The 72089-nt window shown below is 36.0% G+C and overlaps 4 protein-coding genes and 1 long non-coding RNA gene across 7 annotated transcripts; 3 read left to right on the top strand and 2 right to left on the bottom strand.

Annotated features, from left to right (window-relative positions):
* Positions 1–5903: 5903 nt before the first annotated feature.
* Positions 5904–8775, top strand: LOC105445683 (POU domain, class 4, transcription factor 2). The gene is made up of 4 exons (XM_030980659.1): positions 5904–5952; positions 6599–6902; positions 7801–7974; positions 8276–8775. Exons 2-4 carry the CDS (start codon positions 6617–6619, stop codon positions 8650–8652), a joined length of 837 nt encoding a protein of 278 aa, XP_030836519.1. The 5' UTR covers positions 5904–5952; positions 6599–6616; the 3' UTR covers positions 8653–8775.
* Positions 8776–18192: 9417 nt separating this feature from the next.
* Positions 18193–27626, bottom strand: LOC579700 (U3 small nucleolar RNA-associated protein 18 homolog). 2 transcript variants are annotated; one of them, XM_030980656.1, is made up of 13 exons: positions 27290–27626; positions 26415–26539; positions 25823–25918; positions 25400–25464; positions 24743–24894; positions 23912–23995; positions 23240–23411; positions 22558–22658; positions 21468–21558; positions 20910–21033; positions 19849–20020; positions 19145–19284; positions 18193–18589 (listed from the first exon to the last, which is right to left on the bottom strand). In XM_030980656.1, exons 1-13 carry the CDS (start codon positions 27536–27538, stop codon positions 18565–18567), a joined length of 1596 nt encoding a protein of 531 aa, XP_030836516.1. In that variant the 5' UTR covers positions 27539–27626; the 3' UTR covers positions 18193–18564. The 2 variants fall into 2 exon arrangements, with proteins under 2 accessions (XP_030836516.1, XP_030836518.1); XM_030980658.1 differs by having other exon boundaries at positions 24743–24891.
* Positions 27627–33652: 6026 nt separating this feature from the next.
* LOC579635 (acid ceramidase) lies at positions 33653–55322 on the bottom strand. Its single transcript, XM_779739.5, has 12 exons — positions 55191–55322; positions 52495–52623; positions 51584–51670; positions 50692–50770; positions 49949–50023; positions 46503–46548; positions 38743–38887; positions 37948–38084; positions 37192–37326; positions 36533–36656; positions 36064–36120; positions 33653–35555 (listed from the first exon to the last, which is right to left on the bottom strand). The coding sequence occupies exons 1-12, from the start codon at positions 55263–55265 to the stop codon at positions 35466–35468; spliced, it is 1179 nt and encodes a 392-aa protein (XP_784832.2). The 5' UTR covers positions 55266–55322; the 3' UTR covers positions 33653–35465.
* On the top strand, positions 40451–44204 carry LOC115922227. 2 transcript variants are annotated; one of them, XR_004063371.1, is made up of 4 exons: positions 41467–41572; positions 42274–42575; positions 43456–43614; positions 44041–44204. It is a non-coding gene; the product is annotated as an uncharacterized LOC115922227 (long non-coding RNA). The 2 variants fall into 2 exon arrangements; XR_004063372.1 differs by lacking the exons at positions 41467–41572; positions 42274–42575 and adding an exon at positions 40451–40537 and having other exon boundaries at positions 44041–44203.
* Positions 55323–57533: 2211 nt separating the features above from the next.
* On the top strand, positions 57534–71489 carry LOC100892951 (lipopolysaccharide-responsive and beige-like anchor protein). The gene is made up of 2 exons (XM_011675590.2): positions 57534–57844; positions 71174–71489. Exons 1-2 carry the CDS (start codon positions 57680–57682, stop codon positions 71294–71296), a joined length of 288 nt encoding a protein of 95 aa, XP_011673892.1. The 5' UTR covers positions 57534–57679; the 3' UTR covers positions 71297–71489.
* The last annotated feature ends 600 nt before the right edge of the window (positions 71490–72089 follow it).

Raw genomic sequence — 72089 nt, 5'->3', positions numbered from 1 at the left:
GGTGGTTCAGCATTTTGGAGGAAAATATTATATTTTTTTAATAGTCTAGTTTCCCCACAATGAATGTACTTAAATGCCATTAGATGGATCCTGACCCCCATATCCCTTTGAAAGGGGCGTAGGGGCAAATATTGTAATAATTTGAATTATCACAACTTTCGGGCCGAAATTAGAAGGTCCGGGGTGGTTCAGGATTTTGGAGGAAAATATTATATTTTTTTAATAGGTTAGTTTCCCACAATGAATGTCCATACATGCCATTAGATGGATCTTGACCCCCATATCCCTTTGAAAGGGGCATAGGGGCAAATATTGTGATAATTTGAATAAACACCAATTTCAGGCCGAAATGATAAGGGCCGGGGTGGTTCAGGATTTTGGAGGAAAATATATATATTTTTTAATAGGCTAGTTTCCCCACAATGAATGTACCACATGCCATTAGATGGATCTTGACCCCCATATCCCTTTGAAAGGGGCATAGGGGCAAATATTGTGATAATTTGAATAAACACCAATTTCAGGCCAAAATGGTAAGGGCCGGGGTGGTTCAGCATTTTGGAGGAAAATATTATATTTTTTTAATAGGTTAGTTTTCCCACAATGAATGTCCATACATGCCATTAGATGGATCTTGACCCCCATATCCCTTTGAAAGGGGCATAGGGGCAAATATTTTGATAATTTGAATAAACACCAATTTCAGGCCGAAATGGTAAGGGCCGGGGTGGTTCAGGATTTTGGAGGAAAATATATATATTTTTTAATAGGCTAGTTTCCCCACAATGAATGTACCCACATGCCATTAGATGAATCCTGACCCCCATATCCCTTTGAAAGGGGCGTAGGGGCAAATATTGTGATTATTTGAATAAACACCAATTTCAGGCCGAAATGGTAAGGGCCGGGGTGGTTCAGCATTTTGGAGGAAAATATTATATTTTTTTAATAGTCTAGTTTCCCCACAATGAATGTACTTAAATGCCATTAGATGGATCCTGGCCCCCATATCCCTTTGAAAGGGGCGTAGGGGCAAATATTGTAATAATTTGAATTATCACAACTTTCGGGCCGAAATTAGAAGGGCCGGGGTGGTTCAGGATTTTGGAGGAAAATATATATATTTTTTAATAGGCTAGTTTCCCCACAATGAATGTACCCACATGCCATTAGATGGATCTTGACCCCCATATCCCTTTGAAAGGGGCGTAGGGGCAAATATTGTGATAATTTGAATAAACACCAATTTCAGGCCGAAATGGTAAGGGCCGGGGTGGTTCAGCATTTTGGAGGAAAATATTATTTTTTTTGAATAGGTTAGTTTCCCCACAATGAATGTCCATACATGCCATTAGATGGATCTTGACCCCTATATCCCTTTGAAAGGGGCGTAGGGGCAAATATTGTGATAATTTGAATTATCACAACTTTCGTGCCGAAATTGTAAGGGCCGGGGTGGTTCAGCATTTTGGAGGAAAATATTATTTTTTTTGAATAGGTTAGTTTCCCCACAATGAATGTCCATACATGCCTTTAGATGGATCTTGACCCCCATATCCCTTTGAAAGGGGTGTAGGGGCAAATATTGTGATAATTTGAATTATCACAACTTTCGTGCCGAAATTGTAAGGGCCGGGGTGGTTCAGCATTTTGGAGGAAAATTTCTTTTTTTTTTTGAATAGGTTAGTTTCCCCACAATGAATGTCCATACATGCCATTAGATGGATCCTGACCCCTAATCCCTTTGAAAGGGGCGTAGGGGCAAATATTGTGATAATTTGAATAAACACCAATTTCAGGCCGAAATGGTAAGGGCCGGGGTGGTTCAGGATTTTGGAGGAAAATATATATATTTTATAATAGGCTAGTTTCCCCACAATGATTGTACCTACATGCAATTAAATCGATTCTGACCCCCATATCCCTTTGAAAGGGGCGTAGTGGCAAATATTGTAAAAATTTGAATTATCACAACTTTCGGGCCGAAATTGTAAGGGCCGGGGTGGTTCAGCATTTTGGAGGAAAATATTATATTTTTTTAATAGGCTAGTTTCCCCACAATGAATGTACTTAAATGCCATTAGATGGATCCTGACCCCCATATCCCTTTGAAAGGGGCGTAGGGGCAAATATTGTAATAATTTGAATTATCACAACTTTCGGGCCGAAATTAGAAGGTCCGGGGTGGTTCAGCATTTTTGAGGAAAATATTATATTTTTTTAATAGGTTAGTTTTCCCACAATGAATGTCCATACATGCCATTAGATGGATCTTGACCCCCATATCCCTTTGAAAGGGGCGTAGGGGCAAATATTGTGATAATTTGAATTATCACAACTTTCGTGCCGAAATTAGAAGGGCCGGGGTGGTTCAGCATTTTCGAGGAAAATATTTTTTTTTTGAATAGGTTAGTTTCCCCACAATGAATGTCCATACATGCCATTAGATGGATCTTGACCCCCATATCCCTTTGAAAGGGGCGTAGGGGCAAATATTGTAAAAATTTGAATTATCACAACTTTCGGGCCGAAATTAGAAGGGCCGGGGTGGTTCAGCATTTTGGAGGAAAATATTATTTTTTTTGAATAGGTTAGTTTCCCCACAATGAATGTCCATACATGCCATTAGATGGATCTTGACCCCCATATCCCTTTGAAAGGGGCGTAGGGGCAAATATTGTGATAATTTGAATTATCACAACTTTCGTGCCGAAATTGTAAGGGCCGGGGTGGTTCAGCATTTTGGAGGAAAATTTTTTTTTTTTGAATAGGTTAGTTTCCCCACAATGAATGTCCATACATGCCATTAGATGGATCCTGACCCCTAATCCCTTTGAAAGGGGCGTAGGGGCAAATATTGTGATAATTTGAATAAACACCAATTTCAGGCCGAAATGGTAAGGGCCGGGGTGGTTCAGGATTTTGGAGGAAAATATATATATTTTATAATAGGCTAGTTTCCCCACAATGATTGTACCTACATGCAATTAAATCGATTCTGACCCCCATATCCCTTTGAAAGGGGCGTAGTGGCAAATATTGTAAAAATTTGAATTATCACAACTTTGGGCCGAAATTGTAAGGGCCGGGGTGGTTCAGCATTTTGGAGGAAAATATTATATTTTTTTAATAGTCTAGTTTCCCCACAATGAATGTACTTAAAAGCCATTAGATGGATCCTGGCCCCCATATCCCTTTGAAAGGGGCGTAGGGGCAAATATTGTAATAATTTGAATTATCACAACTTTCGGGCCGAAATTAGAAGGTCCGGGGTGGTTCAGGATTTTGGAGGAAAATATTATATTTTTTTAATAGGTTAGTTTTCCCACAATGAATGTCCATACATGCCATTAGATGGATCTTGACCCCCATATCCCTTTGAAAGGGGCATAGCGGCAAATATTTTGATAATTTGAATAAACACCAATTTCAGGCCAAAATGGTAAGGGCCGGGGTGGTTCAGCATTTTCGAGGAAAATATTATATTTTGTGAATAGGCTAGTTTCCCCACAATCAATGAACATACATGCCATTAGATGGATCCTGACCCCCATATCCCTTTGAAAGGGGCGAAGTTGCAAATATTGTAAAAATTTGAATTATCACAACTTTCGGGCCGAAATTAGAAGGTCCGGGGTGGTTCAGCATCTTGGAGGAAAATATATATATTTTTTAATAGGTTAGTTTCCCCACAATGAATGTCCATACATGCCATTAGATGATCCTGACCCCCATATCCCTTTGAAAGGGGCATAGGGGCAAATATTGTGATAATTTGAATAAACACCAATTTCAGGCCGAAATGGTAAGGGCCGGGGTGGTTCAGCATTTTGGAGGAAAATATTATATTTTTTTAATAGGCTAGTTTCCCCACAATGAATGTACATACATGCCATTAGATGGATCTTGACCCCCATATCCCTTTGAAAGGGGCGTAGGGGCGAATATTGTGATAATTTGAATAAACACCAATTTCAGGCCGAAATGGTAAGGGCCGGGGTGGTTCAGGATTTTGGAGGAAAATATTATTTTTATGCCTCCGCCACCGAAGGTGGTGCCGGAGGCATCATGTTTTCGGGTTGTCCGTCCGTACGTCCGTCCCGTTTGACCGTTATCACAATATCTCAAGAACCATTTAAGATTTAAACTTAAGACTGGCGAATAGTATTTATTACCATAGGAAGACGATCTGATTAGATTTTGGAGTACGTAGGTCAAAGGTCACAGGTCACAGAGGTCAACTTATGAAATTCCATACATTGAGATTGTTATCATGATATCTCAAGAACGACTGGAGATTTAAACTTCAAACTTTAGGATAGTATGTATCACCATAGGAAGACGATCTGATTAGATTTTGGAGCACGTAGGTCAAAGGTCGAGGGTCATAGAGGTCAACTTATGAAATTCCATACATTGAGATTGTTATCATGATATCTCAAGAACCACTGGAGATGTAAAAACTTCAAACTTAAGGATAGTATGTATTACCATAGGAAGACGATCTGATTAGATTTTGGAGCACGTAGGTCAAAGGTCAAGGGTCACAGAGGTCAACTTATGAAATTCCATACATTGAGATTGTTATCATAATATCTCAAGAACCACTGGAGATTTAAACTTCAAACTTAATGATAGTGTGTATCACCATAGGAAGACAATCTGATTAGATTTTGGAGCACGTAGGTCAAAGGTCAAGGGTCACAGAGGTCAACTTATGAAATTCCATACATTGAGATCGTTATCGCGATATCTCAAGAACCACTGGAGAATTTTCACTTCAAACTTAATGATAGTATGTATCACCATATCATAATATCTCAAGAACCACTGGAGATTTAAACTTCAAACTTAATGATAGTGTGTATCACCATAGGAAGACAATCTGATTAGATTTTGGAGCACGTAGGTCAAAGGTCAAGGGTCACAGAGGTCAACTTATGAAATTCCATACATTGAGATCGTTATCGCGATATCTCAAGAACCACTGGAGAATTTTCACTTCAAACTTAATGATAGTATGTATCACCATATCATAATATCTCAAGAACCACTGGAGATTTAAACTTCAAACTTAATGATAGTGTGTATCACCATAGGAAGAAAATCTGATTAGATTTTGGAGCACGTAGGTCAAAGGTCAAGGGTCACAGAGGTCAACTTATGAAATTCCATACATTGAGATCGTTATCACGATATCTCAAGAACCACTGGAGAATTTTCACTTCAAACTTAATGATAGTATGTATCACCATATCATAATATCTCAAGAACCACTGGAGATTTAAACTTCAAACTTAATGATAGTGTGTATCACCATAGGAAGACAATCTGATTAGATTTTGGAGCACGTAGGTCAAAGGTCAAGGGTCACAGAGGTCAACTTATGAAATTCCATACATTGAGATTGTTATCATGATATCTCAAGAACCACTGGAGATTTAAACTCCAAACTTGTTTAAATTGCTCTATGGCGGAGGCATCATTTTCGACTGCGCGCAGTCCAAATTCCATCTAGTTTTTTTCTATACTGCACTTTATGTTTCCATTACCACCCAGTCTTATTTAATCTTGTATCGAAATTGGATAATATTTCAGCCCCTGAACTAATTGTAATAATTTGACTATGGTGTCAAGGCTTATAATGTTTCACATAGGTATGTTTGTATGTTAGGTTTTAAATAATTTGCCTTTTTCACATTATAAATGACATTTGAGTTGATCATGTCATGAGATAAATTCTTTATTGTGAATTTATAATGTACATTTATACTTATTGACAATAGAAGCTAAACTGAACTTAATGGAAATTAAGAACATTTGGCCTTGAATTGTAATCTATTTGCTGAATTTTTAACTTAACTTTGTGCTTGAAACTGAGTGATTATTTTCAATTGTATTTTCAAAACAGATATCAGCACTACTCGATTCTTCTTCAACTTAGGCGTAGAGGTAAGAATACATGAGATAACTATCACTGTTTTACATTTCCTCATACACAATGTCTTTCTAGAGAAAATAAAAAGGCTAAGTAATTAATGTAATATTTGTTGTGTTTCAGCTTCAATCACAAATGACCTGAAAGCATGGCAGTCTTTTATCACGGCATTGCAAGAATTTCAATGTATACTATTTTCCATGTACACCTTTCTGTTATTTTCCCCTTGGTACTTTTTCTACATTACCAGGTTATGTATTAAATTTCTCATGGTTACATTAAGGTTTTGTTTCTGAATAACTGGATGAAAAGTCTGAATTATCATTACATCATTTGTCTTATTGTCATAAAATGGGAAAGCGTTAAAGGCCCACTGTACTACTTGTAGCTACTTGCTCCCTCTATATTGAAAACACTGCCTAATCGGTGACCATTGGTCCCCCATGATCCTCTTTTGTTAATTGAGAGCTGAGTTGATGAGATAGCCACCTGTCAGTGACCTTCCTGGGTGGTCTAATCCCTCCTAGCTAAACTAGTACAGATGAGTTTTAAAAGAATTTTTTGTTTGTTGGAACATTGAATTCTTAAAGAGTTCAAGGCAATCAACTTGTTATCAGTGTCTGTACATTTAACTTGTTTCCCCCCTCCCAAATTCCCCAGTACTACCGAAGGGTATGCATGATTCAGCAGCTCCAACACCAGCAGTGCTACCAGTTTCCTGCATCCGGCCCGATGCCCCAACAGCAGCAGCAGCAGCCTCCGCAACACGGGACATCACCAGGCTACACCACCCACATGATGCCCCACCCCCCTGGTCTAGGCATGAGTGCCCCGCCCATGGGTGCTAAGAACCTGTATGATGTAGGGGGCGGAGTGGCGGTGCTCAACCCCGGTGGGTCTGGTGGCGGTGGAGCTGGTGGGCAGGAAGACGATGATCAGCAGGATGGACAAGTCGGATATGATGGTGAGTTTATGTCAGGAGGCGCGATAGCTCAGGTGGTAGAGCAGTGGTCTCGTAATCTTGCGACCCGGGTTCGAAACCGAGGGGATGCGCTAGTGCCCTTTGGTAAGGCAGTAATCCTCATTACCAGGTCTCCCGGAGAGGAGGACCTGAAGCCTTCTGTCCTCTGGTTGCTTATTAACAGGCATTTATGCTTTCTTAGCAGTCAGGTAAAATAACCACCACTACCATTTTGCTCATTGCTCGGGATCTTCACTATATTTCAAGGGCTTGGAAGAAATGGTAGTGGGGCCTTCGACTGGAAATGATGAGGATCATAGTGATAATAATGATGGTGATGAGGATGATGATTGTGATGATGATGGTGATAGTGAAAATAATTATGATTAACCCTGTAAGTTGTGGCTCTGATCGGATCGGAAGATCGGAGCCACACCCTCGCACCTTTGATCGGTATCGGATCGGATTTTTTTTTTTTTTTTTTTTTAATGACGAAATTTTTCAAGTTTTTGGCTATCAAATGCTCAAAAAAAGTTCATGGATTATTTTGTCATTTGGAGTAGTTGTAGTTCATGTATGTTGATATTATTCCCCGATCACCCCTGATCGGATCGGTATCGGCGGCCGATCCGATGATCGTTTACAGGGTTAATTATGATGATGGTGATGGTGATGGTTGTGATGTTGATGACGATTATAATAATGATGAAGGTAACGATTATGATGATGGTTATGGTGATGATTGTGATTTGGTTTTGATGATTTAAAACTTGAAACCTCCCTGTGAGAAGACTACTGCTTTAAAAATGAGCCATTCAGCAACTGCACTTGATACTCTCTAGGATGGATAGCCCAACTTTCAGAGTATTACTTTCAAAGTATTGATCTCTTCCATGCACAGGTCACGGGAGGAACTTCAACCAGGGTTACATGTCTGAACCTATACCTATCAACAGCTCTGGTATCTCCCAACCCAGCAGTACTGTGTATGGTAACATGTGCAATGTAGGAGGCGAGGCGTATGTTCCTGTGGCCTACCAGTCACCAGGCATGCAGCATCAAAGCCCTATTCCAGGTTAGTGTCAAGCCCAGTCATGCATGTGCTTCATGGAATAGCTTGATGAAATTAAAAATTGTTTAGTTGGATAGAAACCATGGACAACATCCTGTTTATCAATGTGAGACGGATGTCGGGATGATAGGGTATTAGGTATGGACAGAAATCTGTTTTCAGACCATAAAATCTCTTTCTTGATAAATTGAAAGATTTCTATTTTATCTTATGGTTAAAATATAATTACGTCCAGAATGAAAAGAAAAATTTGGTTTAGTTATTCTGATTCTGATTTTTTAATCTCCACTTTCATTTTATTCAGGCAATCAGATGGGGGTTACCTCTACCACTCACAACCCTTACATGTACTCACAACCGATAGCCACACCCATGGGGTACACAGGGGGTAAGATGCCGCCACACCCTAACCCCCAATCGGCCTACTCTCCTAACAACCACGTCACTTACGTCCAGATGGCTTCACCTGCCATGTCTCACCAGCAGCAACATCATCCACCACACCAGCAACAAACCTGCGTGGCCATGCCGAGCAATCAAGGCAACGTTGCAGCATCGAGCAGCGGCCAGTATTCAACGCACAGCACCTCGGTGGTAAGCAACAGCAGTTGCAGCAGCCAAGATAGTGGTATCCTGAGCTGCAGTCCTCCGCAGGTGCCGTATGCCACAAGTGGCCAGTGATGAATCGACCTGCAACATTGATAGTAAGCAACATTGTTGCAACATGTGAGATGGAATACTGAATATCAGCAAGTCATAACCCTTGTCATCAGAGCTGCACTGTGAGCGGATATTACATCTATGTATAAACAAATGATGTAATGATGATAATAGCAACCAAGTTATTTATGATCTTCTTAAATGATGATGACAAAAGCTGAGATGTTTTATCAAGATGTTTATGAAGATACTTATGAAGGCTAGCAATACCTACCACAATGCCTTCCTGCAAATGAGTTGTTTGTTTTGATGTTTAAAAGGAAGTTACAGTAAGTGATAGCTTCAGGTTCTAATACATTACAGTATTATTTTGAGATGTGCCTTATTCAGGGGAATGTTGTATAGACGTGTGTGAATGTGAAGGAGGTGTTCTAACTATAGAAGTACATGAATAATCTCTTGTAACTATAGAACTACGTGGAAATGTGTTTGAGCTGATGATGGAGTGCTAGCCAAATAGTTTATGCAATAGCTGTTTAATATTTTGAAAGTGTTTGAGAAAAAGTGAACTTGTATGTTAAGACGTAAGGTATCAATTGCTTTAAACAACTAATTTTATTTTTTAGCCTTTGATTAATCTTTCATGTAATAGTTTTCTCATAAAAATGGTTATAGTGTAGTCGTTGTCCAATATATCTTGACTGCAGAAATGTCAACTTATTACCATATCTCAATGAATGATAAAGTAAAGTATGTTGTTGCGTGATCTAAAGCAGCATAGAACTGTGATGAAGTTCTTTCAAACATGTCCGCACTCATTTGTTCAATATGACTGGTTTCACCCAAAACTGTTCAGAAAAAAAATGGTAACAGAAAGGTTAAATGATGTGATTGGGATAAGTTAATTGATAAATGGTAGTGTGATAAGAAAAATGTTAGTGTAAATACGTATTTCATCTTGAAGAAATCACATATCATTTTGAATAGTTACTAATTGTATTTTATCAAGACATTATGAACACTTGAAACTTTCCTAGTTGACAGTGGTGTCACAAAATGGAATTCCATTGTGAAGGGCAAGGTAAATATAAAACAAGGTAACTAGCTTATTGTATCTTGCACTTTCGGTCTACTTGCTTCAAGCTATTTTTTTTAAAGGATAGTGAGAGACATAGATTCTCATTATTTCATTAGCAACAGTCCATGTACACTTGTATGATTGCAATTCTTACTGCAGCTACACTGCCAATTTGCTTAAGAAGTAACACAACTCTTGATTTTATGTCTGAAATGGTATGACTGTAATTGTGAGTAACATCTCGGCTCTTTGACATGTTTTGATTTTCAGATGTAGAAATGTAAATTTTCCTTTAGTTTGCTGCCTTTACTTTGACAGAAATGAGAGATCGAAATTAAAAGATTCAAACTTTTAAATTCATAGCTTCCAGTGTGATTGTGTACAATATACTACTTCTTGAAACATTCCATTAATGATATAATCACAATATATATAATGTATAATGCAAGTTACAGTATACACAAGAACACTACTTTAAATATGACTCATTACTAGTATTATTGCATCATATGTATATATTCTAATAACATGATGTTTAGCTTTGTATGAAAGATGTAAAAAGAGATACATAGTGTTGTGAACGCCTCATTAAGACAATAAATTGAACTTCGAGCCATACAGAATTGTTTAAGATGAAAATTATCAAAAGGCTGAATGGTTAGTTTAGAATCATACATGTACGTTTGCCACACACTATGCATACTCGTATTATCAGAAATGTGTTATGTATCATATGCAAACCGCCCAATATGCCTTTTAATGTGTACCATGATGTTTATAATATGTTTTGAAATGCATTTGTCTTGTCAATTTTGCATTATTACATGGGTTGTGCTTTAACAAAACAAACAGGGTAACCTCAGGTTAAAGTAGCTGACACTGCGTACGGTAATAACATGTGAACATGCATCTACAGACATCAAGATTTTGATGCTTTATGCATTCATGTTTAAGCATATATGTTATGTTATCCAAATATACAAAAACCAAGAAATTCTCTTCCTGTTTGCAATTATTGCCTTCAAGTTCAATTACCGGTACAGGAAATTTGAATGTTATTTATCTGATATACTTTTCAAGTACTATACTGCAAAGCACATATTTTGAAATGCCTGTTTGCCAAGTTCACTATACATTCCTTTTCATATAGATTGAGCAGTATTAACTTGTGTACTTTGTTTTACTTGCCATTCGAGTTCTCCAACATGTGTTTAATAGTTGAGATATCTTTTCAATCGAGTTTATTTATTCTATTTTACTGAATTGCCTATCATGATGTAAAGTATAAAAGCACTTCTAAAAAAAAACAAGGTATGTGTACTTACCAAGCAATTGAGAAACATTGAAATTCTGGAATGTAAACCTCATTTGTTTGATTAACTTAATATGGGGAGTGGTTAGAACCTCGTTTGGAGGTGTTTATATCAACAACAGCCAGTTGTATAATTCAAATAAAGGAATGTCTTGATCAAGTGCCAAAACTACTTCTTAACTCTTCCGGCTAGTAAGAATTATTATCCGACATGGAACCAAGTGCATACCTAAAAGGTACCTGTACATGGGTACAATACATGTTGTCAGGATTTAATGTAAGATGTACATGTATAAAGTGTACTTTGGCTGAAAAAATTATTGTCTAAACTAGTTACTCATAGGACATAGTGTTATCCGTTATGTATCAGTCAGCACTGAAAGAGTAAAATTAGTATAATATTGTAATATACGTATTTAAAGATGTCGGCTGAAAACAAAAGAATGTTTGAAAGAAGTTTATTAACTTTGTGGTAAATCGACCTTTCTCAGAGTATAGGAATCTTTGAAAAGGTTTTTCATGTCGACTGCGTTGAGTGAAGAAAAGAGTCCAGATCTCAATATTGTGTGTTTATGCCTTTGTTTTTTTCCGAAATACTCTAAAATGTAGAAATTCACCTGATAACAGGACGTGTATGAATGAATGATACATGTTTTTGTTTCCAGCACCCAATGATATGCAGCTGTTTAATTTTGTAAAATTTCGTATTCACCAAGATTTAGCAAGATATGTGATTATTTTGTTCAATTAGTTTATTTTTGTATCGAATATGATAGTATGACAAAGAACTGTCATAAAGTAATATGTTTTGTTGATTTGCATTATGCTCAACCAAGCTAGCTGAAAGGGAGAGATAAATCCCCATAAAACAGCTAAGTTGCTAAATATTTTGTACTTATTTACCTTGAAATTTAAATATACGAAATATATCTTTATACCAAAGTATTTGTCAAAACATATATTTGCAGGAAGTACTGCTCCTAAAGAGAGTCTAACACAAAGCTTATTTTGTAACATGGAATTTCAATTTCAATAAATTGATAATATTGGACATTATTCCTGAAAGAACATACATATTTTTATCTTCTAGCAAAGCCAAAGGTTGTGCCTTATATAGTTTAAAAGAAGGAATGATATTAGAATGTTCATTGTTCTTTCCTTGATGTATGGAAATTTAACGTTGATAGAAAGAAAAAAAATGTTAACTCCAAGTGCGAGGATATTTGTAAAGTATAAAATATATTGTTAATGTTAATACTGCAACAAAAGTATGTGAAATATTAGGTGAGGTATCCTAAAAGTTTGTTTTTTTTAATTTAGTTTTGCATCATCAAATCTGATGTGATACTGTTCCCAAGATTTGCAGGAATTTTCTACATTAAGCAAATGATGTATTTGTTTTTAAGAGGTGAATTTACTAATTAATTTATCTTCTCAAGCAGTTCAATAGGTGAAAAAAGAAACATTGAATTAAAAGGAATATCTTTGATTTGCAGACCTAAATATGAGCAGTTTATGTTTACTTGTAATAATTTGAGATTCTTCAAAGAGTTCAATAACAGCAATTTTTTAACCTTTTACTGCTAAAGAGAAAGTAGTTGGCTATTTTCTGTATATAGATTATAACTTGTAACATGTAAATCTTCCTTCATATTTGTCTACTGCTCCTTTTTTAAAAGCCAAATGTCTTTTAAAGACAAAATATTTTGGTTTAGCTTAAAAAAACATTTAAAAATAGTTTTGTCCATTTAAGAGTTTCAAGCAACGATCTGTATTTGAGCATTATTCATTTGTTTTTTTAGAGAAAGTAAAGCAACTTCATACTTTTCAGCTCAAATGAAAGCTGGTGAAATGAACATATTTTAATATTTTAATCATTTAACAGACTACAAAGGTTAAGGTCAAAGGTTAATTGTCTCTTGGATAGATAATTTAGGTTACTTTGCATTTGGTAGCATAAAAAGTATGCAATTTTAAAACTAATTTCTTGCGCTTGAGGCCTTTTTAAAATATCCTTTTTTATAGGAGAGACAAACTTGAAACAATATAATTTAGAAAGGTCTAAAGAAAGGACAAAAATATTAGAGAAACTAATTTGACAAAAAAATATGGTCAAAGTTAAAAATGTGAGGTATAGACATGAAAATGGTAATGCACTAAATGCTTTTTGTTTTGTTTTGTTTTGTTTAAATGGATATTAATGCATTTTTATCATGATTTATGACAAACTAGATTTTAAAGAATTAGTTTGTCAATTCTCCTCTTGTGTTCAGTGTGTTGTTTTTAATTAAGTCTTCCTTTGATTCTGATTTTAGTAGTCACCTTACACTTTAAACAAGTCTTGATCCTGTTTCTGCCATTTCCAGTTCACATATTGTGTTCTTGGGGAGCTATTAATTCAATCTTTGATTTTGGAGAGAAAAAAAAATGCTCAGAAATTGTAAGATGCATTCAACATTTTGTTGTCCTAACCATATTTATGATAAATAATATATTTTGTTAATCTAAAGAGGAAATCAAGTATTTTATTTACTTTTTCCACATATAATTCAAAACAAAAAATATTAGCCAAGTACGTAGCATAACTTTCTTACTGAAGATGTAAAATATTTTTTACTTCACAGTTTTTTAGAATACCAAATAACAGCAGTTACTATAAAAATCCTTTCCAATTTGAAAGACATTTTACCTCGTGGTGAGTGACTGAAATTCACATCACTTGTCCTGGCCTTGGGTTAAATTACACTTGCACAAACTATGGCTACTCTTATGCAATGGAGGAGTTGTTATTTCTTACAGCTTTATTCTTTAATGTATTCTTTTACACATACATTATATAGGGTTGATCTATTTTATGAATCTTTAAAACTTTTTATATTTATGTTTTATTATCTCATTTTTCAAATTTCCATAAGGTAACATTTCTATATGTATCACTGCATATAGCAGATAAAGTATATTTTGTTGTAGAGCTTCAACAATTTTTTCCCAGAAATTTTTGAACTTTTGAGCTTAACTTAATGGCAAAAAAACAACAGGCCAAGTTTTAAAACTTTAAAAGTGTACAGATATTTGTATCTTTAGCTTCAACTTTAAACCTTGTATTTTGAGAAAGAAAAATATAGAAATACCAAACAAAATAAATTTATTATAAAAGTCTTTTTCCTTTTTGAGAAAATGGCCCCAAAAATGTGAAAAATGTTGAAAGTGTTTAAAAATAAAGACTGTTCATGATGGAAGCATAAAAAGAGTGTTAGAAAAAGTTGATGAGGTATAAGAAATGCCATACAAAGTTATATTCTTTGGAGAAAATGGCCCCCAAAATGAGAAAATTATCTAAAGTTGATGGAAAAAACAATATATTCTTTTAGAGAAAATCGCCCCTCAAATGAGAAAATTATCAAAAGTTGGCGGAAAAAACAATGTTTTATACTTGAAACTTAAAGAAAGTATTTAACAAAGTTCTTAAGTTTTATTTAATTTTGGTTGTGGTCAGAAATATTCCCTATGTGCCACATGAAGAGATTTAAAAGCAAACTTTGATTACCTTATTACTTTGGTAAGAAGAAAATAAATAAAAACTTTGTATTGTAAACATTCTTTTCTTTTCTTTCTCCTTAAAGGAAGTCAGATTCATTTATTTCTCTAAAATAATGTAAGATTGACTGCAAGGTAGCATTACTCAACAAAAATGTATTATTAATTATTGCATACACAGATGTATTATTCCACATTATTTTAGTCATACGTTATGCTACTTTCACTTTACTGTAATCAATCTAAAATAAGCTTGTGGCTTTCAAATTCTGAATCACAAAACTGAAAATTTAGCCTTACAGTTTTTATTTTTTGTATTAAAATTGTGCGTATTTCTTTATATTCTCAAGGATGACAATGCAAAAGAAGTATCAAAATGTAGGGTGTATTTCAGTTTTCATTTGTTTGTGATTAAATGAGATCTAAAAAAAAATCAGGTTTCCAATATCATCATACCTGCAGACATTTCATTTATTTAATGTTATTTAATCAAATATTGCAAGCTGTGCCTTTTTTGTAGCAACCAGCAATTATACAAACAGGGTATGCTTTCCATTGATGAAGAAAGATTGTGGTGCTACTTGTGTTTCATTGTTTCTCTCACAATAAAAAAGTGGAGTACCGGTATATGCAATGTAATATCTATGAAACAGTGTAGAATCTGAAGTATAAGTAAAAACAAGGGGTTTGAAATTTACATGCTGGAAACAAAACAAAGAAAGAAGAACATTGTTTATTACATTATTAATTCATTTATTTAATAAACTTTGTTTAGCAATATTTTTTTGTCAATGCATTTATGAAATTATTAGCTTGGACTATTTTTCCTTACAAAGAAAAGGTAATACACATTGTTGGTCGAAGTCTTAGATTTGGGTGAAATGTCTTTTCGTAAATCCATTCAAACTTTACCAACACTGTGCATTATGTAATATTTGTGTGCCAATATTTGTGTACCAAAGATCGATTAGTGAATGTACTCTAGCTATCTAATTATATTCTCTTTATGGTAGTAAATACATTACTTCTGTTAGTTAGTAATAGTTCATTTGACAGTTCAATATTAGCCTTTTTCATTTATTGTGTTGATAACAGTTGCTAACAAAATGTTTTACATGTAGTATGTGGAATACAATTCAACTCAATTGGTGTAATATCAGAGTTTGAACAATGCAACGTATTACAGAGTGAACTGAACTACTTTTATCATTGTTAGAATTGTTATAGTGTTTCATGAAATTGTTTTATGAACATGTGTACATGCATATCTTATATATTTTTAGATAATCTCATTATCAATGATTCATTGTAATTTTTCAGCATTACATACCAATTTATATATTGAGATGTAGTTTTGTTTAGATATTAGATCAGTTCTTCAATTTCAGCTTATTTTATATTAGTGTTAGTCTTTCATTTCAATATTTCTTCTTCACATTTTGTTCATACTATTTTAAGCATTCAATTCCTGTTTTAAAGGAGAAAAAGAAGTTATGAAAAAATATGTGCAAAGACCAGAAGACGTGTTGAGACCCTGTTTATTTGTACACTGTAGTTGAAGAGTTATATATTTCAAGAGGAAAAGAGTACGTTTTAATGGACAGTCTGTATAAGGGTGAGAAGAACAGAGAGGGAGAGAAAGAGAGGGAGAGAGATAGAGAGAGGGGGGGGGGGGTATGCAGAGAGTGTGAGAGTCAGGATTTTTGCTATCCCAAATTCAAAATTTCAGCTTCTAATAATACTCAAAATAAATATTTTGGTCAAGTTTTCAAGTTTCAAAGAGAAGTTGTCAACAGAGAAATTGCCCATTGGATATTGGAGAAATTATGCTCTGATACTCGTCCTGGGCAAGACATTAAACTGCATCCCTGGGTCATCGCCCGTAAAGGTGTAGCACCCAGTAAGCTCCCCTAGACAGGGATACACCATGGCTGAACATTTGTGGGTATTGCAAATGGGGAAACTACAAGTTTGATGTGTGTAGTTAAAGTCTGAATCCGATGGCCGGGGTAATAATATGATTGCAGGGCCCTCAAGGAGAACAGTATGAATACTGATAAGGCTACGCTGGGTAAACTAGACATTATTATTAATTAGTATTTTTAATTTCTGCATCCATCTCTCGCTCTCTCTCTCTCTCTCTCTCTTTTGCTTTTCTCACTTTGATAAGTAAATGTAGATTATGTTTTTTTAAATTACTATTATGTGATATTAAGGCCAATTCCGTATTCATCAATAGATCAACAATATGACATCAATGTCTTGCAGGAAGTAAATTTAAAACATAACTTGGGATGCACTTTACATACAACATCACCAATCCCAGCACCGAGAAAAATTATAGTACGTATATGATCACTACTAGTCTAGTAGAGCAGGGTTCACTGGGTACTCCACTCGGAGAACACATCTTAGCCATGCAGAGTGGTCATTTCAGACCATTACATTTATCATTAATGTATAACTTTTGTTTCTTCATATATGATATAATAGTGTGTGAATAAATACTATGCTCTTCCAACCTTAATTGATTTGTGTTGCCTTCTTCATTGATCGACTCCCTCCATCCTAAATAGTTACTGTAACTACAAGTAAGAAAATCAAAAAGTAGAGCATGCCTGTACAATAAACATGCAAGTACACGTATTATGTGATTTCTTTTTAAATTGGCATTTGAAATATGTGCCCCGGCCCCTTTTCCTCTCATTCTCTCTCCCTTTCTGTCACTCCTTGATATCTTTCTTGCCCCCTCCTTTTGTCTTCTTCTAATATCTAATTTCACAAGTACCCCAGAGTAAATCATGGTCTTGAAACTAAAATTAATGGATATGTGCTTTTTTTTTTTTTCTTCTTTTTCAGCATGTGCATCCTCCCTCCCCCCCCCCCCCTTTCGCTTTTTTGTTTTCCTCTCTCCTGTTGCTCATTATCATCCTAATCTACCTCCTCTTCTCTCGTAACTTCATGCCAATTAAAAAAAATCCAGTACCCCCAAGTAGATCATGGTAAAACTGAACATAAATATCAATGACTTGGTAATCAATCAATGCTTCTATTTAAGAAATATTTATTTATACAACATAAAATTTCTTCACATGGTCATTTGACTGTCTTCATGCACCTCCAAATGTCTCTGATATAAAATTTGAGAAGTTAAAGCTGGATTTGAAGAAAAAAATGGTCCACAAAAATTAGTAATCAGTACTTGCTTTACTATGAGAAAACAAAGTTTTTGTGCAATTAAAGCAAAATGTACCAGCAGCATTTGCAGCTCTATTGAACAGCCAATTCATTTTCTATTAAACGGATTTACTACATGAACAAATCACAAACCAAATCAATTAAAAAAAAACTGATTTCTTCTGTGTCGTCTATCATTTTTTTTTTAAAGGGAGTAGTTGTTTAACCAGGAAACCTTCCAAACCAAAACGTAGTTTCTTAAATATGACAATTGTAACTGAGTAAAACCTATGAGAAACCTGAGGCAAAGTGGATCTTGGTAGATTACTCTATATAAGTTTTCTTTTCCCGCAATCTTTTATCTTCATAACTATTTTGATAAATGGTATGCTAGAAAAACAAGTTCAAATCAAAGTCTTGGATATTTCATAAGATTTGAAATATTTTCCACACAGGGTCAAGAGAATGTTCACATTCATTCTTTATGGAATGAAGCTAATTGTTGAGAAGCCAAGGAATATTTGTATAAAATGGTTTACTTGGTACTCCACTTGGAGAACACATTTGAGTTCTGCAGAGGTCATTTCAGATCATTGCATTTAACGTTGATGTACATCTTTATCTGTTTCTTAATGCATGATATATAATATGAGTAAATGCTATGCTCTTCCAACTGTAATTGTTGCGTGTTGCCTTCTTCAGTGATCGACTCTCCCTATACTTGTACTAAAGAAGTACTGTAACTGTAAAAGATCTTAAATATACACTGGACCGCTCTCCTGACCAAAGTCCTAAGATTCTCCCTTGGTGTTGCATCAAAGTATCCTGCTCAATAGTCCTTGTAGTGTTTTAACCTATATAGAGAGAAAATGATAAGACGATATAATACGAGAGTGATGTTTAGGGGTTACATCGGTAATAGATCCTTGGCATGAAACTTGGCCAAGGTGTGCTAGTTCTTTTTGATGAGCAACCATCATCAACTAGCTGATTAGTGTAACTTTAATTTTCTTGCATGATGCACTAGCCCCTACATACTATACTACATATATTTTCAGGCAAAACGACCTAAAGGAAATGTGTGCTATTATTAAAAGTGGTCCAACTTGAATTACGCAATCTCAAAGAAAATACTTGGCACTTATATATCTTCTGGTTGCTGATTATACTTCCAAGGTTATTTCCTGTCCTAACGTCTTCTTTTCCCCTTCATTTTTTTTGATCATCTACCAACCAAATAATGCTAGTATGATATAAAGCTCATTACACAAATTCAATGAACATGTAAGATCACTTTGAGAATTTTTTCACTCTGCAATTATATCGACCATTTTTTTTGTCTTCCTAAAGTCTTGTAGTTAATTTCAATAAATTCATTAAACAGTTAAAGATGGAAGACAGATACTGACCTGAATAGAGGGACTTCCCCCTTATTGTTGCCCAGAGCAAAGTAACCACTCCTAGGGGAGAATTCTAGAGCACAGGGTGAACGCAGAACTTCATTGGATGAAGGGAAGTTTGCAAAAGTGTGGCACGATGGTAGATGAATCTAGACGGGAGAAAATGTCAAAGAAATTTATCAAATATATCAAAGTCACAAATTACATTATTGTAATGAAGGAAAGACAATCTAAACAAAAGATATGATTTTTTTTAAAGAGATTAATCACTACATAATATTAAAGAAAGATGTGAATTCATCCTATTGAAAAATCAATAGCTAGTTGGTGGGTGGGGGTACACTCATTTATTATCACACTCTCTGTTCCTCTTCTCTGATCATAACATGCATATAATTATTAAATGGCTATTTAGGAACAAGCAGTGTTTACTAATGGACCTTGATACACTTGGTTCTCATTCCAAGAGTCTGGCATTTCAGGATGATACATCCCAATGGTAAATTCTCAACAATTTATGTTATAGGGTGATAGATACATAAATACATACTTTCAACCTGAAAAACTACTATTTTACTAAGGTGCACCGGTGGTAAACAAGAACATGGAGCACAAAATGTCTTATGACATCATTTGAATCGATGGTGTTTGGAGAAATGAACAAGGAAATTTTTGTATGGTTATTCTTGAAAGAAATTCTTTGGGCCACTTACCAACTTGACAACATCCCTTGAGTAGACCGAGATGGCAGCTAAGATCTCATTGTTCGAGTTGAATCTGGTTGCTGTGACAGGTGTGGTCATGTTCATGACCGCCTTGAGAGGGGTAGGGTGTACCTTGGTCAAGCACTGGTCATCGTAGATGTTTATCACACCACTCTGTGAGCTGGTGAGAGAAGGGGGATGTCACTGGTCAGTCCATTAACCTGCTGACTACTGAATTATTTCATACCCATTGGCTTTTATACAGGAATCACCCAGTTCCAATGAGCAATGGGTTAAGTGATAATAATATACAAATGATGCATGCAAGTACACGAGTCCATTAAACAATCTATTTGCCTTTAAGTTGAGGATGTGTGCATCTATCGTATGCAGCCATCGGGTTGAGTATGATAGATGCATATACAGCCTAAACAAGAGTGGATAGATTGTTTAATGAACAAATGAAAACATGCCTCAATTGTTTTATACAATGAAACTCTTAGATCCTTGTTGCTTCATATGATATATGTTGCTTGATATAAATATATATATTTATTGACTAAGGTACTAATGACATGTAATTTACACCTAAAAGCTGCAGAAACAATAGTTCACATCTTTTAAAAATGTGTTACACCTAAGATATGGAGATTTTACCCAAAAGGAGAAAAAAATGCATTCAGGGAATGTTATGGTTTTTAAGAAGCTTAAACCAGTGCATTTATAATTTCAGGTTCATTCTCCTCGAAAAATTTGTTATCTTTAAAAAAATCATAACTTTCTTATTAGTTATCCGATTTTGCTCAAACTTTTTTGATTGGTTTGTCTGATTTTTCTGCTTCTATTGAAAGTAATTTATTTTTTGGAGTGGACTTCCTCTTTAAATCTCTGAACTAATATTGCTCTTTCATAACTATTGCAAGAAAAGATAAACTTTTTAGGTTGATAAGTGTACCAGGCAACCTTGATATTACCTTACTGATTGTTGCATCAGAAATAATGTACTTCTTTCGCTATATGGAGTCACAGAAAGACAACTTTAACTGATACGGAAAAGAAAGTTCTCTTACCCAGTTGCTACATATCTGTTTCCTTGCGACACTGATATTGTATTGCCTTTGATGCATCCATCATCAGCAAACTTGTGAACACAGTCTCTTGTGTTCATGTCCCATACATACACATCACAGTCGTCTATATAAGGAGAACATTGTATGAGACGCAAGTCAAAACAGGGGAACTTGGGCAAATGACACTGCCATAAAAGATGGAATTGGACAACAGTCTCTTTAATATGGTGTAATGTGTTTATTGTAGATTTAGACTTCTTGTGTAAATTGTTTGTTTAAATAGATGCTCTGAAAAATGGATTTTGCTTTCATAATTAAACATAACATGATGCTAGTGAGGTTACCTTGCATTAATCCCCTACAGTCGGGTAAAATTACTAATTTGCTCTCTTATGAATTAAAAAAAAAGAAGTGATGAACGAGAAGAGAGATCCAAGGGTTACGGTGATTAGATTTGCTTTTCCCATCCCAGGCAGAGGTGACACTGAATACTTAATAATAATTACGGAATACCTAATAAGAGGAAGAGGAAGACCAGAGTGGATAGGAATATCTTACCTCCAAATGACATCATCTTTGATCCATCTGGTGTGAAAGTGACTGCATCAACGGTACCATTCATTTTAAGGGTTGTAATCAATTCCTTTGTCTAATAAAAAAAGAGAGAGATGAAATAATAACACGGGCAATCACATTTACCGGGAAATCCAAACTTGGTACCAAACTACTCTAGAAGAAAGGAGAAAAAGCTATAAAATCAATGTACCCAAGTGCCATAAACCTTAAAATGGAAGAAGATTTTTGTCACATTTTATTTTGGAAGATCCCAAAGTCTTCTTGCAATTAGGACATTGATTAGCTATCTATGTAGTGGTGGTTATTTTACCCGACTGGTAAGAAAGCATAAATGCTTGTTAGTAAGCAACCAGACGGCTGACGGCTTTAAGTCCTCTCCGAGAGACCGGGTAGTGAGGACTAATGCTTTACCAAAGGGCACTAGCGCATCACCTTGATTTCGAATCAGGGTCACCGGATTACGAGACCACTGCTCTACCAACTGAGCTATCGCGCCTCCACGATATAGAAATGCATCCTAAATTCTGAAATGGAAGTTTTCTCCTCTCTGAAGTGTGACCATTTTTTGCCTTGCAGCAATATTTCCATATATATATATATTTGAAGAAGGCCTTTTCACCCACATATCTTTAGAGTCCCTGTGACGTTTTTATTTCTCAAGATACTTTGAGAGTATACATTTCTCATTTGTCTTCAAGTAACTTGGGTTCAGCTACTCCACACAAAAAATATCACTGGGGGGTGTTTCACAAAGATCCTAAGTTGAACTGATCTCTAAGTTGGGCTTAAAAAATTATGGAAAGCCGTTAGCATCTATGTGAATGTTTTGTAAAAGTTATTTTAAGAGGCATAAAATGTTGATTTGAATCATTCAATGATTTCTATTATCAAGGAGATTTCAGGGTCTTGATGTGAAATTCATAAAAAGTCAAAAATATTTGAATTTTCACTATTGGATATATTTTATTTTAAGGCTACAAATGGCTCTCCATAACTTTTAAGTCCAACTTGGAGTTAAGTTCGACTTAGGATCTTTGTGAAACACCCCCCAGGTTAGGCAGGGATATCTTACCTGAGCAGATAGGAGATGAATGTTTCCATAGTCGCCCAAGAATGCCAGAAACTTCCCATCTGGAGATACCTCAAAGCTCATTAACTTGTTCTCCTGAATACCTGGTTGTTGAATAACACACACAGTACATGTATCATTGATCGATTCCAGACTAGCACCACAATACAATCCTGGCTATTTAATAATATTCATTTACAATGTAGTAGCTTTATAACGTACCAATTGTGATTTTTTATAGATGTGATATATATGATACAATTTAAATCTTCTTCAGACACTTCTTCTTATCTTATCTTACTCTTCTTTTCAAAGTTGAAAGCTTATCTTTTTTGGAAATGCTTGACATAAATACAGCACTTATTGAGACTTATGTTTCACTTCTATTTTTCAACTTTTTTTGATGGTGTACCTCAATAAGAACTTCTAGAATATAGATGGACCCTACCATACAAATGCTTTTCATTATTATTAACATGCAGATGAGCGAACTCCAGATCACTGGAATGTTTTTACGTTGCATGGTTTCTTGGACTACAGTTACTGAGGTGTTAACATTAAGACTAAGCCATACATATTTATCAGAAAATATGGTATTATTATTATTGTTATTATCATTTTTCTTCTTCTTTTTGTACTTCGTCTTCGTCGTCTTCTTCTTTTAATTATCATTCATCTTGCTTACCTCTGATATATGGTATCTGTGAAACCTTGCCAGCTATCATGTCATAGATGTAGAAGAATTTCCTCTTGCCACTGAGGACAACCTCTGTTCCTTGAGATGCAAAGTGAGCACAGTGGATGGGAAACTGCTCCACAAAGACACTCTGAATCTTAGGATTGTGTCTCCCTTCAACCTAGCAGAATGACAAGAATAAACTCTCTCATAGCGACAAAACTGACATGCTAATGACCTAGTATCTAACCTTGAAATAATTTTGCTTTCAGTGCAAAAACGGACACATTTTGTAAGTTATAAAACTTAGACAAATTTCCTTTTGTTCTATCAACAGAATATTCCTTTTCCCAATATTTTTTTATTTTCGACAGAGGAAAAGACTAGAAATATTAGACAATGCATGAGTAGAAGAGAAGCATGCAATAATGATAGAAATCTATCTTAATAAACACTGTGAAAACAATTATATATGGCTCTTGAAAAGCTTTTTAAAGAGCACAATTCTAAAAAATAATGTTTGAAAAATAGAGTCCTTGAATAGCACAGCAATTAATTAAATTGTGTGTTTTTCTGACTTTGTATGCACCATTGCCTAGGGACCCTGAAATTTAGGTACCATACACTCGAGGTAATGCCTTCTAAAGCCATATAGAGAAAAATGCAGTATCAGAAACTCACTTGAAATAAATTCAACCTCTGATCCAGACCTGCTACCATGGCAACTTGAGCTCCTGGATGAAACTCTAATGCAGTCACCATGCCCTGAAAAATAAACAAAATTTAGAAAATATTAAGGGTGTATTTCTTTCTATAATGTTCAGAGATAACTTGCTATAATAAACATTCTACTAACTACACCTTTTTTTTTGGGGGGGGGGGGGGTAAACATAACTGCATTAGTTTGAACACATTGGCATAAGTATGCATTTCATTTTTATACAAGTTCCTGTTACTTGACATTGTCTATTAGTAGAGCTAGTTGGGGGATCTTGGCATCAGTTTGAACAAACTGATACCCTAGGTATAGTTGGTATAACATTATCACTTGCCACCTCCATCTGGTACCTATTTGTATCAGTCAATACTGGCTTAGCAGTTGAAATTAATAGGCAAGAGATCAGAAGGCACTTGTGAATATATGTAGACCTTTCATGTTTTACGGTTAGTCCTGGTCGGTACTGGATGGTACTGCTTGTATCCTGTTAGCACTAGTTGAAACCAGCTGATGCTGACTACCTTGGGCCATGCCATTAGCAGTCAAGACATATATCAGAAGGCACTCTTGGGTACATGTACATGTACCATTTGTAATAGATTGGGACTGGTTGGTCCTGGGCCCGTTGCATAAAATTTAGTATTGAAAGTAACTTTTGCCATTAAAAGTAACTTCCATGGAAACCTTGTTGTTGAGTGATGTTGTCAGGGTAGTTACCATCAATGGTATAGTTTTATGCAATGGGGGCCCTGGCTGGTCATGACTAGTAAGCTGTGCACTCACGAGTGACTCACCTCTGTTGGTTGTTCTTTGTTGAGGTTGGTCAGTCTCTTGATGTTCAGGTTTACTGAGGGAAGCATCTCTGAGGTGGTCAAGTAGTCACCTGTTCTCCTCAAGAGAGGGTGGTCATCGTCTTCCTCATCATCCTCGCTTTCATCACTGCCTGCTTTACATATCAAGGAACGAGAGATAAATGTAGATTAATAATGTAACCCTTTCACAATATTAGTCGGCTTAAATTGCTCAATATTGATAATGCATTAACTATTGCTGGACAATGGACAGCAGGTCTTCTACTTGAATTTTCAACATCACAGACTCATAAATTGTAAAGTTAGATGTCAAGGAATAGTACTCGTATCAAGAGGAACAATGGAATAGGGCACTAACCTGGAAAATTTGTCTGATAAAACATAATTTTTAAATACAGATTTATAAACTTGGGAACACAATAATGAATTGAATGGGTAACAATTGGTCCAACATACAAAATCATCAGATTTCAATGTGTGTATTGACTAGATTGCTAAATTCAATCATCAAATGATAACATTTTCATTATTTATAATTCATTCAAAATTCAAATTTCTGGATATTTACATATAATGTATGTACATTAAAAAGGCATATTAGCTTGGACTATCTTGCACTAAATATTCTTCAAAACCTACCATCCTTTTCTCTTTCTGATTTCAACTTTGCCCATGATGGAGTACTGCCGACTACTTTTTCATACCTGAAGAAAAGAAACATTTTCAGGTAAAGGAAGACATTAAACCAAACGACTGAAAAAAGTATTATGCTCTGGCTAGTAGAGATAATTAATATTCATATCATTCATTTCATGCTGATTTTAGATTCCATGACAAGTAAAAGGAAGACACAGGACAAATATGTACAAAACAACAGTATCAGGATACCGTCCTCATGAATAGTTATTTGTTAACACCCATCACATCACATCACCCTTCGTCACAAGAATTTATCTGTGACAAAGTATTCCAAATTCAAATGTATCGTAGATATGTTAACATTGAATTGATAAATTACATCAATTATTTTACATTTCTGGGACATTGATTTGCCCGACTTACTGTGACTTCAATCTTTCTTGGAGTTGATGACCGCTTACTTCCTTCTCTGCTCTCCTTTGTATCTTCTGTTGTCTGAAGGTCTTCTCCTGATCAAAGCTATTAAGAGGACAAACAAAATGGGTTATTAGGTTATTTTACCAAAAATATTCACTCTAAACAACTTTTTGAAGAAAACAACTAAGAAAGGCAAAATTTACATATGGGCATTTTTTCCTTTCCCTCTTCACTTGGTACTTGGTTGGGTAATCCCTTTGGCAGCTCACTCAGGAAGCTATACTGGGATGGTATCAAAGTCAAACATTGTAATCATAAGTCAGCCGGTGTTTTCACTCAATGTTGCAATACTTAATGTCCATGTGTAAATGCCTGCTGGATATTAAACTTGTGAATGCAAAGCTCGGATATCTAGAGGAGATGCAATCTGTAGACAAGTCACACGACTGTGCATCAAATGAAATTAATGACCTTTACCAAGACATTAGTCTATAATCTTCACTCTCAACCCAGATGAGGTAGATGGTTGCATAGGAGTTAAAGATCGAAATGGTGTCACAGCACAGAAATAATGCACTGTAAAGAAATATTTTCTTGCCTTAACTGCACTTCATCTGTGTCATCATGCCATGCTGGTTTCTTCTTCCCTTTATCCAGAGAACTTTCAGTGGCCTGGAGTCTACTCTGAATTTCTGTAGAAACATCATCATCTTTAGCAGGGTCCTGTTTAGGATTTTCATATAATGAAAAGATTACGAATTTATCAGTACGAGAATACACCCGACGGTGGCCTGTACTTATAGCGAAGAAGAAGAAGAAGAATTTGATTGTAAACAAAATGGCTGTGATACGTGATTGTACAGCTTTGCACCGCCGCCTCTAACACTAAGTAAATCATAAATGTGCGGCTTAGATCTACTTTGAATCATTGGTTCATCGCGATCGCGTCCAGTCGGGGGGTCGCTTTACACGACTTTTCGTGAAACAAAAGATCCCGATCACACATCCTTTCATAGACTTGCTGTAGGGTTTTCTCAAACTGTCGCGTAAATCAGACCAGACCTGACCATTGATTTGTTGTAGATGAGAGGGGCTTTTTTCACAAACATTACCCCCGACACTTTGTAAATTTTGAACAAAAAAAGTCAAAAGGTCGGGTAACGCGACCACTTGATCCGACACGATGACGCAACAGTCACGTCATGTTATGATTGTAGTCTAGATCTGTATCATTTCTCTTCCTATAATCCTTTATATCTTTCTTTCCTCCTTTTTTTCTCCTTGCAACTCCTTTTCTCGTTTTAATTGTCCTTATTAATCTTCTGATCTTACTCTTACTAGATCGAATTCTTCTTCTCTCTTCACAGTTCACTCTTGATTCTTTTTTTCACCTTCTTCCATCTTCATGAGACATGACAAACTTGATAGATCATCAATAAGTTGACGTTTTAAAATTTATAAATGATCACTTACCTCTTCAGAACCAGAGTGTGGGTCTAGCTCGACAGCTTCTTCTTCTTCAGATTCAAAAATAGGATCTTCAATGTCATTTCCGAACACTAAATTTTCGAGCAATATTTCAGAAGATTCTTTTCGTCTAGATTTCATTTTACTGCCTAAAACGTGATGTGTCGCTTCAGTTTCCCCATCATTCGTTTTGATATGTTTGCTCTTAGACGTCGTTGTGCTTTGTACACGTCTTTTTCGAGCTTCACCTTGCATAATGAGAGAAAATTTACTCACAAATTATTTCGAGAACGGAGCAGCCAATATAGTTTAGCACAACAGCACATTTGGAAACGTATGGGACTAAAGTAACCTTTCCACACGTACACAACACAACACATGGGTGTCAACCTACGCCCCAGGAAAATGTGTGCAGGTCTTTAGAATCACCTAACCTCGTTACCGAACAGGGCAATACGTTTTCGTTCAATCACACACAGTGGATCATATTCTCATTTTAAAATAAAGTCAATTGCACATCTCCTTTATTTGGTGTACATGCCCCTCAATCAGTGGCGGATCCAGGGGGGGGGGGGGGGGGGGGGGGGGGGGGGGGCCGGGCCCCCCCCCTTGAGAAAAAAAAAATCATGTAAAATCACGTGATTTTTACCTTTTTTGGGGGTTGGGCCCCCCCCCTGGCGCTCAAGGGGGGGGGGGGGGGGTGCAAATTGAATTTTTTTTTGAGGATCAAAAAAAAAAAAAAATGTGCTCACTACCCCTCCACCCCCCCCCCCCCCCCCCCCCCCCCCCCCCCCCTCCCCCCCACTGAGCGAATTTTTGGCCGGAGCGTTTTTCAAATTTTCGGGAGAAAAAAAAAAAAAAAAAAAAAAAAAAAAAAAAATGTGCTCTGTACCCCCACCCCCCCCCCCCCCCCCCCCCCCACTGAGCGACTTTTCGGCCGGCGCGATTTTCAAATTTTCGGAGGCAAAAAAAACAAGAAGAAAGTTGGGCCCCCTCCCCTAAGAAATCCTGGATCCGCGCCTGCCCTCAATCATTCCCCATACTTTTCTAGATAGTGAAAGCTTATTATATGTTATTGATATTTCAATTGAGCATGTTTATATTGTCTTATCTTAATTTTTATGGGCTTTCATCGAAAGGGTGCGGTGCGGTGCGGCGCGGTGTGGTGTGCTCAACGCACCCATTCGATAAAAGAGGGGGGGGGGGGGGCTTTTCTCGAAAGGGTGCGTTGAGAGCGGAGTACCGTTTTAACACACCCTTTCGATAAAAGCGGGGGGGGGGGGGCTTTTCTCGAAAGGGTGCGTCGACTAGTCTTTCGCATCAGTCGTTTAAAATGAGGATCTGGGACAGAAGGTAATAGTTGCCAATTTAAGTATATCGAAAATGTATTAAATAAAATGGAATGGTCTTGATTACAGAGTGGTCTCTTTCGTTATTACTATGTTGATGGGGGAGACAGAGAGAAGGAAAAAAGGGAAAGGGAAAGGGAAGATAAAAGGAAAGAAAGAAGAATAAGAAGAAAAGAGGGAAATAGGGGGGGGGCGAAGGGCTCTTGCCTCCTCCTTATCCCCCCCCCGCCCAAAAATAAATAAGAGGAGAGAGAAGGGAAAGGGAAAGAAAATATAAAAGGAAAGAAAGAAGAGGAAGAAGGAAAGAGGGAAACGGGGGAAGGGCGAAAGGCTCTTACCTCCCCCCCCCCCCCGCCAAAAAAATAAATAGGAGAGAGAGAGAGAGAGAGAAGGGAAAGGGACAGGGAAAGAAAATATAAAAGGAAAGAGGAAGAAGGAAAGAGGGAAACGGGGGAAGGGCGAAAGGCTCTTACCACCCCCCCCCCCCCCCGCCAAAAAAATTAATAAGAGAGAGAAGGGAGAGGGAAAGAAAATCTAAAAGGAAAGAAAGAAGAGGAAAAAGAATAAGAAGAAAAGAGGGAAACGGGGGCGAAGGGCTCTTGCCCTCCCCCCCGCCAAAAATAAATAAGAGAGAGAGAGAGAGAGAGAGAGATTTGAAAGCGAAAGGGAAAGAGAATATAAAAGGAAAGAAAGAAGAGGAAGAAGAATAAGAAGAAAAGAGGGAAACGGGGGCGAAGGGCTCTTGCCTCCTCCCCCCCCCCCGCCAAAAAATAAATAAAAGAGAGAGAGAGAGAGAGATTGGAAAGCAAAAGGGAAAGAGAAGATAAAAGGAAAGAAAGAAGAGGAAAAAGGAAAGAAGAAAAGAGGGAAACGGGGGCGAAGGGCTCTTGCCTCCTCCCCCCCCCGCCTACAAATAAATAGGAGAGAGAGAGAGAGAGAGAGAGAAGGGAAAGGGAAAGGGAAAGAAAATATAAAAGGAAAGAGGAAGAAGGAAAGAGGGAAACGGGGGAAGGGCGAAAGGCTCTTACCTACCCCCCCCCCCCTCCCGCCGAAAAAAATAATAAGAGAGAGAAGGGAGAGGGAAAGAAAATCTAAAAGGAAAGAAAGAAGAGGAAAAAGAATAAGAAGAAAAGAGGGAAACGGGGGCGAAGGGATCTTGCCCTCCCCCCGCCAAAAATAAATAAGAGAGAGAGAGAGAGAGAAAGATTTGAAAGCGAAAGGGAAAGAGAATATAAAAGGAAAGAAAGAAGAGGAAGAAGAATAAGAAGAAAAGAGGGAAACGGGGGCGAAGGGCTCTTGCCTCCTCCCCCCCCCCCCGCCAAAAAATAAATAAAAGAGAGAGAGAGAGAGAGATTGGAAAGCAAAAGGGAAAGAGAAGATAAAAGGAAAGAAAAAAGAGGAAAAAGGAAAGAAGAAAAGATGGAAACGGGGGCGAAGGGCTCTTGCCCTCCCCTCCCCCCCCCCCCGCCAAAAATAAATAAGAGAGAGAGAGAGAGAGAGAAGGGAGAGGGAAAGAAAATATAAAAGGAAAGAAAGAAAAGGAAGGAAGAAGAAGAAAAGAGGGAAACGGGGGAAGGGCGGAGGACTCTTGCTTCCCCCCCCCCCCCCGCCAAAAAATAAATCAGAGAAAGAGAGAGAAGGGAAAGGGAAAGAAAATATAAAAGGAAAGAAAGAAGAGGAATAAGAAGGAAAGAGGGAAACGTGGGAAGGGCGAAGGGCTCTCGCCTCCTCCCTCCCCACCCCCCGCCAAAAAATAAATAAGAGAGAGAGAGAGAGAGAGAGAGAGAGAGAGAGAGAGAGAGAGAGAGATTTATGTACCAAACATATGGAATACCATTGATTCTTTAAAAAAAAGAGAAAAACATTGGTTATTTGGTCTTGTTTCAAGTTAATGTGTTTGTTTTTGGGTCAAAATAGTTGAATTGTGGTAAGAAATGAAATAAAACAACAAAAACAATATAACACATAAATACAAATTATCAAAACAAGAGATAACATAGGGATAAACTGGCTCTTCCAACTTTGTTGTCGTGTTATTATTCTAACGAATATATGTAGTGAAAAAGAACGCTTGAATATGAATTATATATGATTTATGGGTAAAAATGTGAATTCTCTGACCTTATTGGCATAAATTACCATATATATGGGGGGGAGGGCAAGAGCCCTTCGCCCCCGTTTCCCTCTTTTCTTCTTCTTCCTCTTCTTTCTTTCCTTTTATCTTCTCTTTCCCTTTCCCTTCTCTCTCTCTCTCTCTCTCTTACTTATTTTTTTTGGCGGGGGGAGGGCAAGAGCCCTTCGCCCCCGTTTCCCTCTTTTCTTCTTCTTCCTCTTCTTTCTTTCCTTTTATATTTTCTTTCCCTCTCCCTTCTCTCTCTCTCTCTCTCTCTCTCTCTCTCTCTCTCTCTCTCTCTTATTTATTTTTGGCGGGGGGGGGGGGGAGGAGGCAAGAGCCCTTCGCCCCCTTTTCCGTCTTTTCTTCTTTCCTTTTTCCTCTTCTTTCTTTCCTTTTATCTTCTCTTTCCCTTTCGCTTTCCAATCTCTCTCTCTCTCTCTCTTATTTATTTTTTGGCGGGGGGTGGGGAGGGAGGAGGTAAGAGCCCTTCGCCCCCGTTTTCCTCTTTTCTTCTTATTCTTCTTCCTCTTCTTTCTTTCCTTTTATATTCTCTTTCCCTTTCGCTTTTAAATCTCTCTCTCTCTCTCTCTCTCTTATTTATTTTTTGGCGGGGGGGGGGGGGGGGGGGGGGGGGGGGAGGGCCAGAGCCCTTCGCCCCCCTTTTCCCTCTTTTCTTCTTATTCTTTTTCCTCTTCTTTCTTTCCTTTCAGATTTTCTTTCCCTCTCCCTTCTCTCTCTTATTTATTTTTTTGGCGGGAGGGGGGGGGGGGGGGTACGTAAGATCCTTTCGCCCTTCCCCCGTTTCCCTCTTTCCTTCTTCCTCTTTCCTTTTATATTTTCTTTCCCTTTCCCTTTCCCTTCTCTCTCTCTCTCTCTCTCTCTCCTATTTATTTTTTTTTGCGGGGGGGGGGGGGGGGGAGGTAAGAGCCTTTCGCCCTTCCCCCGTTTCCCTCTTTCCTTCTTCCTCTTCTTTCTTTCCTTTTATATTTTCTTTCCCTTTCCCTTTCCCTTCTCTCTCCTCTTATTTTTTTTTCGGCGGGGGATGAGGAGGAGGCAAGAGCCCTTCGCCCCCCCCCCCGTTTCCCTCTTTTCTTCTTATTCTTCTTTCTTTCCTTTTATCTTCCCTTTCCCTTTCCATTTTTTTCCTTCTCTCTGTCTCCCCCATCAACATAGTATCAACGAAAGAGACCACTTTGTAATCAAGACCATTCCATTTTATTTAATACATTTTCGATATACTTTAATTGGCAACTATTACCTTCTGTCCCAGATCCTCATTTTAAACGACTGATGCGAAAGACTAGTCGACGCACCCTTTCGAGAAAAGTCCCCCCGCTTTTATCGAAAGGGTGTGTTAAAACGGTACTCCGCTCTCAACGCACCCTTTCGAGAAAAGCCCCCCCCCCCCCCCCTCTTTTATCGAATGGGTGCGTTGAGCACACCACACCGCGCCGCACCGCACCGCACCTTTTCTATGAAAGCCATTTTTATTATGTCTTAAAATCTATAATACGTCATATAAAAATATGAGTTTCTGTGTGATTAAATAGAATGCTGTAATATCAACATCAACAGATTATTTTGTGGTATATTCTTTGTGCCATCAATTTCTGCATCAATAGAACAGTTCATTTAAAGGTGGACAAATGTCAACACCTTCATCTTTTGTTTATATATAAATTATGTTCTAATAATGTAATTCAATTCAATGTAATGCAAAGTTTTGGGGAATTTTGAAAATTTGATTGATAGTTCTTTTAAATGTTGAAATATTTGGATGCCCCTGTGGATGTATTATAAGCACTAACAAATTTAGCCCCTAAAACACTTCTACTTTCAAGAGATTGAATAATCAAAATTTACCAGTGCTCCCGGTAAAGGCCATTCCATGAAGTAGCTGCGATCCTGAAGATCTCAGAATATGCAATTCTAATTTCCAAACGGGAATATAAAATTGGTCGATTGTAGTACGTCCGGAAACATTGTTTTAAAGCTAAAGCAATATCCGTCTTGAGAGGGCGCTTTATACAGCATAAAGAGTTTATTATTTACAATTTCATCACTTGAGACTCGATTTCAACAGCGACAACAAGCATTGAATATTGTAAAATCGCATATGCTTCTAATATGTTCATTTGAACCAAATTCATGACCCCAAACCAAATTTGTAATACCTTTAAAGACATACAATATAAGCTTCTCATGGGGAATTTGAGATATCAAGAATTATTTCAAATAAAAGTGAATTCATATCATATTGGCCTATGGAAGGATTGATCATTAGAGATATTCCAATAGACCAACAGCTGAGACCGAAAGTCAACAAGACACACAGCTCATAAACTTGGCAACATAACGTCAAATTCTTCATTACCTCAATATCCAAGCAAAAATCCAAAACCCAACATTCGATTGATTACTAGATTTTGTCAATGACAAATTTTATTCATAATCTGAGTTAAAATACATCTCACATGGACCTATATAAATTTAATCATATTTCACAGACTGTGCTACATGAATTAAAACTCCTTCTTTATGTCATCAGCATTGATGATGACATAAAGAAGATAAGATGTTGTCAATCAGTATAAAATGTTTGTATTTCACTTAGTATATTACAAATATTCTTATCCTTTGCACTTTTCATATTTAATTAGGATTCAGAGAAAAAGTAACACCCATGCAGCATTATGCATAGAGGGAGGTAAAAAAAAAAGTCATAATAACACAACTCTGTTGACATTTACCACATTAACTATCCGCTGAGTTAAGATTTCACATCATTATCACATTCATACAAAATATTACATCAATCTGAGAAAATATAATCACAAAAATTTTGTACCACGGATATCAAATGGAAAACATAACCAACAATTAAGAACATTAAACATAACATAATTTTTCTAATGGAAATTCATGTGATCCTTTATATACACATAATATCATTATATATATATTCTTCAAAATCGTCAATATAAAATATTTTACACATTAAAAACCAACTAGTATCAAAATATCATATTAATGGTTCATATTCTTGAAATCAGTTGAAATTACATGTGGCTAAACTGAGTTCTCTCATGTACGGAAGGCCAAGTGTATACCTGAGCTCTTAAAAAGTTACTTGAGTTAAATAACGAATTAGGAAAAAAAAAGAATTTTGGTAAAGAAATGAAAATCAGGAAATAAATTTCATAGAGGTATGTTTCTATTTCTTTTTTCCATCTAGTTACAGATTGTATCTGGTTTGTAGCGGATGTAGAAGCCGACATTTAGCACTCTGTAAATCAATAAAGTAACTCCAAACATTTAGGTGGGTACTTGGTTTCAAACCTAACCAACCTGAACTCGGTTGCATAAAACTTTAATGCCATTGATGGTAACTTTGCCAATAATAGAAAAACTACCATTGCAACTTCAACCAACAACCAATCAAATCAAGGTTTCCATGAAAGTTACCAGAAATGGTAAGTTTCATGCAATGGGCCCCTGGTTGAATAGCTTCCAAGAATATGAGCCAATGATTTGAAACTAATTAATTGGTACCTTATATTAATTCACTAAGAAGATATCTAAATTCTGCGAGAAAACCAGTACATTCCAAAGAAATTATCTGAGGCACTGTATTCATTCTTGTCATGATATAAGTAAACTTTGTGATCTAACAATTTTTAACTCCTTCAATCATTCACACAAAGTACATCTTCCCAGTACATGACTGCCATTTTGCGTTTGCAAATATGATTTACGGCACAGAAATTTCTTTTAGACATCATTTAGATTCAACATTTAATCCATCCATCGACATCCTTTAAACTGTATCAAAAATATTTATATCAATACTTTTCCTAGTACAACGCTAAATATGTATAAGGCATTGTAACTTACCTACATTCAATCACAAAAGTCTATTTCAATATTATATAGCAAGCTTTCAAATGAAGTGTACAAATTTTTTCCTCTAATGATAGCCTTACATCAGAAAAATAATTAATATATCATTTTAATTCAATTTGATTTTAAGTTAACTGACTTCTAACATAATGCTATGGTATAAGTTCCTGGCATACGTTTATGGCTCATTGTAAATCACGCATTGCTTTTTGTTGTTGGTTTCTACAAAACATTTGGATATCAAATTAATATTATAAAGTAAAATACTTAAGCATTATCTTTAACATCTAGTATAGCCTTAATTACTGGCTACAGTTCAAATCAAAGTAAACTTCATAGAAATAGAGATAAATTCTGCTTGTATTTATTTATTCGCGTAAAAACTCACAACCAATCAAATAAGACTGCTTTTAGCAAATCTGATTCTTCAACATAGTCGAAGAGCTTTGTCAAATTTGAAAGACGAGGTTAGATCATCAACTAATAGAAATATTCCTCAGAAACTAGTTTTGAAACAGTAGATGTTTCCCTCCTCGATAATCTTAGATTCAAATAACTTTTAGACTAATGAGTATTGATGTAGACATAAGCCTCACAAAGTGATCCAAAAACTGGTGTTGAACCTTATTTGAGTTTGATTTGGCATCAAAATCATGCACTCATGAAATCAACTTTTTAGGCCATCTGTATTACTCATAACGAGTATGAAGATTTCCAAACACGATCACTATTTTTTCTGTCAATTTTTGTAGTGTTTATTGATACAGGAGGTATTTCAATTTGTTGGTTGTTCATCAAATCCAGTTCATGAGATAGTTTACCAGGGAAAGCAGGGTTGAGGGCAGTATTGCAGATAGGTGTCGAGGGTTCCACTTCTAACATGCATCAGAGCTGTATAGGTTGTTAGCTGGGGAAAGACAAAACATAAAAAAGACAGTTGTTAACATCGAGAAGACAACAGCACAAAACAAAAATAAGAGACAAAAAAGGAAATACAATACACCAATGAGAAAAAATGTGAACAAAGGAGGGTGAATTAAAGACGACAAAAGGACTACAGGAAATTAACTGATACAAGGTGTTTGACTTGATGGCTGCAAATCTACATAGATCATCTCACACTAGTGAGGCATATAGTTGTAAAATGTTTTAAAGTCATGTTTGGTTCTTGATATGTTGCGATATGTGTAAAGCCTCCTGGAGTTAAAGTAATTTTGACCTCTGTGACATTTGGCCTTTGACATTATGATGATCTAATCTAGTGCTTATACACTGATCATGCACACCAGGGCCCACATTTTGAATGAGCTTTAAAGATCACAGAGACTTGTACAGGAGCAGAGCCCATTAAGCATAAAACATAATTAATAATGAGATGCAAGCTTCAAGAACGCACAGTTCACATTTTTACTTACAAGATTTCTGACAGGCTTTGTAGAGAGTACGTTGAAAATTCCTTTCAGTCCAACATTCTGTGATATAACAAGAAAAATATATCAAAAGAATAATTAGTCCAGGGTTCTATGAAAACATCATGAACATCATGATAGGTACAAGAACAGTTTTAGTCTATTAAATATATGCTATGACACTCTAATTCGCAAAGAAACAGAAACCTTCACAGGATTATAACCATTGATGAGTATACTACATGGTTTGGGCTTTTAATACAAACCTAAAAGACCTCAAACCCCAGTCGCACCAACATGACCATCACAAGATTTCTTCCTCTTCCACACAATGATGCATCATCCCAAATTACAGAGAAAAAAAGTGGTAGAATGTATTTAATACATCGACTACTAAATTAATTAATTACCATAGGCTTAATACAGTACGTCCCGATTCCTGTAGGCAAGGGGTTTAATAATATGGAGATCTTACCGCCTGAGTCATGGTGTTCATACACTTAGTGGCTGGTGCTCTTCTATTATCAAAGAAAGGAGGGCTCTCCCAGTTGTCGTAGTTCGTTTCCACGAGGTACCATGTGCCATTGGAAGGGTTCAACCTTTCAGTGCAAAGAAAGAAACGCACAGATTCAAGTGATGTGACATTGATCGGTAGAGAAAACTGTCATAAAAGCATACCTGTAGTTGCCCAAATTCAGGTTTTCAAGAAATAAAATTCACAATTTTCTTTCTAGGCTATAACAATTAAGTCATGACTGATACAATAGTGACTATCATTTACATGCACAAATGTGAAATGAATGTATTATTATACTGATTGAGATAATAATAATATTCCACTTTTATATAGCGCTTAATACAATGTCTCTAAGATCTTTACAGATATACTATTACCCCGGTCATTGGATTCAGTGCTTGCCCGCACACAATGTGTGCACAATCTAGATGAAAGAGATGTTTTTTTAAATATGAAATTGCCCAACAATAATTTTTTGGTATGACTATCACAAAGATATATGTGATATGGGAAACATTACACAGACTTGCACATACATGTATACCGTTAGTCTATTTTGAAGAGCATTTATTAAAATTTAGATTGTCGAAAACACAATTGTCAGTCTGGGAGCTTACATTTTGACATCATCTGCCTTGGTGCCGATAGATCTTGTAATTATGGCGCCCTGTCCAGTTGAGTTTCCACCAAGGATGATGTAGCCGGGAGCAAGCAGATCGACCGAAGTCAGGTATTGCAGAGTAGAATTAAAGCTGTTGAATTCAACATATTGTAACACAATAGTTATCCTTAATGCCTTTTTAGAATTACAGGATATTGAATTAAGGTTAAATATCAAAGTGGGAATTCTATTGCTTTAACTTTACTCATACTAAATCAAACAAATGCAGCATGTACCAACAGGTAAAGTCCTACTCCAGAGGTAACAAGACCATAACCAGGGGAATTTTTTTGATTTTATTCATTTTGCATGAGACTCCAGATTGACATCAGACCTGAGACATCTATAACCCAGTCTCAAGATCATTCTTTACATATCTATGAAATTTTCAAAGAAACATCATTTACTGGTTCTGCTGAGGGGTAGACAAACATGTAGGTTAATAATAATAGCACCTTTTCCTGTGGTTGCAAAGTACTGTGCTATATTATTACCATTGCTTTTTCTCAGCTACCATAATGTGCTGAATCATTGAAGGCACTTCTTCTTGCACAGTACCCATTTACTTCACCTCTATGTAGAGTGACAAAAGTAAATTAGTGTCTTGCCAAAGGATATTAGTTATGTGACACAATTTCAACGCAATTGAACGTGGGCCATGGGTCCAGTGACTTATCTAATTGACCATGAAACCTTAACGTTTATAACTTACTCTGTTGCCTTGACAACCGCATCCCGGAGCACGAATCCCATCCACTGCCCGTCACGCTGGCCAAGGACCCACTCAATGATGCCGATGAAACCACCCTCAGCCTGGAATCTCTCGTTCATGGACAGCGACAGAACACCCTTCGAGGGAACAAAAGTACAAATATAACCAATAACAATGACAATTGGCTTCTTGTGAAGTATTTATATCAATCATACAAAGTGCTACAGTATTCCAATTTTACCCTGGTTTAACAATTTTGGTGCTTACAGCATTAAAAAGATGTTTTTCTACCAAGTAGGCCCTCCTTATTTACTATGATAATATTGATAATAATAGCGACATGTCTCGTGCATTTATATCCATTCTCAAGAATGCTCAATGTGCCTAAAAACAAAGAAAACCTTCGTGAGGCAAACTAAATATATATCAAATTAAATGGATAACAATGAGAAAAATATGGGAACTAACCGACAGATTTTGACATACAAAAGGTTTTTCAAGTTTTTCTGGAACAATTTTTTATATGGATGAGACCTGTACATGTAGTTGAAGAGGGATGACGGGGAGAAAAAATATATGAAGGGATCTAAAAAAAGGTACATGATTGTTAATGTGTTCCTAAGGGATATTAACTGCCATGACGCAAAGCCATTGGAAGTCATAAATATCTCTAACTAGATATGAAACTACACAAAAAAACTCTACATATACATTGATAGTATTTACTGCACAGTTGCATTGCCAGCACATTTTAGGCATCCATTTACTTCATGAGAACTTTATACAATTTCTTACTGGTTTCATGCCTGTGATCATGCCTACATATCCTGCGAAGTGGACCCCTTTGCCAACGGTCTTCCCGCCCTGCTGGTAGTCTACGTTGATGATCAATGGTCGAAGACGCTCCGTCAGGGCCCAGGTGCTGTTCTTTGCATCCCAGCTGGAAGGACGTAAAATAAAAGTGTCAGTGTGTGTGTGTGTATATTGGGGTTTTTACAGACGTGTATTGATCAGGGGGATGTTTCACAAAGGCTTTTTTCAATGACAAAAAAATCAGTGACAAATCTGCTGATAATCAATCAGAAGCACGGAATTCAGTAGCTTATAACAAAAACTGTAATTTGTCACTTATGTCAAGTTTTGTGAAACACCCCCCAGATATGATTATTTAAGTCAGGAAACGAAATTTTTTACGTGACTATCTAAAAGACAGGACTTAGTTTGTAACTTTGGTGCGATCAGATTCAGTTTGTAGGCGTACACAGAGAGCTTACTGTATATACCACAGATGCTTAACACTAGACCAACTTACTGCAGGGATATTGGCTTATTCAAGAAAGAAACAAATTGTCAAAGTGCTAGAATTTTTATAAATAAAATCAGGAATTTTACAAATTGTTTCCGTCATTTCTATTGAGGGTCAATCAACTTAAATATAATAGGTGATTATTTGCATAATACCATTGTCTCCTCATTTGAAAATACAGAGTTCTCAAATTATCAAACAGTTTAACAGTTTCAGGGTTCCATTTTGGAGACACAATTAAATAAATTAAAAAATCACATTCTCCCCAAAATGTATCAAAACCCTGAGAAGTTAAATAACAAAAACAAATTAAATTCATCTACCCTTATATTCTATTCAAAAGGTACTACCGTATGTCCCATTTGTAGTCCAAAAATGAAGGATTAAATTTCAACAGCATTCAAAAGATAATACTAACTTAGAACTTCCCTTAAAACAAAAGGGCGTGAAAATTTCTTTAAGTGGGAAATAAGGACCATTAGTTGTCAAATCGACTTTATTGATTGCAATCACTAAAGTAATTCAATCAGTTTAATTTTGGCCATTACAAGAATTGGGTTATTGATGTAAACAAATGCTATTGTACCCTTTACAGCTCATTTCATGTATGTTCTTACCCCCCCCCCCCCCCCCCAAAAAAAAGAAGTCAGTCAGTCACTCAATGGTGTCTGACAGTGAAGTCTATAGACAGTAAAAAGGTTTCCTTGCACAATTTGAATAATAGGACACTGCTAACTTTTAAATGTCTCAGACATACGGTATGTGACATGTTCATAATTCCTGCAACGTTCTACAGAATTTGATGTTGGCTGCAAATGGAACATAGTGGCCCGAATTCACAAAGCAAGGTTTGAGCTCAGACCAAGGTTTACGTACGTCATATGACGCGTTTTAGACCTTGGTTCAGACCTTGGTCTGAAATGCATTTCACAAAGCCGGTTTGTCCTCAGACCAAGGTTTATGTACGTCATATGACGCGTTTCAGGTTTGAGTTCAGACCTTGGTCTGAAATTACATTTCACAAAGCAAGGTTTGTCCTCAGACCAGGTTTATGTACGTCATCAGACCCGAAATTTACAGACTGCTCAGATAGGAGGTTTGTAATTTCTCAAACCTGGTTTGAGAGCTATCAACCAATCAGGATGCAGCACTGGGTGGAAATAATTTATGCTCGATTGATTTTATCCAATTAATTCACCGCCAAAACAATCTGCGATAGTATCTGGTCAGCCCGATTTTAGTGCAATTGAAATCTCTCAATCTCTCGATCCTTTCCTTAAAATCGTAAGTATAAAACCTGTACATGTAGTCGAATCCATACTCTTCACGTTACTGACATTTCAATATGTGATATGCTTTATAACTTTCCTTTTTTCCATGAAATGTTCGGTGTTTACATATCCGACGGCCTCTCAATTCCAGAGTTCAGGGACTGAGTCCGAGGGAGCTCGAGTCCAACGCCCAAGGCGGCGGCGGAGCTCGCACCCTCTGACCCTGGTCTGGAGTTGGGCCTTGCCGGGCCTAGGCTACAGTAGGCTATATCTGAGTATGTCAGTATGACTGTCATGTTTAATTTCGTCTTGTTGTCAGCAATGCCATGACACATGCCAATTAGAATAGGCCTAGACCTACACTAGTTATTACAAATTCATGATAATGATAATAATACCAGGCTCTAGCCTAGATAGTATAGGCCTGGCAATGATGTCCATCACTTGACTTGTTTCACTGACACTGGTACCTAAATAAATAGAAATTGAAATGGCATCAGCAATGCCAATGTTCCCCAAAATGAATCACACTGACAGGCATAGACCAAAAGCTTCAGTCTCTCTATATCGCCGGTTGTTCACTGAGACTACGTCTGGCTCCACTAGACCTCCGATTATAGAATGTCAACAAATGTCAGTTTTAATATTATTTTTATTAAAGAAATGACCCATATCACTCAGACGGTTAGTCTATTTCTGTCTATGACTAGATCTAGTATGAGTCATGACAAGCAAAGCTTAGTTTTATTAAATTTAGATCTGGTTCTGATTGTCTTAATTAACTGGCTTAGTCTCCAGAGCAAGGATCACCCACAAAGTCACAAGCACAAGTAATAACATTTCTTTAATTTAAAAACATTGTTTAAACATTTGTTTAATTTTATCTTCACTCTAGTAAAGATGGTAGAAATGCAGCTGATTCAGCATAATTAGCTGGTGTACCTGGAAGAGGAGCTGGAGGAATATATAGCAGCACAACCGGGCAGAGGCCTCTGAGTCTGAGATTGGGAAAACCCGCTGGATGATGAGCCTTTTGTTTTAGATTGAGGTAGGCTACTTTGAATTCAAATTCTGTATTGGGAAAGTTGCTGAAAACATGGCCAAACTACTTGATGAATATTGTTAACATAGCTATACAAAAAAAGGGCTTCTGTTGTAAAATCCAACCCTAGTGTCGTTATTAAAATGCAGAAATATTTCAATTCATGTTGACCGCCTAAATTCACTGTTCGTTTGCCCCGCTTCGCTGGTTTGCCTACGACCGTGCAAGCCCCCAATGCTATACACATGTGCATTTAAATAAATTTATTCAATTTCTAAGCATTTTCTGTCATATTCGATACATTGATAGATTAGTTATGATATTTATTCTTTTACATGGTACTGTAGGTGATGGAAGCATTAATGTTCATAATTTGTGTGTGGGGCATTTCCCAATACTGTTATTTGGCTTTAATACATGAGGAAATTATTCAGATTATGTGTTGGAAACAGGTTTGTGATTTCTTGTTTTGTGTCAAACTACTTAACTACTTAAACTTATTTTACAAAAGGTGAAGCCGTGAAGGAGATTAGAAAAGGCATAGACGATTTTGTCTTTTACGTTAAATTGATTCACACCACATCTAGAAATCAGGATTTTTTTTTTTTTTTAAGTGACAGTGACAGTTGGGGATGTAAAAATATAATAGCATAAACCAGCAAAAAAATGATTTATTTGAATGCTTGTTTTTTAATTTTTTTAAAAAGGTAATTCGATCTAAAGGATGCACCGTGAGGAGGTGGCATGCCGTGTCATATTCATCTGTTTGCCAAATGGAGAGTAGTGAGGGATGTTTCCGAAGCTGTTGTCAGAAGAAAGGGACAAGTCATGAAGTTTCCTACAAGTTACAACAAGGCAAATAGTGACTACTATTCAGAAGCAGTTTTTCCAGTACTGCAGATTTCCAGGAGTTGCTGTTGATGGGACACATGTTTACATCAGGAGCCCTGGTGGGGCAAGAGCCAGGTACTACTTCAATAGGAAGAACAGGTACTCCATTGATGTTCAGGTGAGAATAAATGAATACATCATGACTGGATCCAGCACGGCTTTCCCTTTAGACCTTTTTTTTGTACCTTGCGAAATTTTCACATTAGATATATACACTCTCCAGTCTTGTGTGTTGTACATCCATGCTAATTCATTGGTGACCAATGCAAGATTTCTAGTGGCCAAATGGATATTAAAGTAATATTCGCGTACAGGTACTCATTTCACTGCCTTTGTACACAGTTAAGAATATCCAATGGATAGTTAAACTTAAAAATCCTAACACTCATTAATATCTTTTTAACGAAAGGGAAATTTGAAAAATCAAAACTTGTTCCATCCTTCTATTGGCAATATGGATATGACCTCTGGATTTCTGATATTTTGTTGATGGCCATGGCAATTGGGCTACTGTTTTTGCCATTGATCAATGAAAGAAAAAACAACAAAGAGAAACAAATTGATCAATGGCAATTACCACTATATATTTTAAACTATAGAAAAACAAACAGGTTCATTTCCAATAAAAAGATGCGAGAGTGGGTACCCCCTCCCCCCCCCCCCCACACACACACACAAAGCATTTGTTGTTTTAGGCTGGAAATGTTTTGTTAAAAGTGAAATTATTTTTGTTTACATTGTTACAAGATAAACAATGAAAACATGAGTTAAAAATGAAGAAATACTTCATCAGTCAATAAATATAGGGTAATTAGAATTTTCTTCCAATTTTTGTTGTATGAATAGATATTGAAAAGCAATTATCACATATTCAACTGCATTTGCATTAATTACCATAAATAACAAGTGAAATTTATACATTTCACGGCCTATCTGAAGTGTGAAATGAGTGAGTTTTCATAACTAATGAATGCCAACATGTTATTTCATATTGACAGGTTGTCTGTGATTATGCTGGGAAAATAACTAGTATCGTTGCAAGGTGGCCTGGACTGGTAGCAGCCACGATGCCAGGATCTTTTCTGAGTGTGCACTGAATTGACAGCTTCATGCTAGGGCATATGAATAACAGTTGATTCTTGGAGATAGACTATAGGGTAGGTAGATTATTTCTTTATATGAAAACATTTGTTTATTCTTTTTCTTAATCAATCTTGTTTCCTTTTTTGTATTTGGCCAACATGTGACATGTTAGGAATGTTCATTTGGTAATATAGTAACAACTCGCATTAAGTAATTAATTCAAACGAGCTCATGTGCTTTTACATTTCAGTTTACAAATCACAATTAATGTTTTTGATATCTGGATGCAACTTGATTAGTTTGTTGTCAAGTGGAACCTCATAGTTTTTGTATTAGTGACACAGGATTGAATAATTCCTGATTATGTGTACAATACATTGTATCCTTTCTATAGTATTACCCCCCCCCCCTCCCCACCCCCCTCCAAGAAAAAAAATGAACAAGTTGAAATTAAGAATATTGTTTATGATATTGTTTATTTTGTCCATTCAATTTTGCAGGTATCCATGCCTTCTCTGCCTCATCAGAAGCCATTTCTTCATTCAGAGGGTCGACCACAGATGTGCTTTAAAGGCCATCTGTACTAGTTCAGCCAAAGAGGATTAGACAACCCAGCGAGGTCACTGACGGGAGGCTATCTCATCAATTCAGTTCTCAATTAACATAAGAAAAAGAGGATCATGGGGGATTAACAGGCACAGATTGGGGAAGTTTTCTATATAGAGGGAGCAAGTAGCTAGAAGTAGTACAGTGGGGCTTTAACACTTCACACACAAAAAAGGGAGATGTGTGATTTAGCGCATATTTATTAAATGCAAGGATGAGGACGTTCCATGCCTCATCAATACTAAGAGTATTTCAAAATACGGCCCCTCCCTGGTGTTCCCACAATACTTCGTAGTTATGCAGCATTACATCAAGAACCTGGGTGTTGAACTGTTGATTATTTTTGAATATTTTTCTTGTTATGTTTAGTTGATAAGTATTTGTTGTCACTCTGACGGTATTTGTAATTAAACTATAACTATTTAACTATAATTAGCATTGTATACACTGCTGAGTTGAGGGGTGGGTCAATATAAATTATTTGGTTGGCAGCTAGGGGAGAGTATTCGAACAAATATTATTTACTGTACTAAGCGAAGTCAGAATTAAAGAACTTTTATGTGCAAATTTGAATTTTCGTCACCCATTTTGTTGTATTTCTGATTTTCTTTCTGCTAATAGCGCTACAGTGAGACTTTTAATTGGCCTTCCAGAGCCTCTCTTAACCTCTAGTGGGCTATATTTCATATAAGCATGCTACAAAATTTACAAATGTGAACTGCATTGTTTGAACAAACGGTAGATTACTATTGTGTTGTATGCTCAATTATTTATGTAAAACATGAAAATACAAATACAATATTCTTTTTTTCATATATTTACAAAGATAACTGAAATAGATATGTGTCAGATTATCTCTCTCTCTTTCTCCCCCCTTTTTTTTTGGGGGGGGGGGGTGCAGATGTGTGTGTTTGCAGTTTGCATGGTTTTGCATTATGTGTTTCATTGCAAAAAATAAGAAGAAGAGAGAGAGAGAGAGAAAGTTGAATAGAGAGAGAGGGGGGGGGGGGACAAAGAAAAAAATTAATAGAGAGAGAAAGGGAGGGAGAGAGAGAAAGATGAATAGAGAGAGAGAGAGAGAGAGAGAGAGGGGGGAGAAAGAAAAAGAATTAATAGAGAGAGAAAACAAAAATGGGTATAGAAAGAGAGAGGAGGGACGGGGACAGAGAAAGAGACAGGGAGGGAGAGAGAGAAAGATGAATATAGAGAGAGAGGGGAGAAAGAAAAAGAATTAATAGAGAAAGGGAGGGAGAGAGAACAAAAATGGGTAGAAAGAGAGAGGGACGGGGACAGAGAAAGAGACAGGGAGGGAGAGAGAAAGAAAAGATGGCCTTAGAGGAATTTTTTTAAAATTAATATTATATGGAAACAAATCATTTACCAGTTACAATTTTGATGTGAAACAAATAGCCAGTTGGGGAAACAAACGGGGAACTAGTTAAAATAATAATTGATTGACCATTCTAACAAAATAACTATATAGATCTATAGTAATTAACAATTGCAATCAAATGAATTAATATATTAATCACAATAAAAACTTAATTCATATTAAATCATTATTATTATTATTATTATTAGGTGATTTTATTGATAAGAATTTGTAACCCCCAAAACAATAAGACTCTTACAGTTAATTAAAAAGAGCCCTTGACAACCTTAGATGTATTTATCTAACGAAGGTTTTCAGGTGCCGATGTCAATTTATTCTGGGTCAGATTGAGTGCTTCACCAGCACCACACAAATGTGAGTACGTGGGGCACTTTCTGCATCGGCGCGCCAGTTTGCTTCGATTAATTCATGAAAATGCAATTCAAAAGTTTATTTCAGAGATGTTCTAATCATCATCTTTTCGAGATTGCTCATTAAGATGTCTGGATCGTACTAAGAATGCTTAGTTTAACAGTTTTTTCAATTCTTAACATTTAAACCCTAGCCCATAAAAATTATGTTAGAAACCCTATGGCTGAGACTAGTTTTACAAACCTTGGTCGGAGGTTTGGGAATTACAGACCAAGGTTTATACAAACCTTCCTTTGTGGAATGGGTTTGAAAATAAACCAGGTTTGAGCTCAGACCGAGGTTTGTACAAACCTTGGTCTGATCAAACCGGGTTTGTCCTCAGACCTCCGTTGTGAATTCGGGCCAGTATGTTTAAAATGGATTTTCTCTCAATGGGGAGGGCACTTAAGATTCTTACCCCCCCCCCCCCCCCCAACAAAAAAAAGTCTTATTATACACTATACTTGAACTTGAGAATCGGACAACGAAGGCAATGAAATAGATACCAAATTAAAACAAATCTATATGCATTGATCTCAGCTTAATTAAACAAAAAACACAGAAAAAACTTACCCAAGGAAGAGTCCGAAGTCCAGGTTCCTGGCATGAAATAAATCTCCTTTTGACATAAAGAAGATAAGCAAAATAAGGTACCGGGTAGGTTAAAATAATTACTTTGACAAATTGCTATCACATGCATACATGTTTGATTAAGTGCTTGTTGAGGGCACTGATAACCTGTGATATTCACGAAAGATAATTTCATCAAATTGCATATAATGCTGCATAGGCAGTGATTGCGTAAAGGCAGATTAAAGTAATTGACATGAACTTAGTGTCATCTACACTACATGTAAGTTAGTAAAAGAAGTAAAGGTATGCATAAATACTTGACTGAATTTCAAATGGGACAACTGTCTTCCTATTCTTATATTTTCTTCATCATATTGTATTAAGATGTTCATGCGTGGGTATACAGTCGTTCCTGAAGTAGGCAACTTGGCGATCACTACATATTACATAACACTGAGCCAACGGGTATTACACTCCCGTGTGTCCGTTCGTGTGCTGCCCTCTATATACCCACGCTTCTTTAACATAAATTATACAAATATTTCTGGCAAAAAGGGAAAGAGAGGGATAGCAGAGGAGGACATAGGATGAGAAAGAGATACATGTATGAAACTTTAAGGTTTTAATACTACTATTACTACTAATACTACTGCTACTACTACTGCTACTACTACTACTTCTACTACTTCTACTACTACGACTACAACTACTTAAAAAACTACCTGTATTATGGTACTACTTCTAGTACTAGTACTACTCCATTAATCTATGTATCTCATTCTAATTATATCCCTCTGCGCCTCAGAATAGTTTACTAGATTGATGGCGCATAATAATTATGCTGTATTATTAATATCAGGTGGGCTGTAACTTATACAGACCACCTTATATTTTTGTTAAAATTGCCTTTATTATTTATTATTTATTATTTATCAGGTGGGCTGTATAACGTACAGACCACCTTATAATTTCGTTAGAATTGCCTTTATTTATTTATTTATTTATTTATTATTATTTATTTTTCTTATTTCTAACCACTTTTTTGTTGGCAGGATAACTTAGAAATGGCTCGATCAAAAGCCTTGAAATTTGGCACACATATGTATAGGCATATGTACAAAGCACAATAACGTTTTCAACATTGACCTTTACTGATGACGTCATCTAGGCGCCATTTTGTAAAATTTTACGAAAATCAACTCATGATCATATCTTCATAACCAAAAGATATTTCTCATTCATATTTACCATGATCAAGGTCAATATCTGTCCGGTCAATTTCAGGTCAAATAACGCGCGCGTGCGCGTACGTCCGCGCGTCAATGCGCGCGCAAAATTTTGAAATGCTCAAAATCGTCTCAAAATTATTTTGCATACGTTTTAGGCCATTCTAAGCATTTTATAAAAAATCGCGCACTTTATAAAAAAATCGCGCACACGCCCATGCGTGCGCGTTTTCGCGCGTAAAACTATTGCACAACATAGAATCGCCATTTTTTTCTTTCATAATATTCCACATATTTTTACAAACAAATTGATACCATGTTTGTCTCTTTATGACTATTAATAACGGAATAATCGACCGTTTAACAAAAATTTCCGTGCGCGCGAGCTCTTGTAATACATAGCATATATGGGCAAAAAAATGCCTATACAAAATCCATTGTAGCTCTTTAGGATGCAAGGTGACCCCAATTTGTTTTCATATTTTAATAGAGTATGATTCGGAGATATTGTTTCATGTCTCATTTGACCCTCAATTAACTCATGACGTCATCATAATGGCCTCCGAACTCAAAATTCCAATTTGCATATTATGACGTCAGCATATTTATGGAAAATTGATTGTATCTCTGTAAATATTGATCGATTTTTTTCCAAATTTTGATATGTTCTAGCTGAGACAATTTGCTACAAATATAGTAACTATTTTTTTTCATTTTGACAAAGGCATCATGGCGTCTTTTTGCGATTAAAGGAGGCATGTCAATTTATTACATTTTGCGTGTATTCTCTATGGGACATGACTTTTTCTCAAAACTCGATTCTACATTCCCATCTTTCGCGAGCAATTTCTACATCGTTTTAGCTTCATTTACGCTGAACTTCGAGTATGTTGTAGCTGAGACAAAAAGCTATCTCAAATGTACCCTTTATTTTGTCTCAATTTTTGTTGGATCAGCCCACCTATACTTGTTCCAAACAAGTATTACAAATCTAGTTTATTTTTCTTAATTCTCACCACTTTTTTGTTAGCAAGATAACTTGAAATTGTCTGAATCAAATCACTTGAAATTTGGCACACATATGTATAGGCATATAGAGAAATGACAATAATGTTTTCAACCTTGACCTTGACTGATGACGTCATGTAGGCGCCATTTTGTGAAATTTTCTGAAAATTAACTCATGATCATATCTTCATAACCAAAAGTAATTTCTCATTCATATTTATCATGATCAAGGTCAATATCAGTCCGGTCAATTTCAGGTCAAAAAACGCGCGCGTGCGCGTACGTCCGCGCGAAAAATTTCATAATGCTCAAAATCGTCTCAAATTTATTTTGCATACGTTTTAAGTCATTTTAAGCATTTTATAAAAAATCGCGCACACGCGCATGCGCGCGCGTTTTCGCGCGTAACACCATTACAAAACATAGAATCGCCATTTTTTTTTCTTTCATGATATTTCTCATATTTTTTCGAGGAATTTGATACCATGTTTATCTCTTTATGACCATTAATAACAAGATGAGCGTCAATTCAAGATAAATGTCTGTGCGCGCGAGCTCTTTTAATACATAGCATATATGGGCAAAAACATGCCTATACAAAATCCATTATAGCTCTTTGGAATGAATTTTCAATTTGTTTTCATATTTAGATAGAGTATGAGTCGGAGGTATGATTCCATGTCTCATTTGGCCATTAAGTGTATCGTGACATCATCATAATGGCCTTGAAACTCAAAATACGAATTTGCATATTATGACGTCAGCATATTTATGAAAAATTGATTGTATCTCTGTAAATATTGATTGATTTTCTTCCAAATTTTGATATGTTGTAGCTAAGACAATTTTCTACTAGCTCAGTAATCACAATTTTTCATTTTGATCACGTCATCATAGTGAAAATTACGATTAAAGGGCACATATCAGAAATTTCTTAAGTTGCGTGTTATGCCTATGGAAGGTGAAATTCGTTCACATCATTAATCTACATGACATTGTTTTTTAGCAGTATCTCACTTACTTTTGCTCTATTTTGTCTCAAATTTTAGTGCACCAGCCCACCTATACTTGTTCCAAACAAGTATTATATGTCTAGTTATTATTATTACTACTACTACTTACTATTACTACTACTACTACCACTTCTACTACTACTACTACTAATAATTAAGATATCTATGAATGGAGATTTAAAGAAATGTTTCAATATACCTGTTTTATCTTCCACTACCAGTGAAGTGCACACAGTGAACACTTCATAGAAAACATTGTAGAGAATAACTTGACCTGTAGGAAAATATGACATGTTGCCATTCTTTAATATATACAGTAGTTGCCATTCTTGAAAAGATTACTTTGAAATTTCACAATCCAAAGTTCAATCATTAAAATGCTTAAAATCTAAGGATGTGATATCTTACAAAAAGGGGATGGTGCATTCTAGACGTAATGTCTCAACCATTGAAAATCCTGACATAGCACAAGGCAAATTCAATTTGTTGATAACTGGATAAAGAGTATCATCCACGATTTCTAATGACATCCTTTGTTTTTCATCCCTACACATGTTTTAATCTGGCAATTCAAGGAAGTAAATTTGAATATCTTTTGTTATACTCTGTAAACATAAGAATCTGTACCCATAACAATATTTGCATCTACTATTTTGATGGTGAATTATCACTAAAGACAAAGTGTGAGTGTAAACACACAATAACACTTTTAGAATTAAAACAATAGTGTATCAACTATCAATGAATATTATACATCGATTCATTCTCAATTTAATACATTATTATTACCCCCTTTTTGTATTTACAAATATCAATATATTCTTCAGATGGAAAATAAATGACTGACTTACTGAATGAATTATTAAAATCATTAAGAAACCATGAGAAAAGGAACAAAAGCAAAAAAAAAAATAATAATAATGAAATAAGCGAAAGTGTTACCAAGTGGGATGCCTGTAGCATTAGCAATGCCTTTGAGCTCTCCTGGATATGGTTCTGGAAAGGTATCTGCCATGGGGGCCTGGGATAGATAGATTCATCACAAATGTGATGTCACAGGAATGAATGTAGGGTTCATCATACCTTTAGTGATAATCATATCACGACACTGGAGTGTGTGTGCGTATTGGGTTTTTACAGACATGTATCAATCAGTTATGATTATTTACATCTGGGGATGTAACGTCACCATCCAAAAGACGTGACTCAGTTTCGAAGGAGGTGCATGGTGAGGGTTTAAATTCCAAGACCGAATCTTAGTGGAAATCAGTAATTCCTCATAAACAATCTACCTAGTTGGTTTACAGGAAAGGGTTTACCACTTTACCCAGTTGATTATGCACAGTTCTATCTATGTTTAATAACTTTAAAAAAAGATAAAATTCCTAATGGAGAACAGTGTATCTAAATTATATTCTTTTATTGACTACAAAACTTATTGAGAAAAATTCAATTTTTACCTTGGATCAGGGGCCCCGTTTCACAAAACTTGTCATCAGTGACAAATGACAGTATTTGTTATAAGCTACTGAAATCCTTGCTTCTGATTGGTTATCAGCAGATTTGTCACTGATATTTGTCATTTTTCATTGAAAAAAGGCTTTGTGAAACGGGTCCCTGTTGTACCACATGTACTTATAATGAAATACTTATTCACTTAAATCATAAATGCTATCAACACTGCTAAGTAATTTTAACTTAATTGAAATGATTTGATTCTTCATGTATACTCCAGCTCAAGTTACCTTGGTCTTTATATTCAACACTCAATAGCTAAACAGAAAATGTGAGTTATAATATAAAGCAGAAGAGGAGAATTCAAAGAGGCACTTACCAGGAGTTCATCCAAATAATCAACTGCCTTTGTCTCATTAACAAAGATTCCGACTAGATCCTTGATGTCTTGAATCAACACGATTAACTGCAATATGACAATTGAAAGAAAATATGCATTTATTATGTCTACACCAAAACTATATTGCTGTATGCCTGATACACTGGCAGTAAAGCAGCTGTAAATCACATTCTGTAATCACTAATACATTAAAGGGATCTGGTAACTTTGTCTCAGATTCTGAAACAAAATCCTGGATTTAGCTCATGCTGCAATGATAATTGTAAACCTTTAGGTCAGTCAGGAACCCCATGACTGATTATCAAGTTATTTATGATTGGAAATCGAAACCAAATTTTGCATTTGCCTAACGGTTCTCATAACACTACAGTCTACAGGGGAAAATGAATATGGTAAAACCGATCACTCAAAGATTTTTACTTTTTTGAGGCACTTCTTGATCATTTTGAAGCGCGATTTTTGTAGAGCTTCAATATTACACCATATCACAGACACTGATAACACGTATGGCCGTGCATCTCAGATTTAACATTGTTAAACGATGACATTAAATAAAATGCACATCACAGGTAGTAAAAGACAACTGTAATATTTTGCAATCACACCTATCATCAAATGCAACTTGAGTAAACTTTGTCAATACCAAATTTTGGTTAACCCAAAGATTGTACTCTAAATTTAGTAAAATAATTATCTTTATCCAAAACTTATGCTCAGTCACATGGTTAAGTGTATATTCATATGAGCCTAAATAACGCAAGTACATTGTCAATTTTGAAATGCTACGACATGATTGTGACTGATTACCACAAGTACTGTAAATTTGAAAAGTTGCAACATTCTTTCTTATTAGCATCAGAAGTCAGTTCACTACATCCTTTGAAAAATACCTTCTCTGTCAATGGTTTTACAAGACCGGTCCATCTGTCCTCTGGTGCTTGGTCCAGATTCAGGACATAGGTCCCCACCTTGTCCTTAACCGGGGGTGGATATGCATCACTACGACAATCCTCTGTGAACTGCAAGATCAATGATGTAGGAAAAATAATAATAATAATAGTGGGTTCTTGTATAGCACTCATGTCAGTCAGATTTGACCCTCCTGGCGCTCCCGATTATTACCCTGGCTTTAGCACGGCTGCCATACGGCGCTCTAGCATTTTAAGGAATAAATTCCTACCAGGTACCCATTTACTTCAACTGGGTGGAGTGTGGCAAATGTAGATCAATGTCTTGCCAATCATCTACTGAAATAAATATGAACATCTGTCCTTCTTCAGAGCAGGCGAGTCTGGCCACGTTATTGGTGGTGTTTATTTTACCTGGCTGCTAAGAGTAAGAAAGCATAAATGCTTGTTAGTAAGCAACCAGACAGCCGACGGCTTTAGGTCCTCTCTGAGGGACCTGGTAAATGAGGATACCAAAGGGCACTAGCGCATCGACTTGGTTTCGAACTCTGGTCACCGGATTACGAGACTACTGCTCTACCAACTGAGCCACCGCGCCTCCTCTTCAGGGTACTACTGAGATTCTAAAAAGCATGCAGGGAACTTATTTCACAAAAATGAAGCAGTTGAGAACTTGAGATCCAAGTTTATTTCCCATTCAACTGAAAAAATCAATCTAATTTGTTTAGGGATATGTTCTGCTTTAGAAAACCAAGTCTGGCCTCAATGCCTACAGATGTTACAAATCTCCTAATAGAGAGAGATAAAGTTTACATAGCCTTGTATGCATATACGGTATGGTTAAGTTTGTACTTCTTGCCAAATAGAAATACATCATTACATGGCTAGAGCACACATAGGAGCATCACTATCCTGGCTGTGTAGTAAAAGCTGTGCTTTTGATTCTCAACATTTTAAACACCACTGTACAAAACTCAACTGATTTCACTCGAAATCGGTACTTTAGTGACAATTGATGACACCTAAATAGCAGTAAAATACATTTTTTTTAACTTACTGATGTTAAAAAAAATAATTAAAAAATTCAAATTGTAAGTCTAGTGTCAAACTTTGCTTACAGCTGCATCGACATAATTGTGTACAGTCTATGCGAAATTGTGTGGTGTGTATATTCGTGTATAGGTATAATAATACCCGCCTCACAGCAAGCATGCAGTGCTAGAGGTCAATACGCATTAGCATTGACTCTTGGGGGCCGTTTCTCGAAACCGTCATAACTACAAGATCAACGACATCTCGCCACTGTCGCGCAACTTGTCAGCTAAGTGTTTCACGAAGCCGTCTTTGCCAAGATGAGCGACAACTTCCGCGACAAGCGAGTTGTCACTGCTCCGAACCTGTCATATCTTTTTAATTGCTGTAAAGCGCCATCACAAGTCAGTTTGTTGCCATTCCATGGGCCGCGAAATGGACGATTAGTTTCACTATCATTTTGAGAAATATATAGACGAGTTCGGTACGTAATTCTCTCGGATGCGAAATGCAAATATACAAAAGTGAGAATACAAATTATACAGAAACTTTAAAAAGCTGAATATAAACATTAAATCACAAATCATTAAACTATAACATATAAATAAGAGAGGTAAGAATGTTACACACCGTTTTCCATAGTCGATCCATAGTCTTTTCTTAGGATACCGTCATACCTTTGGGGCCTATGTGCATTATTATTCCCTCTCTAATTACTTCTTCCAAATTATATTTTCAATATCAAATCAATTATATAACTAGTATTTATGAGACTCTAGAATAAAAACTGGCTGAGAAAAGACATTTTGCCTAAAATTCCTCGTCACAATAAACAAAAAAGTACGTATTGATAAACTATCACATTACGGTATCCTTCAACTAACTTTTGATTCGACTGTCAAAAAAAAAACACTCACCGGTTTTTCTTCAATTTAAGAGTCTTTACAGAAATATGCAAATCGTTTGATGATGTAAATATGATAATGACACTATTTTTTATTTATTTTAGGAGAATTTATATGTATATATTTCTTTTTGAACAATTTTAGCCCCAAAACTTGTTTTGGGTTATTCTTGATAAATCAAATGGATCGTGACAAAGACTATGTTCTTGAGCTGCTAGTATCGCGATATATCGATATCATGTCTGTCATGGCTTTGTGAAACGGTTTATCCGCTTCATGACATCTCCGTAGGTCGCCGACAAAGATATGACTGTCATGGAGTTGGTTTCGAGAAACGGCCCCTTGCTCTCTATCAGTCTATGCTTAGCTGGAGTGGGCTAGAGTGACTATCTGCATTTGTATCCTTGAAGTTGTATGCATATGGTTAAGTTTGTAATTCTTGCCTTACTCTTTTGAATACAAGGAATTATATCAGATTAATAATTAGAGGAATTTAAAAGAAAACCCTGTCAATTTCATGTCAAACTTTAGGTGCGCAGACATATTACAGGGCCCTGCAGGGCTCCCCATTAGGAGCGCATCTCGCCGCCTCGCCTCTCGGCGGACGCTTCCCGATCCCCGCCCCGTCCGTCCCCACGCTTGTATTTTTGTAATACATGTAATATGGTCAAGTCGTCGCCTCGAATTTGGAGTGATGTACTGTAAATTTGAAGCAAAATGCATAAAACTTGAAATTCTTACCGGCGGCAAATCTTGAGCATTGGCCCAGCTGATAGACAGCAAAAATAAAACGCTTAATACGGTTTTCACGTCCATCTTGAACAAGAGTCTCGCAGGTCATGTGAGAATTGATCGATAATCGTGTACACAAGTTATCGCGATAGATATCACATGATCAAGAATTGCGCAATAGGTGGGCGTGGCACTTGGCGTGGCATCAAGAACAAAAGAAAGGACAGTGTGCGTACATGTATCCCAATTACAGATTTACTGTAGCTTGATTCATTATCATCATCAATTTCATCATCATGATACGAATCGATTGATTAATTGATTGTTTGATTGATTTTTATTCGCCAAGCCCAACATACACCAATATACAAGAACAACAGGTCAAAATTAAGTCACCTTGAACAGGATAATCAACGAAAGCTCGAGAGCTTATTTCCAGTGGGGTCCCCGACAGACATGTAGGCCTACACAATTAATAAGTTAAAATAGTAATATTTACAGGCCGATAAGGAAAAGAAAAAACTTATTGAAGATAATAATAATAATAATGATGATAATAATAATAATAACATTAAACTGATGATAGAAATGATAATAAGTACAAGAAGAAAAGAAGGAGAAGAAGAAAAAGAGGAGGAGGAGGGGGAGGAAGAAGAGGAAAATAATGAAGAATATGTAGAATTTCTATAACGTACACAAATATAAGTATATACAAAATGAAAAGGTGTGAACCGGTAGAAGAATAACAATTTCAATCATATAACATGTCATTCGCTTCTCTTATCTGACTCTCAAGTGTTAGGTATTCCTTTAATTTCCTCTTAAAATGAGCAAAGTTTTCTAATTCCTTTATATCATTAGAAGGGATCTCCAATGTTTTATGCCATAGTTATAAAACGAATTAACATTTACCAATACTACCTACACTTTCTGGCAAGTTAAAGTTGAATCGGCTTTTTCTTGTATTATAATCATGCAAGTCAGTAACAAGATTGAAGTTGGATCGAATATAATGATTCGACCTCGTATGATATAATTTATGCATGTGATGCAATACGAGTTGTTTTGATATTTGGTTGACTTCAAGAAAACCAGCTTTAGTAAGTTCGCTGAAGCCAACATGAGTTCTTGGACCAGAACAGTTGATGAATCTTATCATTTTGTTCTGTCTAATTTTCAACTTCGAAGAGAGATTTATCCTGTAATCCTCGGTCACTTCATCTTGATTACTCAGATATTAGCCTATGAAAATGACAAATATTATACAAATACAGTAATTCCTCCTAGCTAGTAACTGATGTTGACTTTCAAGAATCTTAGACCCATATTGCATTTTTTGAATAAAATGATAATTACTTTTTATAAGTTATTCAGATTGTGCATGGCCGCTCCTTCTAGAGAAAGAGAGAGCGAGAGAGAGAGAGAGAGAGAGAGAGAGGGAGAAAGAAAGAAAGGGGGATATTTACTTTGCTGGTGTAATACCCTGTGCCCTACAGCTCCCTAACATTTTTATTTGGGAGCGCTTCTTAGCTCTTACATATTTTAAAAAAAGCTATAGGCGTATTAATCAATTAACTGCAAGAAGTTTTGATATTGTTACTGTACAACATAACAGGAAAAGAATATGTATATATATTTTTAATTTCATGAAGTGCAAGCGAGTTGAACACACTGGAACATGACTGAGAGATTACGATATGACATATATTTCGTATTAGAGAAATTGTATTTTCTTTAAGGAAATTGATAGTTCTTTCCACTTATTTGCAGATATAAAGGGCGTCTCTAGGATGGAAAGGATGAAAACATACTTTGGGGTTACGTACTCCAAAACTTTTTTCTTTCTTCTGCTTCTAAACTTTATTCAGTCTTCTTGGTAAGTACTTACAAAAGGTGAAAATAATATTTTTAGATATTCTTCAAGTAAAACATGAAAAATATAGTATCTAACTCTAATCTTTATTGTCTTAATTTACGATTATTTTATTACTGTCGACTGTAAATTTGAAGGGCAACTGAGTAAATAGATTTACGTTGAGAGTAGAAATATTGTGATTGACTATATGGTAGATTAACGTAAGTGGGGTACTTCCACTTTCCTTCTGCAACTTGAAGGAGTTTATTAAGTCGATGCACAGGATGCCAAGCTAATAATTTTCCTTTGTAGTGTAATTACTTTTCTTTTGATCTTCATAAATGCTACAATCAGAGCATTTATTTCTAGTGTATAAACTTTTTAAGGAATAACAGTTATATTCAGCAAATTTAAAAGCTCTTTTTTGTATCTTAAAAAATAAATTATAAACTAAGCGCTTCAAATTGGCAATAATACACACCTGTCTGTGTGATTCTACGGAATGATGGCTGCTACCTTCCTGCTAGTATCAGTCGATAATGATACTGCTGTGAATTAGCTCCCGGATTTTGTGGATATCTATCATATTGCAAGGAATTACCGTAATTCTACCCTGGGATTGTGATAACTTGCCACCTACGCTATGGCATCGGAGGCTTCTGTGGAAGCAGAAACATCGAAGAAGGATATTCTAGCTAAAAACATGCCCGCGACAGGCACGGCCAAGATGAAGTTTGGGGTCCTCATCGGCCTGATTGAGGTGGGGGAGATCGAGAACCGTGATATAGTGGACACCGTGCTAGATCTGGTGAGTAGATCTATTACAGTGGCAATAAAATAGATCAAGATCTTTTATAACAGCTTGATCTGCAGCAGTATACGACTATATACATGTGTGATTGTGAGTGGAAAAGCACTGAATATTTTATGATCGTGTACTGCTCCCTTGAGTGAATGTGTGGATGCCGGATGATGATGAGACAGCGTTATCTGAACTAATAAAAAGTCCAACTCCAAGCTAAAGCTAAACTAGTTAGGGGGAGGGGGTTCACTACGCTATAATAAGGCTTAACTAGCCTTTTATTTTCAGCGGCTATAAAGTAATTTAATTCAGTGGTCTAATCCATGCTAATGAACAGTAGGGCGCTTGTCCAAGAATAAGGATCGTCTGCGTTTCATATTTTTGATCTGCACGTTGACGATGCAAAAAACGGATTCCGGGATGATTTTCTTGATGCATTTTACATTGACAAACACTGGAAGAAGGAGCAATATCATTCACCCTTCTCCCAGTTGACACTCCAGTTATGACAATCCTGATATGACCCAGCAAGCAAGATACAGATGTAAAATGACTATGGTGCAAGACCCGGAAGCTGGGACATCCCCCCCCTTGAAGTTAGACCTGGAAGCTTGGCAGCTGGAGACGGCTTTCTTCCAGAAGCTTTGGTATTCAAGGTATTCAAGGTGTAATGAGCGGATAAATCCTTGGGAAGATGGACAACCCATAAAAGTAGACGGTGAACTACAGTTTGTAGGGTTATTTTCTTATGCCAAATCCATTTTTTTGCATCGCTGGCGAGCAATTCGGTAACCCAAAACCTGCAGAGCGCTAATGAAAAAATACATCTGCGAAACTGTAGATGATCCTTGTTTTTGCGGACGCATTTTGTCCGCGTTTATGAGGACAATCCTTATTCTCGGACCGGCGCCCCTACTGATGAATGTACTTTCGCACCACCATAAATGCTTCATTCTTTCACGCACAATGCAGTGCAGTATGTACATGTATTGAGTCAACAGAGACTAGCTTGTGCTTCATTTTGTTAAATGTATAAATAATGTATGTGTAGAGTCATTGGAGTGGTAATGAAGAAACTGATGTGTCTGACAGAATGAAGTATCAAGGGCCTTAAACCGCTCGACCATGACACTTCCATTGACAAATAATGTCAATTACATACATTGTCAAGACTCAATGCCGGTGTCAATTTTTCTGGGACAATATGCGTAAAAATCTTGTCTCCCTCTTTTTTCTTCTCTTGTTGAGTCTCTCCTCTAGCTCTATACCCTGCTATTTTTTTTGGAAATAAAAAAAGGGGAAGTGGCATGCACCCCCACCCCCCCCCCCCTTGGATCTGCCTCTGGCTTCTACAATAAGTCTCCTTTCTTTCAAAGAAACTTGATTTCTTTTTTCTGTCAAATCTTGGGTAAAAAATACATGTACTGTACATGTAGGAACCAGGAATTAATGTTTTTCTGTTAATGAAAAAAAAGAGTGCTAAAGTATTTGACCCCTATGTCCTCCAGAGTTATTGAACAAGATTATGAGGTCATAAATCTACATGTACGTGCTGTAATTCACGTCCTGCATAAAATATCATGAATTGAAAAGTTTAATTGACAGTACCAGAAGTCGAAATGGTAATAATGTTTTTTTTTTTTTAATTGACCTGAGTTAACAATGTACTGTACTGTTTGCATGACTTCACATTTTTTAGTACTTAGACAGTGATTGGACTGCAATTATTATTTCTTGTATTCACAATCACATACAATGTAGTAAATGGTATATTTTTACATTCCACATATCAAACTGAGATACAGAAAGAGAAACTATCATGGGCTATTTCTTTTTCACTATTGAGAGTACCGAGGCATCTACATGTATTACATGTAGGTAAAGATTGCTATTTATTATTGCAATTTAGTTCTACCATTTGATGGTGTTGTGACGTTAATCTTGCCCCTTGAAATACAGGGAGAGCCAGTCCTGCTATTCTTATAAAAGATTATGAGAGTATGTGTTTGTAGGCTTACATGTCCAGTACATGCACAGTTCATGATCTGCATACTGTAGATGCTGTCAATGAAATGTGTGGTGAATTCATGAGAATTGAATATTTTAATTTTAGTTGTCTATCTCTCCCTGGCACACCAGATACTGCTTGAGATCTGCTTGATATAAGTGTTAAAACAAAACAAAAAAAGAAAGAAACATACATTATCATACAGAAAACATGTACTAGCAGTATGTAATGTTGCAGACAGTAGACACAAAAGAGGAACATCATGATATTTTCTTTTCTAGTTGATACAGACTGGCAGAGCATGGGAAAATATTGTAGGAATTTTTTCCAAGGTTGAATTTTACAATAGTGAGAATACATGTATGCAGAACAATAGAACCCCACATTGAGAATTCCATGTATTTAAATGCATTGTAAATTATAAAGCTAACTTTGGCAGGGGTGGTAAAGAGAAAAATCACTGATTCATATCATGGTGTAAATCACTTAATAACAGTATATCATGGTTTAGAATTAAAAAACCCAGTGGTATTTTAGTAGTATTTTTTCAAGTCACTGATCCATATCACCTTTTAAAAAGGCCAACCCTGCATTGTAGGTGAAATTGTGATGCTGACACAACAAGAACTATAACAATAACAACAATAACAACAAAAACAAACAATAAAAATAACATTAACATTATACATGTATATGTATCACACTCTGCTGCATTGATTATATATTTTTCAGAGAAGATCATCAATTTAAGTCCTCAGCTACAGTGTTTAGTAGTGTGTGTGTTTGAATTCATGTAAGTTAAATATATTGAAATGTAGATAAAGATTCAATTTAAGAATTTTATATCGGGTGGTAAATTATGAATTAAAGAGAGTTTCATTCATCAGTTCATGTGCACTACTGCACTTAACATAAACATTCAGAATTCAGCTTGACATGTATACAGTACCTGATAAGAATGATATACAATGTAGTATGGGTCCCTTTGATAATTAAAAAACAAACAAACAAACAAACACCAGAAATTATACACTTCATGTACATATATTGTATAGAACTATACATGTAGTACTAGTAGTAGTAGTTGCAGATCAATAACAAATGTTACTGCATCTACATGTAGACAAAAGTCAATTTACATCTTAGAATACACATTTACTAGTAAAGATGTTAAGAGTGTATGAATATGAAGGGTACATAATTTACCACTACCAGGTAGCTGTATTAACACTTCTGTAATAATAATAATACCAGAGTGTGGTTTTATGAGTGGCAATAGATTATTTTTAGATGTGGCATCCATGGCTTTTAGTGATGAGTCATAATACACAGCATACATTGAGCGTTGGACACGTGAAGCTCTACGATCAGGGGGCGAGGTAGGAGCAGTAGATAGACACCACACCATGATTCAGCTACATGTGTAGTCATTACCTGATACTTCTTGCTTCAGTGGCTTGTACACCTACATGTATATGTAGATTTTTCCTTTCAATGTACTTGTAGGCCCACATGTTAGCATTCTTGCATTGGAGAGAAAATGAATGAGTGTATAATTGTGTGAAAAAGGAGTAAAGAGAGAAAAAGGAGTAAATAGAGAAAAAAGAATAAAGAGAGAGAGAGAGAGAGAGAGAGAGGGGGGAGAGGGGGGGGGGGGGGGGAGGAAGAAGAGAAACAGAAAGAGAAAAAGGATAAAGAGAAAGAAAATGTAAAGGAGAGAGAATCATAAATGAGCTATATTAAAAAAAAAGAGGTAGAAAGAAAAAGGAAGAGAGAGAGAGAGAGAGAGAGAGAATGAGAAGAGAATGAATAAAGAGAAGAGAAGAGAAAGAGAATGAAAGATCAACATGAGTACATGTATGAAGTGAACTGTACATATTCATGTACACACATATATATGTAGATCCAATACCATGTGACCTGAAATGACTGACACTGCTGCATGTAATGTAATTACACTGTCTACAATTTATTTAAATTACTTCTATCTAATGATAGAGTGTTCTACCTTTTTCTGAAAAGTTTTAACAAACAGAATTGTTATTTCTTTTCTTTTAATGCAGTTCATGAAATTGAATTAAAATTTATTTATTATAAAGTCAGATTTATTAACCAACCTGCAAAATAAGACAAAAAGATCGATATGTAACATATAATACATATTGCTAGTACTCAAATATAAATATAAAAAATTCAAGGTGCACAATATTTCACAAAATAGAAGATCAGCTTACGTTTGTAAGTTGACATCTTCAGAAGATAACAAAAATATTATCCTGTTAAGAAGAAATAGTATTCCTTATATTAAGTCACACACCACAGTATGGTACATGTACCACACTCAAATGAACTGCTCTCAATAAAACACCTACATGTTACTGTATTGCAGTTGCTGATTGATCTGTTAATTAAAATATCTTAAATTTAGGTCAAAAATTATTCATATATATAGTTAATATATACATGTAAGTAGGAAGATACAAAATAATTTGTAGACTGGAAATTTGGAAAATCATAGATCCTTGTCTGCAGAATGAAAATACATTTATGTACTGTTCAATATGAGAATGCTGGAAAGCACAACAAAACAATTTGCCAAGTACTAGCGGTAATTTTTTTCTTCTAAACTGTCTTTTTTCCATATTGCTTGTTCTGTGGGTACTGCACACTACAGTACATGTATGTTGTAGGAAGCCATACATGTAAAATTTCACTCCAGTTACGAAAACAAATGAAATGGAATTGATGCAGTGCATACAGATTTATGTGCATGCTGCATGTAGTTGAAAGTGCATATGAAGCCATTAAACAAAATTCTTGTGAATACAAAAATCAATACATTGTGTAGTGTGGGATAAAGTAAATTACAATGCACATGTATATGTACTGTATGTGCAGTGGGGAAGTTAGGTCATCTAGGGAAGAATGAATCATAATGTATTGAATTTTCATGTTTTCTCTTGAGTATTTTACAATGTATTAGCATTGTATTGGAGTACATGTAGTTCTTCATGTACCTAAGTTTAAATTGCTCTAATGAAGAACAGTGATAATAACAGGGTAGCAAATTTGCAACAAATATTGTGGTGTAATTATCGAAAGAGTGGCAGCTACATGTACTGTAGAATGGATATTTGGAAATGGATATTTCTGCTGTTTTTCTGAGAACCGTTTACAACTACAAACAAAAATATACAAGGAATATAATAGATATTTGCATACCCTAGTATAAAGATATGTGAAAAATGAATAGTCCCATTCATAATATTTCATTAGGGAATTCCCCTTGTGTGTTCAACAACATCATGTACCCTTATGGCATCGACTTTACGCAGTGTTAGCAGCCGGTTCCTGAATACCCATATTCATTGCAGCTCATCTTTCGAGACATCCTTCCCCTAAGTGCTCCGTGTGGGGTACTTGTACAGCCAGGGTAGCGATAAAAAGAACCCCCAATTTGTGCCCTATCCATCCTACCATACAACACACGCCATGTACTCGACCTTGGAAGAGACGAACATGCGCCACTGAAAATTCATATCAACATAATGTTGATTTAGGCGTACTGTATAGACTCAAGTATATACAGTACAGGTGTACATGTATGCATGGCCATGTGCAGGCATTTATTACAATACAAATAAAGATAGGTGAGCTGAAATTGATGGAGGCAAAATGCAAATGTATACACGCAGTAACCTCTCTACAGGATCAAGTTCAGCGTATAACTATAGTTCAAGGGTATTTTTTTGGTTTTGTTTATCTACATTGTATGTAGTACATATTCTACATACATTGTATATGTGATGCAACTATTTGATCTATTTTCTCTGTGAAAAATGCATGTAAACACAACAAATTTTCTTTTGGACCAATACAAATTTGAATTGAATTGTTTGATAATTCATGTTGTACACTGTCAATGCTAAAAATGACATATTTTCAATTTACATAAATACATTTACATATATAGATTGTGTGGCTGAGTCATTCAGAAATACTAGATTTTATTTCATTTTCCAAGAGTTCTTAAATTTCCTTTAAAAAAGATTGATAAGAATTCATGTACATGTACATTGTAGGAATCTTGTATTATTATAATAACTGTACATATAAATTGAAAGAGTAACCTAATGATCTTAGTGATATTTTACACTGCAAATGCAATAACCAATATTGATTGATACACATCAAAATAAGAGCATAGGGATATCAACAGGTTCTGTTTACATTCTCACACTCACTCCATGTATATTGTATGCATTCAGACAGCCCAGATGTGGCCTCTAGACTGTGTAAAAAAAAATGGATCACCCGCTGTATATATCCATCATATATGCCATAATTTCCCAATACATCAGGCGTGAAATTTTGTGATCCAATTTTGGCAGGAAGTTGGAGACGGTCGGGCTGGCTGGGTCAACTTTGTTGATGAAGTGACGAAAGCCCCATCATTGGATTAATCAGAGTAAATCCCAGATCAGTATTCATCAGACTGCTAATCCATAAAAGGATTAGGCAGTTCCGACTGTGTTCACATGGCTGGGGTGTCCTTATTTCAGACAGCGATAAACACAATGAGAGTGAGATGTGCAAAAAGGGGTTATGCACAACGGGCAGTGAGAGTCTTGTTCACGTATATACAGTATGTACATGTAGGATATATTTTACAATGCTGGCCATGGGAACGAAGCTGTAGACTGCGTTATCAGCATTATGACTGACATGACAGGAAAGGATGGGATCTAAAAAAGAAAATATTTACAAGAAAACAGTCACATGAATATATATTCACTTAAAAAATACAGAACTGTTCATTAATGCTGCATGTTTTCTCACTACATGTACTGCTCGTTGTGCAGACCTCCTTGGACCATTAATTTATGTTGATTGAACGTTGAGATAATTTATTGTTGCTGGTAAATGCATTTAGAACACATTGGATGTCATTCAGCCTGATTCAGGTGGTGGAATTATCTTTTCTTCATTAGTCTTGATTGCTATGGAATCTAAAACCATTTGGCAGAATGAGGTAGGAATTATAATCATGAATCCAATTATCCATACCTTATTTCCATACTCACATGTACATGTATCCATACCTTATTTTCATACTTACATGTATCCATACCTTATTTCCATACTTACATGTATCCAGACCTTATTTCCATACTTATCCATACCTTATTTCCATACTTATCTATACCTTATGTCCATAATTATCCATACCTTATTTCCATACTTATCCATATCTTATTTCCATAATTATCTATACCTTATTTCCATGCCTTGCCCTAGGCCTTGGATGCTAAATCTCTTTGGCAAAATGAACTGATAATTATGGATAATATCACATCCGTATTTTATTTCTTAAAGGTGAAATTCAAAGAAAATCACAAATATGTCAACTAATGTATCACTAAAAACTGGTAAGCTAACGGATGGCCATAGTACAAGTTTTAGGTCAACTAAATATCAGGTGATTTATAAAAATACAAATACAACCACCTCCATAGCAGCTGGGATATACGAGAGATTCGCCAGAAAAATAACGATGCTTTAATGACGTCACTATATGGACCAATACTGCCCAAGCAGACGACATCCCATAGAGAAGGAACATAATTGCAAAGCTATTATTTGTTAGTGTATGTAATGGCATGTCAAACCATTCAAAAGGGGATATGACCCGATTCTGATAACTAAAATCTTTTGCTTGTAAATACACAGGATAGGGTTTAATTAACAATCAAAGAAACCAGACTTTCAAATTGAAAAACCCCCAGAATGATATTAAGGACGGCATTTGTTCCCTCTTGAAATGCCGGACATACCGCGGTGTGTGCAGCTGAATATACAATGGCGTCTTATCTTAGTTTACAAGCGACAGTTTCCTTTATTTTGTATCGCTGCATTTGTCATCAAAATAAAACCATGCACCGGGTTTAGAGTGAGGCAATAGATTACATTTAGCCTGGCGGTAGTGAAGTAAGAGAAAGAACGATGAAAACACAGGCACTGAAAATGTGTGAGATGTCATGGGACATCGTCTGCTTGTGCAAGTCATGTCCATCCTGTGATCTCACACATTTCAGCAGCATTCGGAGAGCTCTTCAGGTGCTCTGCCGGGGCTGTATTTAAGCGTTTTGTAATTTATAATAATCATTACTTCGAATGTTTCCAAACATTGAATTTTGATAACCTTGTCGAATCAACATTTCAACTTTGCAATAATGAAAATAAAGTTAGTTTTTAAAATCAATGAATATCTACTTTAAACGAAGTTTTATGAGACTTGAGCTCCCCCCTAATCTCTCTAGAAGTGTTACTGCTCTGAACGAATGATATGTACATGTACATGTACATGTAATTTAGAATAAAACCTATCAAGGCTTTGAATTGCCTTGCTCCGAAGAACAAACTCAATTTGCCTTGCAAAGAAAACAAGAGCATCTAAGATGATCTAACCAAGATGAGGCTTGTAATATTTGGATTAACCCTTTCATTACAAATTATCTCCATGCTTGTGTACATGAATGTGAGCTGCATGCTCATGTGAAAAATATCAGAGCAATTTGCCTCAAGAAACATACCTCTATTACAGCTTGTTCACACATGATGTGAGTTGTGACTGCTTTAATACTGCTACTATTTTCTGTGTATAGTGCGCATCAAGTGGGAATTTTAGAAAAATAGTTTCATATACCTGTACATGTACTGTATATACATGTACATTCAAACCTGCTTTAGCGACCACCTGTATAGAAAGACCACTTGTCTACAGAGACCACTTGTCTACAGAGACCACTTTTTTGTTTCCCTTGAAAATGATTTCTCATTGAAACATGTACCAAAGGAACCTGTACATACATGTAAAAACCACTTGCCTATAAAGAATATGTTTCTTGTCTCCCTTGGGTGGTCTTCATAGACAGTGCAATGAAGGTTTTACCTGTGCTTGAACTCTCTCTGTTATATGACACAGAAATGGGGATGTTTTACACTTGTGTAAAATACATCATATAAAATATGTAGTGGTACACTGTCAAATGTGAACGTGCCTACTGTACATGCAATGGAATGGGAGCTCGATATCAAGCACATTAGCCCCATTTTCTGAGGGTATAGGGATGAGGCGAACTCCGTCTGGGCAAATTCCATGTTATTTTAACACACATGCAGTATGATTTTCCTTGTAATTTAAAGTCTATGAGGATTCTGTATCTCAAGGCATTGTTGATATTAGATTTTATTTTGATAGACAAGTCTGGGACATCTGTATTTCCAACACTATTTATATACAACAGTTTGCCATCACATCTAGGTGTACACTGTACATCCTACCAAGTGTGATTTCAAGAATAATCTTAAACATTTAATTTGTATTCCTCCTGCAAAATCTACTTAGAAATTATTTTTGTAAGTTTGTTGTGACACTGTAATACTGAGGATAAAGAGTTTACAGTTGATCCTGCTTTTTAGGTCCACTTTTTTTTCTTTTCAAAGGTACTACATAACTTTTTTTTTGAGATTACATGCATTGACAACAAGATACATGTATAAATGTAAGCCTACAGTTGTACTAGTCAACAAGTTAAGACATGTATGTAAAACCTAGTTAATTGAAAGTAGCATTCTTTGAATATTATTAAATGCACTTTGGAAACGAAACAAAATGTAAAATCCTCTCACTGCATTCTTGATATTTTTGCTCAATACTTTTTTTTCTTCAGCCAGTGTAGATTTAAACATTTATTTTATAAGAAGTAGTGATAGTCTGATACTAACATTAATAAAGGCACATTGAGATAAAGCAAAGAAGTACCCCTATGCGGTCCTTCTCTTCAACCCCTCCACTTTTCCAGTGGCCTGTTTTCACAAGGGAAAAAGAGGGAAGCTGAGTGTCCAATTGAAATAGAAACAACTGTAAACACGTGCAGCGTAGCATCGCAAAGCTTGGAAGACAAGCAGGTGTACTGATGCCACATTGTTCTAGTTACATAAATGACCTCTTTTGCTTTGCCCAAATCTAGTTTGTCAGCCAGTAAATTGCTTAGCAGGAACATACATAAAGTCTTGCTCTAGATATATTTAGGTATCACTTACCGGGAATAAAGTAATGTTTTACAGAGAAATGAATGTAGCAAGTCCAAAGTGTATATTAGATTAAAGTAGAAATCAAACAAGAACGGAAAGGGAAAATTTGAAAATTTACTAGACACTAATAAACAAAACAAGAGTTGAAGATAGAAACTGAGTTGTGCATCCCAATAGAAGATGATGAAAAAAGGGGTTATGTCAGTTTCATTGTAATTTGCTTTATACTGTCTTTAATTTTCTATGATTGAAATTTGGGAAAAATATGGACTTTCCCCCTATGAAATGGGGAATATAGGCTTGGATTTAACTTTAGGTGATTACGTAATAAAAGCACAGCACATGTAGAGTGTCTATACATAAATGTTTTAACGTAGTTCAAATCGGGTATCTCAAGGTGTACATTAATTTTTTATTTGACAATACAGTGGAGGCCATTGTTTTGTACAAATATATAAAATGTTTTCTTAGTTCAGTTTGCAAAGTACACCTCCCACGTTTGAATTCCATTAACCTCGTTTTAATTCCAGCTGTACTAAGTATAATTGCGGGGAATTATCACCCGTGTTTGTCTAGCACGCATTGGGTAGCGGTTTGTCATTACTCTGATGGTCGGTCGTGGTCCGAGAAAGATAATTGGGTTTTAAATTCATCCAAAGCACCCTTTATTGATTGGCAGATCTTGTGTTACTGGCCTTTAGGGAGAGTGCATGTACAGTAGCAATGGTTTGTTTGGCATGGATGTGGGACTTTAAAATACTGTATACAGTGTACATGTATATACATGTATAGTGCATCACATGTATGTTAAATGTATTTATCTGTGGCTGTGCTTACTGTGCCCAGTATATATACTAATCGATGTATCTGTTTTTACAATGCATTTGGCATACCTCTGCAGGAATCATAAATGTAGTTTACTTATGAATAAATGAGGAACAAAGATAACAAGGAGGGATTGAAACAGATAAAATGAGAGAATAAATATATAAAAATGAAGTAGACTGCATTATGTTTAGTATACATGTATACTGGCTGTTGTTATGGTGCACAGTATCTAATCAGCATACAGGTTCATCTGTTTTTGTTCATTCATCATCTACATGTATCATATCTGTGCAGGAGTCATAGATATATATTTTAATGTAAAATGACGAAAATAAATGACTAAAAGAGAGGAATCTAGGAGAGAAAGAAAATTAGAAGATAAGGGAGGTATACATGCAGGATATTTTTATAATTTGTACATGTACCTGCAGTTGCGCTTGCAGCACACAGTATCTAATCAACAATAACGTACAGTGTTTTCATGTTGCTTCTAATAAATCATTAAGACTGCCACGGCTAAATTGAGTATTTTTGAGGCTATTGATTTATTGATTGATTGATTGATCTTATTTCATTATACATGTAGGGTATAACAAATGTATAGATAATAACAAAATAAGATAATATAACACAATATTTTTGGAAGGAACACCCTGCTCAGCTGTGCCATTAAAGCACAGCTGTTTTACTAAGTGGTCATAAAATTAAAACAAACAAACAAGGAAAAATTAACATATTACAATTGGATTCATTATCGTGTAACAACAATATACCAGATATAGCTCACTCTATGACATGCACCATCCACCCAAAAGCAAACTCTTAAAAACCTACCCACACATGTAATGTAAGTACCGGTAGATGAATTGACTGAAACCTCACCCTCCAGTATACACGTAAGAAGGAAAAATTAGGAAATGCATTATGCTAATGTATTTGAAAGAGTGCATGATGGGAGGTAAGATAAAAGTACATTACAGGTGTATATGCAGTTCAACTTTAGTGGTTACATGTACAGTGGATGTATAGTACATGTATAATAAAAAGGATTTTTCATTTTATAACACTGCAAGTACATGGACATGTACATGTACATGGACATGTACATGTATGTCCATCTGAGTCTGCTCAGGAGAAAAATGCAACTGAGGATGGGAGGAGGAAGAGGACAATAGAGAGAGAGAGAGAGAGAAAGATAAATAAGGAGCTGTAGAGATGTATTATATCTACAAGGGAAAATACATAAAAAACTTATACAATAGAGGCAGAGAAAGGCAAGAAATAAAGATGGATAGACAGAGAGAAAGAATGACAAACAGACAGGGAAGGGAGGTACAAAAGGAAGGGTGGAGGGAAGATGGGAGGGAAGATGGGAGGGAGGTAGGCACAGAGAGAGAGAGAGAGAGAGAGATAGAGATGGAGAGACAGACAGACACACACACAGTCACACACACATGCAGAAGTGGGAGGGATAAATTACATTGTAGGTAATGAACATGTAGGAGGGAGAGAGATAGAGAGGTCAAGATGAAATGAAAATATCAGAGTAATTGCTCTGATTAAAAAGGCATTGAATTAGTGCAGGCAGGCAATGACAAAATGAAGTAAATTGTCTCTGAATGTAATCCTTTTTGATGAATAGATGTTATTACGAATCAGCGGTTGGCATGGTAACCAGCGGATATTATGATAACTTGTTTGTGCAGATGGTAGAAGAGTTTACGCTGACATGTGTATACTGTACACTTGGTTAAAGGTACAGATGCACAGTCTTTCCAAAAGATTATGAAGATTTATATATACCTGTACATGTACAATGTATTTTTCAGTAAAAGATTTTGAAGGTATACATATATTTGCATTTGTTATATACTAAATCACAGGAAAATAAGTTGGCCAAAATATCCTCAATATAATTCAAATATCCCTGAAAGACTTTTATAAAAACTTGATGTAGAGTTTGATATATTATGAAATTCTTAGGAAATGTGATGTTTATAGAGTATTGTAAATGCAGAAAGGCTTATGGGTGTTCATTTACATTTGTGTGCTTGTAATGACCTGAGTTTTTCTATTCTCAATTTTTGTGAGTTGAAAGAGTATTGAATAGAAGTTAGATTTACATGTGAATTATTTATCATGATCCACTATAAAAAGTCTCTATCCCTATCTCTATCTCTCCTCTCCTTTCTCTCCTTTCTCACACTTTGTCATTTATTTTTCTTTCTCTCTCTCTCTCTCTCTGTATATTCATGTTCACTGTTCATTTGTTTTTTTAATATTAAAAAAAAACACTTTCCGGTCAATGTACTGTTCTGTAAAAAATAAACCAGAGAAAACAAAAAATATGATTTAGCAATGTAAAATAATGGATGGCATATTTCTTTTCTTTTACTCCTTAGTTGGTTGGTGGCAACTTTGACCTGGAGTCTAATTTTATCATCCAGGAGCCGGACAACATTGGTCACTTAGTAGACATGCTGGAACACTGCTCGGTCACTCTTCAGGTGAGTCATGCATGCTGACCACTGTGCTTTGAGACATGGTCAAACAAGTTACGGTCATTGTCATGAAGATATGTGTATGTGTGTGAGTGTGTTTGATAGGAGGATGGGAAATTACATTATGTGTCTGGCCAACTCGGCACCTGGACAAAATATTTTTTTCAGCCACAATGGAAATATGAAGTTTGTCATCTCCTATGATATGACTTGAGTTGCCCTGCGTGGCAGAAGACATACTGTACAATGGTCACGGACATGGTACATGAAGGTCGTCAATTATATGTAATTATGTATGATGCACTGACGAGATGTGCTGAGTACTGACTAGATGTGCGGGAAGAAGTGTAGTCTATACGGTATTCCATAAGTTATAAAGAAACAGCATTTGAGCCTCACTCAATTTCTGATTTGCAACTGAAGGCATGAGACTGTTTTTAGTTCAATATTACGTTCACTTTGTCAAAGTGACATTTCTGTTTCTAGTAAAAGCTAGGATCATTGCCAGAGGCAGCATTTATCGACAGCCTGCTGACGATTTCTCATTCTTTTTTTTTTTTACAACTTAAACGCATCAACTCAGGTCAATGAATTGAATCGTAGCATTGGGCATTGCTTCCCATAACTTTGATGAAGACACGGTCTGGAAAAAATGGCTCATACTGTGTACGTCATTCAGCTCCAAATCAAAATCTGGCCGAGCTAGATGAGTTTGATTGAATGTTTGTCTCTTGTTTCATGATTCTCTTCAACCCCCCTTTCTCTCATCTTCCCGTAAGAAGGCCGAATCCAATTAGGATGCCAGGTATCGTTGTCA

This window comes from Strongylocentrotus purpuratus, unplaced genomic scaffold, assembly GCF_000002235.5.
Source record: "Strongylocentrotus purpuratus isolate Spur 01 unplaced genomic scaffold, Spur_5.0 spur5_scaffold_11, whole genome shotgun sequence".
NCBI lineage: Eukaryota > Metazoa > Echinodermata > Echinoidea > Camarodonta > Strongylocentrotidae > Strongylocentrotus > Strongylocentrotus purpuratus.
Note: the sequence above shows the minus strand (reverse complement) of the source record. Positions and strands in the feature narration are given on the sequence as shown.

Bases quoted from the DNA above. Each gene is read 5' to 3' on its own strand.
- LOC100892951 (XM_011675590.2), top strand. From the start codon at position 57,680: ATGGCATCGGAGGCTTCTGTGGAAGCAGAAACATCGAAGAAGGATATT. The intron at 57,845-71,173 runs GTGAGTAGATCT...TTTACTCCTTAG, and splicing joins TGGACACCGTGCTAGATCTG to TTGGTTGGTGGCAACTTTGA.
- LOC579700 (XM_030980656.1), bottom strand. From the start codon at position 27,538: ATGCAAGGTGAAGCTCGAAAAAGACGTGTACAAAGCACAACGACGTCT. The intron at 23,412-23,911 runs GTGAGTTTCTGA...TCATTCTGCTAG, and splicing joins AGAGGTTGAATTTATTTCAA to GTTGAAGGGAGACACAATCC. The intron at 21,034-21,467 runs GTAAGATATTCC...CTCCTTATATAG, and splicing joins AAAGATGATGTCATTTGGAG to ACGACTGTGATGTGTATGTA.
- LOC105445683 (XM_030980659.1), top strand. From the start codon at position 6,617: ATGATTCAGCAGCTCCAACACCAGCAGTGCTACCAGTTTCCTGCATCC. The intron at 6,903-7,800 runs GTGAGTTTATGT...TTCCATGCACAG, and splicing joins TGGACAAGTCGGATATGATG to GTCACGGGAGGAACTTCAAC. The intron at 7,975-8,275 runs GTTAGTGTCAAG...CATTTTATTCAG, and splicing joins GCATCAAAGCCCTATTCCAG to GCAATCAGATGGGGGTTACC.
- LOC579635 (XM_779739.5), bottom strand. From the start codon at position 55,265: ATGGACGTGAAAACCGTATTAAGCGTTTTATTTTTGCTGTCTATCAGC. The intron at 38,085-38,742 runs GTAAGAAATTGT...GTTCCCTCGAAG, and splicing joins TGATCACAGGCATGAAACCA to GGTGTTCTGTCGCTGTCCAT. The intron at 35,556-36,063 runs GTAAGTAAAAAT...GTCTTTCCCCAG, and splicing joins CAAAGCCTGTCAGAAATCTT to CTAACAACCTATACAGCTCT.